This window comes from Lolium perenne, chromosome 6, assembly GCF_019359855.2.
Source record: "Lolium perenne isolate Kyuss_39 chromosome 6, Kyuss_2.0, whole genome shotgun sequence".
In the NCBI taxonomy this organism is placed as follows: Eukaryota; Viridiplantae; Streptophyta; class Magnoliopsida; order Poales; family Poaceae; genus Lolium; species Lolium perenne.
The window spans coordinates 132,870,173-132,942,261 of record NC_067249.2 but is presented as its reverse complement, the minus strand read 5'-3'; the positions used below and the strand labels follow the sequence as shown (position 1 = coordinate 132,942,261).

Sequence of the window (72,089 nt, the reverse complement as noted above, 5' to 3'; positions counted from 1 at the left end):
CCTATATAAAGCTCCTGACGCAAAAAAACCCTAAATATACTAGCCTCCATCCACGAAAAGTTGTGTAGCTTCGCCGCCTTCGCAGACAAGATCCGGGGGACAGAAGTCTCTGTTCCGGCACCCTGTCGAGATGGGGAATTGCCCCCGGAGCCATCTCCATCGACTCCACCGCCATCTCCATCGCCATTGCTGACTCCCGTGATGAGGAGGGAGTAGTTCTCCCCCGGGGCTAAGGGCTCTACCGGTAGCTATGTGGTTTATCTCTCTCTCTCTCTCTCTCTCTCTCCCATGGTGTGATTTTTATGTGACCATGAGCTTTGTAATCTAGATGTCGTTATGCCATTCAAGTGAAGTTTACTTATGTGATCTCCGGAGACTCCTTGTCCCACGTGTGTAAAGCTGGAGGGTGTGCATCGTGTGGGTCTCTTAGGCTATATTTCACAGAATCCTTGTTCACTGAATTATAATTTGAGTTGGATGTCTCTATGAATTTGTGGTGTGTTAGTATCGCCTATGAATGCTCAAAGTGCAGCGCGGGGTGTTTAGTACTTGGGAATACATTTTTAAGGTTTGCTTTTGCAGACCTACGCAGTGGATTAGTGTTCGTTATCCAGCCGGAGAGTCTTTCATATTAGCACAGTGAAGTTATATTTATATTCCTTTATGATATCATTGTTGAGAATGACCACTAGTGAAAGTATGATCCCTAGTCCTTGTTTCGTATTGACAAGTGTATTGGATGTGTTGGGGACACATGAGACTTCTTGTATCATAATTACAGGGTTGCTTGAGAGGGATATCTTGACGTCTTCCTCCTTGAGTTTGATAAACCTTGGGTGATCCACTTAATGGAAATTTGCTGCTGTTCTACAAACCTCTGCACTTGGAGACCCAACACTGTCTACAAGAATAGAATCACGCGTAGACATCAAGCTCTTTTCTGGCGCCTTTGTCGGGGAGGTAAGGTAAAAGGTACTCATATCCTCTGACTTCTAAGTCTTTTAGTTGCTGGTGAGTGCTTGAAGTTATTTCCTTTAGATTCTACAATTACATCTTTTTGTTTCCTGTTTTTATTTTCACTAGTTAGGCTTAATGGAAAACAACAACAAAATTAGAGAGATTTATAGTATTTATCTTGAGTTAGGACATGAGGTGTTTGAAGAGAAAATTTAAAAACCTATGGAACATCACTTGCATGCTGGTAGCAATGTTATTAGTATGAATACTTTGAACACCATTATTGCTAATGTTATGAAAAAGTGTAAGCTTGGGGAAGCTGGTTTTGATGAGTATGATATTTTTAGTCCCCCAAGCACGGAGGAGGAAATTTACTTTGATGATACTATGCCTCCGATATATGATGATTACAATATGTCTCCTATATTTTATGATTATGGTGATGAGAATAATAATGATAGCTATTTTGTTGAATTTGCTCCCACTATAATTAATAAGAATGACTATGCTTATGTTGGGAGTAGTAATTATTTTATGCATGTGGCTCATGATAAGAATGTTTATGTGACAGTTATATTGTTGAGTTTATTCATGATGCTACTGAAAGTTATTATGTGAGAGGAAAATATGGTTGTAGAAGTTTTCAAGGTACTAAAACACCTCTCTATATGCTGAAAGTTTTGAAGTTACTCTTGTTTTATCTTCCTATGCTTGTCACTTTGTTCATTGTGAATTTATTTGTGTACAAGATTCCTATGCATAGGAAGTGGGTTAGACTTAAATTTGTTTTATATTTGCTTCTTGATGCTCTCTTTTACTTCAACTCATATTTTTTATGTGAGCATCTTCTCAAATTACTGCGCCTAGCTGAAAGGCATTAAAGAAAAGTGCTTATGAGAGACAACTCATTGTTTTGTTTCTGTAATTTTTCTTTTTGTTGAGTCTTGGAAGTTATTACCTCTTTAATAACATCTCCTTATCATTTTTATTTTGTTTTTGTGCCAAGAATAGCCTCTAATAGGAAGAAATTAAGATTTGGGGAAGTTGCTGTCCTGAAAACAGATTCTATGTTGTCACCATAAAACTTCGTAAAAATATCCAGAGCTGAATTTTGAGCTGCCATTTTTTATGCATATGACCCATGTTATTATCTAAATTTCTTTAGTTGAAAACTTTTCGAGAAGAGCAATAGAGGATTTTCGGAAAAATTGATCTTTACATGATGTTCTGTTTTGACAGATTTTTGCACTATTTGCATTTGTCTCTTTATCTCTCTTTTTTTAGTTCTTTTGATCAAAGAGATTTTTGAAGAGTTGATACAGTAGCTAATGCTTTAATAGATGTTTGATATATGTTATACTGAACCCAAGTGGATTTGTTATTTTGATTTACCTAATGCTGCTAATAGAGAATTGTGTGAAGTTTTGCATGAAGGAAGTTTTCAAGTGTAGAAAGAGAAGAATGATGTGATGAGATAAAGAATAGACAAAATCTCGAGACTGGGTATGCCCCTGCACCCCAAGACATATTCAAGAGGTACAAGCATCAAAGCTTGGGGATGCCCAAGGCATCCCCTCTTCATCAACAAAGCAACAGGTCATCTCTCTATGCGCTATATTTTTATTGCTTCATACGCTATGTGTTGTCTTGGAGTGTCTTTATTTTTGTTTTTTTATTTAGTTTTGTTATGTTTTCTGTAGCATATGGTTGCATCCTAGTATTATTGTGTGGGAGAGAGAGACACGCTCCGTTTTCATTGCATAGAACATTCTAGTTTTCACTCTTATTGTTCTGCGAGTGTTCTAGTTTTCTAGTACTGCGTTTAGCTCTTGTTCTTTCACTTGAATTTTATTCAGAGCTCGTTAGTATTCTTTATTTGTGTATGATTAGATCTATGGTCCATAATGTATTTCATCTCTGAGAGTTATTTTAAATAAGTTGATGGGTGTTGGAAACGAGTAAAATGTTTCATCACTATAGTGATGCAAAAAGAAGTTTGTCTAGACTGTGACATAGACTTTGGCATGTCATGTTGGATATTATTCTTATCATATGCTTAGTATTTATTATTGTAGCATGACTTGTTTCAAATAGCTGAGAGTGCATAATGTTTCATTGAAAGAATCATGTGTTGTTTCTATCATAAAAGCATAATATTGTGGTATTCTTCTTTGATGCTTTATTGGGTTGACTTCGCACATGCTTATACCATGTTATGACTATAACCAGTCAACTAAAGCCTCTATGATCATTTAGTTTTTGACTTGTAATATCACTTTATGCTTTGATTGATAATGTTTTGTCGCTATGCATGATTATGGCCATTATTACTCTCTTAGTTGGTCGCTCCCAGTCTTTTGCTAGCCTTTGCCTGTACTGAGTATGAACTCTACTCGTGCATCCAACCACCATAAAACAAAGTTTACCAATTGTGTCCGCCATATCTACCTAGTAGCATTATTGCTATTCCAAGTAATTTATCATGTTTTTATTTATCTTCCAAATTAAATTTTGGCATGAGAAAATTAGTCGGTAAATCTCTCACGAACTTGATGGCACATTTACTTTTCTTACACTTAATAAATTTGATCACTGTGTCTATCTTATGAAGTTTATATGTTTGCAAATTGCGAGTTGGGAGTTAGTAGAACCATGCTTTCATGGGGAACACTTTTGACATTGCACTTATATTTAGTTGATATCATGTTCTTTTTTTTATGGATACCTAGCAGTGTGAAATAAAATAGAAACTTATAAGTCCATGGAGTTTGTATATGAGTTAGAGAAACGCCTGGGCCGCTTATCTAAGCTATGCATCATTCATGGTGGAAATTTACAGCTAAGCCATAGTGAGCATTCTATGAAGCATTTGCAATAAAAATCTATACCCATAGTAAATAAAAAATTGCTGAGATGCTCATTGTCTGTTTGTCTTGTCATTTTTGCATGGGATTGCTCTTACAAGAGTACCTCCATATCATCGGGCAAGAGGTACCCCGTTGGCGGTTCTCAATGATACATATATACTTACAATGACAAGAACTTATTTGGGACCTAAGTTGATTAGCATGAGGTTTAGGTACTCGCATTCAAGGGCCATGCGATTTTCAACTTGTGATTTGCAATCATATAGCTCACTTTTGACTCACATTAATTTTAACCATTCATGATGCTTATGATATGGACAATGAGAGCTCAAACCTAATTAGTACCATACTTTTTGGAAGGTCTATAAAACTTGTTTATCTTGCTTACTCTGCAAAAAGTCTCTCTTTTACTTTTATATTGAGTCTTCATCTTCTACTTTGTGCACCAATTAAGAGAGCATAGTTGTCATTCTTAGTGCAATGTGAACAAAATTATTATTGATTGATTCATGATTGTGCTATTGCTTGTTCTTAAATTATTTGTATCTAGTCACCCTCTGAACTTTGAAGGTGTCTGAATGTTCTAGGACGTCGCCTAGAGGGGGGGGTGAATAGGTGATACGTCTCCGACGTATCGATAATTTCTTATGTTCCATGCCACATTATTGATGTTATCTACATGTTTTATGCACACTTTATGTCATATTCGTGCATTTTCTGGAACTAACCTATTAACAAGATGCCGAAGTGCCAGTCGTTTTCTGCTGTTTTTGGTTTCAGAAATCCTAGTAACGAAATATTCTCAATTGGACGAAATCAACGCCCAGGGTCCTATTTTGCCACGAAGCTTCCGTAAGTCCGAAGAGGAGACGAAGTGGGGCCACGAGGTGCCCAGACCCTAGGCGGCGCGGCCCCCTTGGCCGCGCGGCCTGTGGTGTGGGGCCCTCGTGCCGCCTCCCCGACCTGCCCTTCCGCCTACTTAAAGCCTCCGTCGCGAAACCCCCTGTACCGAGAGCCACGATACGGAAAACCTTCCGCAGACGCCGCCGCCGCCGATCCCATCTCGGGGATCCAGGAGATCGCCTCCGGCACCCTGCCGGAGAGGGGATTCATCTCCCGGAGGACTCTACGCCGCCATGGTCGCCTCCGGAGTGATGTGTGAGTAGTCTACCCCTGGACTATGGGTCCATAGCAGTAGCTAGATGGTTGTCTTCTCCCCATTGTGCTATCATTGTCGGATCTTGTGAGCTGCCTAACATGATCAAGATCATCTATCTGTAATTCTATATGTTGCGTTTGTTGGGATCCGATGAATAGAGAATACTTGTTATGTTGATTATCAAAGTTATGTCTATGTGTTGTTTATGATCTTGCATGCTCTCCGTTACTAGTAGATGCTCTGGCCAAGTAGATGCTTGTAACTCCAAGAGGGAGTATTTATGCTCGATAGTGGGTTCATGCCTCGCATTGACACCGGGACAAAGGATGTAAAGTTCTAAGGTTGTGTTGTGCTGTTGCCACTAGGGATAAAACATTGATGCTATGTCTAAGGATGTAGTTGTTGATTACATTACGCACCATACTTAATGCAATTGTCTATTGCTTTGCAACTTAATACTGGAGGGGGTTCGGATGATAACCTGAAGGTGGACTTTTTAGGCATAGATGCAGTTGGATGGCGGTCTATGTACTTTGTCGTAATGCCCAATTAAATCTCACTATACTCATCATAATATGTATGTGCATGGTCATGCCCTCTTTATTTGTCAATTGCCCAACTGTAATTTGTTCACCCAACATGCTGTTTATCTTATGGGAGAGACACCTCTAGTGAACTGTGGACCCCGGTCCAATTCTCTATACTGAAATACAATCTACTGCAATACTTGTTCTACTGTTTTCTGCAAACAATCATCTTCCACACAATACGGTTAATCCTTTGTTACAGCAAGCCGGTGAGATTGACAACCTCACTGTTTCGTTGGGGCAAAGTACTTTGGTTGTGTTGTGCAGGTTCCACGTTGGCGCCGGAATCCCTGGTGTTGCGCCGCACTACATCCCGCCGCCATCAACCTTCAAGTGCTTCTTGGCTCCTCCTGGTTCGATAAACCTTGGTTTCTTTCTGAGGGAAAACTTGCTGCTGTGCGCATCATACCTTCCTCTTGGGGTTCCCAACGAACGTGTGAGTTACACGCCATCAAGCTCTTTTTCTGGCGCTGCTGTTTGGGAGATCAAGACACGCTGCAAGGGGAGTCTCCACTTCTCAATCTCTTTACTTTGTTTTTGTCTTGCTTAGTTTTATTTACTACTTTGTTTGCTGCACTAAATCAAAATACAACAAAAAAAAATTAGTTGCTAGTTTTACTTTATTTGCTATCTTGTTCGCTATATCAAAAACAAAAAAAAATTAGTTACTTGCATTTACCTTACTTATTTCATCATGTTTCCTTTTAATTTTACCACGAAAGACATACCGGTAGGACGTGGGTCTATAATTGGGAGAAATAATATAGAAGAATTCTTCAACCATGTTAGTACCGTTGACGATTTTGAGGATAGACACTTGGTAGACCTTGCCCCTACCTATGAAATTGCTGCTGCTGCTTTAGTTCGCATGTTGGAAACTAAATTTGTTAATCTCAATCCTATAATCCAACACATGTTCCTCACACTTGGTGATATGGAAGAAGGGGAAAAGAAAGATTTTGTTTTAGAAACCCTTCTTAGAGAATTTGGTGGTATAGCGAGAGAGGCTAGAAAGGTCTTTGCTAAATTTAATATGCTTGGTTCTTACACCAATTTTGTTAGTCTCCTTGAAAAGATGGATATGGATAGAATAAAGTACACTAATAATATTAATGATGGAGGGGAGATCAAAGCACCAATACCATGTAAACTCTTAGCTATGAATGATGCACTAGAAAATAACTATGCTTGGCTTGTTCCTGAAAATTTGTTTGATGAGAGTAGCACGCCTAAGACTAATGAAAAGGGAGATGCTAAAACTTATGTATCTAATATACTATGCCTGATTGAGAAAACTCCACACCCCGCTGAGAATGCACCACCTCTTGATAATACTTGATACACACTTTCTGCGCCTAGCTGAAAGGCGTTAAAGAAAAGCGCTTATGGGAGACAACCCATGTTTTTACCTACAGTATTTTTGTTTTATATTTGAGTCTTGGAAGTTGTTTACTACTGTAGCAACCTCTCCTTATCTTAGTTTAGTGTTTTGTTGTGCCAAGTAAAGTCTTTGATAGTAAAGTAAGTACTAGATTTGGATTACTGCGCAGTTCCAGATTTCTTTGCTGTCACGAATCTGGGTCTACCTCCCTGTAGGTAGCTCAGAAAATTAAGCCAATTTACGTGCATGATCCTCAGATATGTACGCAACTTTCATTCAATTTGAGCATTTTCATTTGAGCAAGTCTGGTGGCCTAATAAAATTCGTCAATACGAACTGTTCTGTTTTGACAGATTCTGCCTTTTATTTCGCATTGCCTCTTTTACTATGTTGGATGAATTTCTTTGATCCACTAATGTCCAGTAGCTTTATGCAATGTCCAGAAGTGTTAAGAATGATTGTGTCACCTCTGAATATGTTAATTTTTATTGTCGCTAACCCTCTAATGAGTTGTTCTAAGTTTGGTGTGGAGGAAGTTTTCAAGGATCAAGAGAGGAGTATGATGCAACATGATCAAGGAGAGTGAAAGCTCTAAGCTTGGGGATGCCCCGGTGGTTCACCCCTGCATATATTAAGAAGACTCAAGCGTCTAAGCTTGGGGATGCCCAAGGCATCTCCTTCTTCATCGACAACATTATCAGGTTCCTCCCCTGAAACTATATTTTTATTCCATCACATCTTATGTGCTTTGCTTGGAGCGTCGGTTTGTTTTTGTTTTTTGTTTTGTTTGAATAAAATGGATCCTAGCATTCACTTTATGGGAGAGAGACACGCTCCGCTGTAGCATATGGACAAGTATGTCCTTAGTTTCTACTCATAGTATTCATGGCGAAGTTTCTTCTTCGTTAAATTGTTATATGGTTGGAATTGGAAAATGATACATGTAGTAATTGCTATAAATGTCTTGGGTAATGTGATACTTGGCAATTGTTGTGCTCATGTTTAAGCTCTTGCATCATATGCTTTGCACCCATTAATGAAGAAATACATAGAGCATGCTAAAATTTGGTTTGCATATTTGGTCTCTCTAAGGTCTAGATAATTTCTAGTATTGAGTTTGAACAACAAGGAAGACGGTGTAGAGTCTTATAATGTTTTCAATATGTCTTTTATGTGAGTTTTGCTGCACCGGTTCATCCTTGTGTTTGTTTCAAATAAGCCTTGCTAGCCTAAACCTTGTATCGAGAGGGAATACTTCTCATTCATCCAAAATACTTGAGCCAACCACTATGCCATTTGTGTCCACCATACGTACCTACTACATGGTATTTTCCGCCATTCCAAAGTAAATTGCTTGAGTGCTACCTTTAAAATTCCATCATTCACCTTTGCAATATATAGCTCATGGGACAAATAGCTTAAAAACTATTGTGGTATTGAATATGTAATTATGCACTTTATCTCTTATTAAGTTGCTTGTCGTGCGATAACCATGTTCACTGGGGACGCCATCAACTACTCTTTGTTGAATTTCATGTGAGTTGCTATGCATGTCTGCCTTGTCTCAAGTAAGAGAGATCTACCACCTTATGGTTAAGCATGCATATTGTTAGAGAAGAACATTGGGCCGCTAACTAAAGCCATGATCCATGGTGGAAGTTTCAGTTTTGGACATATATCCTCAATCTCATATGAGAAAATTATTAATTGTTGTTACATGCTTATGCATAAAAGAGGAGTCCATTATCTGTTGTCTATGTTGTCCCGGTATGGATGTCTAAGTTGAGAATAATCAATAGCGAGAAATCCAATGCGAGCTTTCTCCTTAGACCTTTGTACAAAGCGGCATAGAGGTACCCCTTTGTGACACTTGGTTAAAACATGTGCATTGCGATGATCCGTAGTCCAAGCTAATTAGGACAAGGTGCGGGCACTATTAGTATACTATGCATGAGGCTTGCAACTTATAAGATATAATTTACATGATACATATGCTTTATTACTACCGTTGACAAAATTGTTTCATGTTTTCAAAATCAAAGCTCTAGCACAAATATAGCAATCGATGCTTTTCCTCTATGGAGGACCATTCTTTTACTTTCAATGTTGAGTCAGTTCACCTATTTCTCTCCACCTCAAGAAGCAAACACTTGTGTGAACTGTGCATTGATTCCTACATATTTGCTTATTGCACTTATTATATTACTCTATGTTGACAATATCCATGAGATATACATGTTACAAGTTGAAAGCAACCGCTGAAACTTAATCTTCCTTTGTGTTGCTTCGATGCTTTTACTATGAATTATTGCTTTATGAGTTAACTCTTATGCAAGACTTATTGATGCTTGTCTTGAAGTGCTATTCATGAAAAGTCTTTGCTATATGATTCACTTGTTTACTCATGTCATATACATTGTTTTGATCGCTGCATTCACTACATATGCTTTACAAATAGTATGATCAAGGTTATGATGGCATGTCACTCGTAAATTATCCGTGTTATCGCTTTACCTCGCTCGGGACGAGCAGAACTAAGCTTGGGGATGCTGATACGTCTCCGACGTATCGATAATTTCTTATGTTCCATGCCACATTATTGATGTTATCTACATGTTTTATGCACACTTTATGTCATATTCGTGCATTTTCCGGAACTAACCTATTAACAAGATTCCGAAGTGCCAGCTTCTTTGTCATTGCTGTTTTTGGTTTCAGAAATCCTAGTAACGAAATATTCTCGGAATTGGACGAAATCAACGCCCAGGGTCCTATTTTGCCACGAAGCTTCCAGAAGTCCGAAGAGGAGACGAAGTGGGGCCACGAGGTGCCCAGACCGTAGGGCGGCGCGGGCCCCCCCTTGGCCGCGCGGCCCTGTGGTGTGGGGCCCTCGTGCCGCCTCCTGACCTGCCCTTCCGCCTACTTAAAGCCTCCGTCGCGAAACCCCCTGTACCGAGAGCCACGATACGGAAAACCTTCCAGAGACGCCGCCGCCGATCCCATCTCGGGGGATCCAGGGAGATCGCCTCCGCACCCCGCCGAGAGGGGATTCATCTCCCGGAGGACTCTACGCCGCCATGGTCGCCTCCGGAGTGATGTGTGAGTAGTCTACCCCTGGACTATGGGTCCATAGCAGTAGCTAGATGGTTGTCTTCTCCCCATTGTGCTATCATTGTCGGATCTTGTGAGCTGCCTAACATGATCGAGATCATCTATCTGTAATTCTATATGTTGCGTTTGTTGGGATCCGATGAATAGAGAATACTTGTTATGTTGATTATCAAAGTTATGTCTATGTGTTGTTTATGATCTTGCATGCTCTCCGTTACTAGTAGATGCTCTGGCCAAGTAGATGCTTGTAACTCCAAGAGGGAGTATTTATGCTCGATAGTGGGTTCATGCCTGCATTGACACCGGGACAAAGGACAAAGTTCTAAGGTTGTGTTGTGCTGTTGCCACTAGGGATAAAACATTGATGCTATGTCTAAGGATGTAGTTGTTGATTACATTACGCACCATACTTAATGCAATTGTCTGTTGCTTTGCAACTTAATACTGGAGGGGGTTCGGATGATAACCTGAAGGTGGACTTTTTAGGCATAGATGCAGTTGGATGGTGGTCTATGTACTTTGTCGTAATGCCCAATTAAATCTCACTATACTCATCATAATATGTATGTGCATGGTCATGCCCTCTTTATTTGTCAATTGCCCAACTGTAATTTGTTCACCCAACATGTTGTTTATCTTATGGGAGAGACACCTCTAGTGAACTGTGGACCCCGGTCCAATTCTCTATACTGAAATACAATCTACTGCAATACTTGTTCTACTGTTTTCTGCAAACAATCATCTTCCACACAATACGGTTAATCCTTTGTTACAGCAAGCCGGTGAGATTGACAACCTCACTGTTTCGTTGGGGCAAAGTACTTTGGTTGTGTTGTGCAGGTTCCACGTTGGCGCCGGAATCCCTGGTGTTGCGCCGCACTACATCCCGCCGCCATCAACCTTCAACGTGCTTCTTGGCTCCTCCTGGTTCGATAAACCTTGGTTTCTTTCTGAGGGAAAACTTGCTGCTGTGCGCATCATACCTTCCTCTTGGGGTTCCCAACGAACGTGTGAGTTACACGCCATCAATAGGCGGTGTATAAAAACTTCTACTTGAGAGCTAAACTAGGCGGAATAAAACTATACATGTGTTTACTAGTTTAGCTCAAAGCCTATCAACTAGGGGTTTGCCTAAGAGCACCGACAACCTATGCTAGCATGATGAGCACAATGTGATAACAAGCTAGGTATAGCACATCAAGCAAGATAGATATAACAAGGTAAAGCGCATAGGTAAAGGAGCTCGGGTTGAGAAGTAACCGGTGCACGAGGAGACGACGATGTATCCCGAAGTTCACACACAAAGGTGCTACGTCTCCGTCTGGAGCGGTGTGGAGGCACAAGGCACCCCAATGAGCCACTAGGGCCACCGTATTCTCCTCGAGCCTTTCCACCAAAGGAAAGGCCTCGATCCACTAAGAGACCCTTGAGGGTGGTCACCGAACCCGTACAAGCTTGGGCAAACTCCCAAGTATCACGCTTGAGGCAACTCCACAACACGGAGGCTCTCAAGTACACGGCCACAAGAGGCTACAACACACCACCAAGCCACCAAGATACTAACGCGCCACAAGAGGCTAACACACTCCACAAAGGAAACAACGCCACCAAGGCCACCAAGCCACAAAGATGATAAGGCCACTAAGGCTACACGGCCACTAAGGCTAACACGGCCACTAAGGCAAGAACACCACTAAGGTCAAACACTCACTCTACGAGATCGAAACCCCGGAGAGAACACAAACCGATGCACCTAATGCAATGGCTAAGAACACCACTAAGATGCCCAAGTTCTTCTCTCCCAAATTCCAACAAAGCTAGAAAAGCTATTGGGGGAATAAGGGAGGAAGAACAAAAAGGAGAAACACCAAGAAACTCCGAGATCTAGATCTAGCAAGATCCCCTCACTTGGAGAGGGATTCAATTGGTGAAGCTCTAGATCTAGATCTCCTCTCTCCTTTCCCCCAAAAATATGCAAGAAATAGTGGGGGGATCAAGAGGAGGAAGAAACAACTCAAGGTCAACAATGGAGGAGAGATAATGGAGGAGAAGGAGAGATTGGGCCGGAGGTGGAAGAGAGGTATAAATAGGGGGCCAAAAATATAGCTGTTGGGGCTGAGAAAACGGTCAGATTCACGCCCGAGCGGTAGTACCGCTTTGGTAAGCGGTACTACCGCTTGGATTCGAAATCCCCACAAGAACTTATCCACGTAGCACAAAGCGGTACTACCTCTCGCGGTACCGCTCGAGGTACCGCAATGGGCTCCAAACCTTACTGGACCCCAAGCGGTACCGCAGCGGTACTGAAGCGGTACTGCCGTAACTTATGTTACGGTACTTAAGCGGTACCGGGGCGGTACTACCGCTCTCAAGCGGTACTACCGCTCAAGGTACCGCAAAGGTACCGTAGCATGTTCTGTGGGACTTTTCCAGATATGATGATACGGAAAATGCGATATCTTGAGCTAGGAAACTCGGAATGACATGAAACCAATTTTGCCGGAAAGAGGACGACGAGAGCTATCACTAGGAAACTTGGAATGACATGAAACCAATTTTGCCGAAAATATTGAAAAGAGTGAGTGATGATTTTCTCATGGTCATAGAGGTGTAACCTCTCAATATGGTATATCGGGAAAATCATCACCCTCACACATGCAACATGCGATGGATCCAGAATCCGTTTCTGATGAGCTAGATGTTATCATGAGAGTGAACACAAGCTCTAACCCATCTCATGGATAAGAACCAAGAACAACCAAGAAACACGATGCAATGCATGCAAGGTCTGAGCTCTCTCCGATGATGCGACCTACTATCCTATCGAGCACAAACCTTAACCTTGCGCGTTCCTCTCAAGTCGGCTAGCTCCGTCTTCATCCTCTTCATCATTGTACATGCCACCGTCTTCCTTCAACATACACGCCACCATCTTCTTCGATCTTGTATGCACGCCACCGTCTTCATTCATCTTCTACGCCATCTTCATCACTCTTCAACACCATCTTCATCATTGTACTCCGTCTTCTCCTTCTTGCAACCCTGAGTCCAATACATGGCTATGGACTTGACCTAAGATTGATTTTCAATGCAACCGTTAGTCCATAGGGATTGTCATCAATTACCAAAACCACACATGGGGTAATGGACATGTTCTTTCAGTGTCCTAGCATGTATGTTTTGCTATTCCATAAATGACATTTTGAGTATCACTTTACTATGTTTACTCTATGCTTATAAACAAACAGTTGCTTTCAATGTACTATTATTCATGATCCTTTGTTCGAGTTACTCTTCGTGTTATAACATAATTGCTAAATTCTATTGAATTATATCTATCATGCCTATGTTTAGAGTACTTAGATCCCAGCTCACAATGCTTTACATGCTTGATCAAGATTGTGTTGGCTGCATGTCACCTCAAAAATTATTTCGTTATCACTTACTTACTCAAGGACGAGCATGAGTTAAGCTTGAGGATGCTTGATACGTCTCAAACGTATCTATAATTTTTTATGCTCCATGCTTATTTTACACCAATTGCTATATGTTTTGTTTACACTTCGTGGCACTTTTATACATTTTCCGGCACTAACCTATTGATAAGATGCCATAGTGTCAGTTTCCTGTTTTCTGCTGTTTTTTTATTCCAGAAAAGTTGTAAATGAAATATTCTCGGAATTGGACGAAACAAAAGCCAAAGTTCCTATTTTTCCCGGAGCGAAGACGAAATCCAGAGGAGAGACGAAGGGGGGCCACAGGGTGGCCAGACGTACCCTAGGCGCGACCTGGCCCTGGCCCCTGGCCCGCGGCTAGGGGTGGTCTGGGGCCACTAGGCCTCCACCGACCTCGCCCTTCCGCCTATATAAAGCTCCTGACATAAAAACCCTAAATATACCAGCCTGCGTCCACGAAAAGTTTCATAGCTTCGCCGCCGTCGCATACAAGATCCGGGGGACAGAAGTCTCTGTTCCGGCACACTGCCGGGACGGGAAATTGCCCCCGGAGCCATCTCCATCGACTCCACCGCCATCTCCATCTCCATTGCTGACTCCCGTGATGAGGAGGGAGTAGTTCTCCCCCGGGGCTAAGGGATCTACCGGTAGCTATGTGGTTTATCTCTCTCTCCCAAGATGTGATCTTTATGTGACCATGAGCTTTGTAATCTAGATGTCGTTATGCTATTCAAGTGAAATTTACTTATGTGATCTCCGGAGACTCCTTGTCCCACGTGTGTAAAGGTGGAGTGTGTGCACCGTGTGAGTCTCTTTGGCTATATTTTACAGAATACTTGTTCACTGAATTATAATTTGAGTTGGATGTCTCTATGAAATTGTGGTGTGTTAGTACCGCCTATGAATGCTCAAAGTGCAGCGCGGGGTGTTCATTAGTACTTGGGAATACATTTTTAAGATTTACTTTTGCAGACCTACTCAGTGGATTAGTGTTCGTTATCCAGCCGGAGAGTCTTTCAGAGTAGCATAGTGAAGTGCTTACATTTATATTCCTTTATGATATTATTGTTGAGAGTGATCACTAGTGAAAGTATAATCCCTAGGCCTTGTTTTCAAGCATCGAATCACCGTTTGTTTACTGTTTTACTGCATGTTTACTTGCTGCCATATTTATTTCAGATTGTTATTACCACTCATATTCATCCATATCATTAGCATTTTACTATCTCTTTGCTGAACTAGTGCACCTATAAATCTGACAAGTGTATTGAGTGTGTTGGGGATATAAAATACTTCTTGTATCGTAATTGCAGGGTTGCTTGAGAGGGTTTTCTTTAACCTCTAGCTTCCTGAGTTCGATAAATTTTGGATGATCCACTTAAGAAAAATTTGTTGCTGTTCTACAAACCTCTGCACTTGGAAATGGAGAAAACAGTTCAGATATGGGGCTTTTGTCATGTTGAGCTAACTGAAACCCAAAATATTGAGCTAACTGAGACAATGATGGACCAGAATTTGTACAGATGACACCATGTTTCTGCAAAACGATGCAGATCAGGATAATCAGATAGCCAGATGCCATGCACCTGAACACGCAGTCTGCAATCTGCGCTACACCGAAGAGAAGAGAACCACCAGTCTAGCACTTTGTCTGCGCTGGTAGATAGAGCTCCTTATGGTTTGACTGACTATACACAAGAGCTGCCATATGGAACTACTCTAGTTCTGGTAATTTTACGATAATTCGCTCGACCAGAATGGTCCGAGATTCAAATCGGAGCTCTACAAATCGACTGCTCAGACTCAGACCCGGAGTTTGGAGAAGAGGCCGCCGAAGGAGAAGAAGTTGGTCTTGGCCATGCTGCTACCGGCCTGCTCCGGCGCCATGACGGCATCCGGCACTGTCTTGACGTTGAGCATGACAGTCTGCCCGACCTGTCCCCGGAGCCCCTCGATGGTCTTCATGTCCACGGGCTGCCCCGACGCGTCGCGCACGTAGAAGACGTTCATGGCCTGCTCCCCCACAGTCGTCACGTCGGCCCTGGTCACCGTCAGGCCGTGCTCCCGGAGCACCCTCGTCACGTCCGATAGCAGCCCCACTCTGTCCCTCCCACACAGCTCAAGGGTGAATCCCTGCAATGCAATGCAGCCCGTGTAGGTGTCAGTCAGAAACAACAACAACAACAACAGCACGAAAACTGAACTGAATTTTGCGTCCCTATACCACCTCGGATACTCTTCTCGAAATGGCCGCTTCGAGGTACTTGATCACCTTCTCTGCTTCGTCTTTCAGCAGAGTGCGGCCATCCTTGCGACGGATGTACAGCTCCTGATGAAGAAAAAAGGGAAAAAGTTTCAGCATTCTTGTTCTCATGGCTGAAATTTTGTTACAGGTGTGTGTGGAGCTGCCGGGCTGCCGTACGAACCTGGATGCCGTAGATGCCATCGGAGGTGACCGCGGCATGGAAGACGACGTACTGCATATCGGTCAGCGTGCAAACGATGTCGAAGAGCAGCTTGGGCCGGTCCCTGCACCTGACGTTCACCACCGAGTAGGCCTTCTCCTCGCAGTGCTCCACGGTCACCGCCGTGCCGTCAGCTGCGGCGGCGTCGCCCTGCAGCGCGCCCTCGTAAAACTCCATGTCGGCGTGCATCAGCTGGTGCAGCCGGCGGTCGACGTGGGTGGACTCGACGGCGAAGTTGGTGTGCGCACCCCGGCCGCCGTCGTCGTCCCCGCCGTGCCCGCGGAGGACGTGCCTCAGCCGCTCCTCAATCCCGCTCTGCCGGCACGGGTCATCGATGGCCTGGCCCGTGGAGACGTCGTTGACGTACACCACGCAGGCCACCCTGGTCTTGTGCGTCCACACCTCGGCGGCCATCACGTTGCACTCGAGATCCGCCAGGACGGCGAAGATCTCCGAGAGAAGGCCCGTCCTGTCGGGCCCCTTGAGCTCGATGGCGGTGTGGTCGCCGATCGAGTGCATCCCCACCGACCTCCCCGGCGACGTGCTGCCCTTTTTCGCACTGGGAATATTGCTGCCCGGACCTAGCGCCTGTCAGCAAACAACACAATTCATTCAGCTTCCACTCAGTTTCAGAGAAAAACTAACAGCGTTGGCAGAAATGTTATTGACTGAAAATTGAACAGCAACGGACCTTCTCAATGTACTCGATGGTCTTCTCATCTGTCACCTTCTGTCCTTTCTTATCCAGCACATGAAACACTGCATCAATCGGTAGGGGATGGACAGCGTAAATTGCCATATTCTATGAACAATTCAAGCTGCAGCAATGGTGGCAGTGTATGAAAGTAGAACAGGGCGTTTTACCATCCATGAACCATCCGCCATCGGAGGTGATGTACGCTTTCAGAATGGTGAGGTCAAGATCGCTCAGGACCTGCACCACCTCCAGCAGAATGCCGTTCTTGTTCATGCTGTCCACCTGACACCGATCACAAGGCAGACAAAATTAATGGTGCGCACACAAATTAGAAATGATTCCCCAGACTCTTTGTAAAATGAATTCAAATGATTCTTGCCTTCACTAAGGTACAATCGCTGCATGTGGTGTTGTCAATGCAAACCCTGCAAAATCATTCCACTGTGTTACTAAGAATAGGTTCAGGCATCAGCATAGTTTATAACAAATGTGCTAAAAAATGTGCTGATTGAAGTTCTGCAGCTTAATTAGAGTGGTAAAAATTAGAGACGCACCGTGGAGGGTTGATGCGCTGATTGAAGTTCTCGTATTCCGGATCAAAGTAAGGCCGCATCTTTCCTAGGCAGTGGATCCTTCACCCTGTCACTGAAAGAACTAAATCGTGAGCCAGAGCAATTAGTGTGAACCATATATGGTGATCTCCAATCATTAGAGCAGGGCTTCAATCCAAATCATCGAAGGAGAAGGGCAGAGAGAAGTTATGGGCTCTATAAAAGAAGATGTAATCACTTTGGAGAAATGGAATACTAGACCAACCTTTCAGTTGATTCTTCTTTCCGCAGGATAGCTCCAACGTTCCTTTCACTGAATTTGTTCTGATGGCTTCATCAAAAAGCAAGGGCGCCGCAGTATCCTGAAAAGTCATGAGAAGTTTCGGATGAATTTCCCAAACAAGGGCACCTACCAGATGAAACAGAAGGTTCTTGCTTACAAATCCTGAGCTGCTTATGAATCTAGAAACCAAGACGAAGACGTAAATATATACTCAGATTCCAGGAATCCAAAAGAGAGGCCTTGTTCTTTCCCTTTTTCAGGAACAATTGTTTACCAAATCAATACTGGTGGTTGGGCAATATATTTGCTTGAGACCATCATAGAGACATAGACTAGTAGAGCACCATACAAGCAAGATACCCTTTTGCCTCATGGTGGCCTGAACAATTCAAGAAGAGAGAAGAACAGAAGAGGTAGTGGCTGTGGAAATAGATACTTTATGTGCTCGTGATGTGTCGTTGCAGAATAAGCAACCACAACCGAGCCATAGACAAATTATTGCTGGAATCCGACTATCTAGGGCTACACCGGTGCTTGCACTAGAATAAGCTCTGAGGAATCAGGAACACGTCAGGGTGACTGGATGGGGAAAAAAAAGAAATGGCTTTTGCGACAGCCACGCTTTAAATCCCACCTTCAGATTCTTGAGCAAGTCGGTTGTCAACTTTCAGTGCTGCCTATTAGCAGCTAGGGCCCACTTGTAAGCGACCTGTGTGTTTTGGGGCAAAAACTGAACTGAAAAATAATCTCTTGGCTCTGTACTGTATTATACTAGTTCTTGCGATATGGATGAAGCTGTGTTTGTGAAATAGTTGACAAACTTATTCAACTCAGAAGTATTGGTACAAATTTCTGGCAGGTACAGTGCGATTTGGTAGAACAAATTATATGTGATTAATTAACAGTGCATGTGAAGCGTGTAAAATAGTCAGGAAGAAGGAGATGAGGATGAAAGGGCAGGAACAAGTGGCCTACAACTAGATGGCTATATGACAAGATATGTGCAAGAGGGCTGGTGCCTATACTTGTATAGTAGCACTCAGTTTGGAGCAATATAGCAAATGCTCGGAAAGTGTCTTTGGCTAGTGAGCACTAGTGCTCCTGCTATTTAAAAAAAATAGTTTCAAAAAAAATCTGAAAATCATACACATGCTTTCTTCCTTTTCTTTGGAAGGGTCAAAAAAGTTTCTTCCCTCCACCCCTGAATCTGAACATGTCAATCAATTTTATTTTTTGATTTGACCATCAATTCAAAGAAATAAACCATCAACATCTAAAGCATTAAGTTGATATATATTAGTAGATTTTATTATGAACTATGTATAATTAGTTTTGTTAACAGAACATAATTCTACATAAATTTGTGTTGATGGTATGGTATCATGTTATAGATATAGACTAGTGGCACTCAGTTCGGAGCAACTATATGTAGCAAAGCTTTTTTTTCCTTTTCGTTGGAAGGGTCAAAAAACTTTGTTCCCTCCATTCCTAAATCTGAACAAGTCAATTCTGATTTGACACTTTGACCACTAATTCAGATTAATAAACCGTCAACATCTACACCAGTGAAGCCGATATATTAGTAGTTTATTATGAACCAATCAGAGTTATGATTATGAAAAGAAGGTAGTTTACATAAGCTGATGTCATGTTGTAGATACCCTAAACCCTAGCGTGTAAATGTGAGCGTTGACAAGTGCAGGCCGAGCTTCATGTAGCCTTTTATTTTAAAAAAAATCCAAAAATCATTATACAAGTTTTTAAATAATGGAAAAAAGTTTGGAAGTAGACAATGATGTATCGTAAAAGCTTGTAAAGTCTGAACGTGCAATTCTTTACATTTTAGGCCATACAAAAATAACGGGCATGGTGAAGGCGATGTTTGGGACGCAGTTGGCAGACCAAACAAGGGTTATGCGGATTTCAGCCCCGTAGATGGCTCAACGGTTCGACGGAAGTGGCGACATCTGAAGCGAGGACACAAGGTGCTCGATGAGGGTTTGCCTCTGTTTCACCACGGAGGGAGCGAGGACACAAGGTACTCGATGAGGGTTTGCTAGTCTGTATGCGTGCCTCTGTTTCACCATATGGTGACTCGTTGATGCTCCAATATCTTGCATATGGGGTGTCGTTTGTGTTTGTAGGGCATAACGTCCACAACGTTGTCATTTGTGAGTGGCCTACAATTTTCTCTCAAAGAAAAAAGAAAAGACCTAGTGCAGCTTCACCAACGTACGGTGCTAGCAATTGAGCTGCAGGATAGCTCTGCCGTCACGTCGTTTTCGCAAGACCATGTATATAAGCAAGGAGCCAAAAACGTGAAGCGCATAGGCATAGCTTGGTAGCGCAACGCGCCAAGACTTGTGTGTGTCGCGCACACATGCACACATGCTACAAAACTTTGTCTTGGACTGGCGGTACAGAGCTGGCGCCGTGCACGTCCACGCGTTCACCGCCAGCGCGCCGCGCACGTACATCCGCACGTTTGCGACCGAGAGGTGGTGAGCCTAGAAGGACTATGGAGGAGGAAGGTTCACGCCTTCCCAAAAGCCTCGCCGCTTTCCGCAGATGCGGCTGTGTACCCCTCGGATGCAGATCGGACGGTGAAAAACATACAAGCCGGAGCCGCCCTTCTTCTAGACGTGCTAGCTCCTCCAGGCTCCAGCACGTACTACCTTGTCCAGCACTACTGCTTCTGTACTCGCACCATGCCTAACTTTCCCTTCTGCCGGCTGGTCTGCTACTGCCTAGGACAATGCACAGGTGCATTTCCTATCAAAACCAAATTTCATCTTTCGGAGGATTCAAGTATGCATGACATCTTAATCCTATGTATTCTTCTATTCTATGAACCAAAGAAGCCCTTAGGTGATTACGGTACACTAAAGTACACAGCTATAAGGAAACATAAATAACTACCAACTAACGAATCCCCGACCTAACCTCTCCCCCGAGGCGGCGGCGCCGCCCGCCGTCCCCGGGGAGTTCCCCTCCACTCCGTCCTCCTCCCCTCCCCTACAAGCCCCCCTCCTCTGCCGCCGTCGCCGAGGACGCCGCGGGGCAAAGCCCCTGTGGTGAGGCGGCGGCGGTGGCTCGGTCCTCCGTCGGCCGAGAGCGGCGCGGCCTGCGGGAGCGTGTGGGGGCGACGGCCTACACCCTCCTCCTCCGTCGACTGAACGCAGCGGGATGGCGGTGGCCGGCGGATCTCCGGCGGCCGGCGGCGGATGTTGGCTGCGGTGTGGTCGGATCTGGGCCGGAGGTTCGGATCGCGATCCATCGCGGCTGCGTCTCGTCAATGGCACGAGGAGGCTTCGCTGGGTCTTCTTCGCGGCTTGAGGATGTCCGGGTCTTCGGCCTGGGCATGGTGGTGGTGGCTGACTTCATCCACCGAAGGCAGTCGGCCAGGCTGGCTGTGTTGGATTCTTCATCCCACTTTCAGCGCCGGCAGCGAGACGGGGAGGCATAGTAGCCGGTGAAAACCGAGTCGACTCCGGTCATGGCGGGCGATGGCGGCGTCTGCGCCGTTATCTTGTTGAAGGCATCGTCAAGCAACTATCGCTAACCTACTCGTTCCGACGGCGAGATGGAGGAGCTTGGAAGCCGGCGATGGTGTGGCCGGTGGAGGGTTGGAGTGGCCAGCCCAGGATGGCCGCCGACGTGGGGGTCCGACCTGAATAAAGGCGGCGGTCCTAGGGCCTCTCTTGCGTGAAGAGGAAGACCTACCGGAGGCCTGGACTCGTGATCTGGCCGGAGTGTTGAGTTCCGGAAGGCTCCGCCGATGAATGTAACAGTGCTTTTGCCTGGAGTTTGTTGGATCGGAGGTATTCGGTCGTGCGCACCCATGTTTTTATTCCGACCGATTGGTTTTGGAGGGAGCGGCGCGAAGCTCTTTTCTTTGATTGACATCAAGTGACTATGGATCCATGATGAAAGTCGGAAGAAGAGAATTTCATGAAGGCCAGAGGGGAGGACTAGCTAAGAGAGGTTCAAGTCTTTGCGATGTTGAGGGACTTGCTTGGTGTTCCGGGCTTCATGCCACGGTATGAAAGTGGGGGCGACAACACAGGTGAAGTGCAGAGTCCTACCTTTCAGGGTGAAAACCCAAGGTCTGGCCTTAATTGGTTGTGCCTGGCAATGTCCTTGGTGGAGGCATTTGGTTTGAGAGCGGGGACTAGTCTGTAATTCAGGTGTTGTCTTGGCGCTGTTGTTAGGCCCGAGATACTGTAGCGGGACTTTTGTTTCTTAGTTTTCTTTTCTTGTTTTTGGCTGTGTGCATCCGTAGTGCCATTAGGGTGGTGCGTTGTTGCAGAGGCTGGGTGTAATTGATATCTTCTTGATATTAATATATTCCCTTTATCGAAAAATAACTAACAACGGGACCATTATTCAGCATTTTCCAAAATGCGGCTTTTTTTGAAACGAAACACAGCGCCCTGGACGACAGGTCATTTTTCGGACGGGAGCTATTGATTGGTCGACTTTACCCAAACGTGGAACAGCTAGCGCACGGTAGGAATACCACAGCTGTTACTCTATTTTATTTACTGTATGTACTTACTACCTGTGCTAACGTTGACTAGCAGGGAGTAAAACATTTGCGCCTCCTCTCGCAGCCAATCATAAGGGGAATGATTTATCTCCGGACGACATGCGGGGCCCCGTTGGTCAGGGCAATGAGATGATGGACGGGGCCAACATGGCAGCGGGTTGAAAGGCGCGTGACCCTCGTCGTCACCGTGCACACACGACACGCTCAGCCAGCCGGCCAGCTTTCTTTCCCAATCCAACGTGATGCAACAGTAGAGCAAACCAACCAAGGGCGACGAACGCCAAAGAAAATATCGGAGGCGCAAGTCGGCCGCCGTCGCTAGCTACCGCCCTCCAATTACCTCCACCACTTGTTGATTGGTAAATTAAATGACCGCATGCTGATCCTAATCCAGAGAGAGAGAGAGAAGATTGACAGATTGTTACCTCTCTCCTCTTGGATTGCCTCCTTCTTTCCGGTTGATTCTTGCTTGCTCGCCGCCGCCGCTTCCGCCTCCTCCAAGATTGTTGGTGTGTGCTCTCCTCTGGTTCTTGAGATTGCCGACGACCACAAGCTGTTTGGGGACGAGGAAGGATATATGTCAGCTCAGGTGCAAGGAGGGAGGGAGGAGACTATCCGAGGAAAGAATCAAATCGAGAAAAAAGAACGGCGAAAGGAGGGATATTTGGATGGATGGAGAGCCAAATGGGCCTAGCCGTGAGAGGGAGGGCAGGGGACTCACTAGCTAGCGCTGCATATGCCGCCCGCCCGCCCGCCACTTGATGATAATGATACACTCCTGTCACATCCCCTCCTGAATTTATAGACCCTGAGAAATCAATGGTATATAAGGAGTCACACGCACAAGCCCCTGAGAAATTGGAAATCGCAGAATGCCACCCATGCATGTGTGTCCCTAAAGGTAAGAAACAAAGCAAAACCTTAAGGGCAACCGGATGGTATTACGCGTCTAGTTATATACGACATGCAGCGCCAACAAATAACATTGTCGGTTTGTAGTTGTACTTGTACCGCTGTGTTATACCGTACAAAAGAGTAAATTAATGATTGTAAGGCGTCTGACTAATTACTGCTTTTAGATCTCCCTCTCAAATCTAACCCAATATTTAGTTCTGAAACTGTCGCATTGTCTCAATTTGGTTGACATTGTCACCCTTCGATCTCTAGAGGTATCCTTGTATGTTTCCATTATATCACTGGTTAAAATTGTCACCCTTCGGTCCCTAGTTCATCATCTTCCAAATGTTTCTGCATATTTGAAATTTTATTTGGATACATAGTTGGACGGTAGTATGGTACTTTATAATACGAAACATGTGCGGATGTTAAATTTGTAGTTCCCATGAACCGGTGAGTTTAGACCTTGTGATATTAAAATATATATTCAAATTGCTATACTCCAATAGAAATGGCAAACAGTAAGGGTATCGGATGGTATTACACGTGTAGTAAAGCGCTAGAGAGTATGTGACAATCAGCGCCAACTAATCACATTGTCGGTTCTGCCGCTATCTTATATGGTACACATGAGTATGGTGTACGTGACGTAAAATTAATAGTTCCAAGGCGCGACTAAGTGTTGCTTGCACGCTTGATGGAGAATACACTAGACTACTAGAGAACACTTGCATACATATCGCTAGAATGCTCATGTGTACACAAGAAAGTTCCAATTGTTTTTCTATAAGAAGCAATCAAGAAGGTGAAAATGATAAAAATTGACCCGTAAGAGAAAGTTCGGCCCAGATGACCGTATCCAGATTTTTATTTCCATACCTGGCCTTTTTCTTATAATAGCAGCCTACATGCGGTGGTGCCCCTCCCTCTCAAATCCAGCCCGAATTGTGTTAGATATGATATTACTTTTGGTGGACATTGTCACCCTTCACTCTCTAGAGATATTATCGTCAACTCCCATCTATCTTGTTGGTTCAAATGGTCGCATCGTCCCAATTTTGGCATGTGTTTGGTGAACCCTAGTTCATCATCTTTCAATTTTTAATGCATATTTGCATTTCTATTTGGTAGTTGGATAGTAGTATGCTACTTTATAATAGTTAGGGAACATGTGAGGATGTCAAATTTGTAGTTCCCATGAACTGGTTAGTTTAGACCTTGTGATGTATTTTTCTTCAAATTGATATACAAAGTGGTGTGTAATGTAATCCAATAGAATAAACCAAACATAAGGCCATCGGTTGGTATTACACGTGTAGTAAGTACTAGAGAGCATGCGAAAGGCGCCGCCAACCAATCATATTGCGGGTTGTACATCTGTGTTATATGGTACAAATGACTATGAGAACGTGATGTAAAATTAGTAGTTTGAAGGCGTGACTGATTGTTGCTTGCACACTCCATAGAGAATACACTAGAAAACACTTGCATACACATGGCTAGAATGCTTATAGGTCACGAGAAAGTTCCAAACGTTTTTCTGTATGAAGCAATCAAGAAGGTGAAAATGATGAGAATTGGCCCGTAAGATATACTTCAGCACAAAATGACCGAATCAAGTTTTCTATTCCATATTTGACCCTTTCTTTCATAACAACCTACATGCAGCAGTGCCTCTTCCTCTTAAATCCTGCCCATTTTTTAGGTCTTATGTCACTTTGGTGGACACTGTCACCCCTCGATCTCTAGATGTATTCTTGCTGGTTCCTATCTATTTCATTGGTTCAAATCGGTGCATTATTGTCCCAATTTTGACATAGAAGAATAGTGCACGTGTCCCTGAAGGAAATATATAAGGAAGACCATGAATAAGTCCATATGGTATTACACGCGCAGAGACAGTTCAGCGCAAAATGACCCTATCAAGATTTTGTTGTTTCGGATATGACTAGTTTTCATAAAGCCACTACACGCAGCGACCACCCCCCCCCCCCCCAAATCCACCTAGAAATCTCTTAAATCTTAGTTTATGTTTTGTGGATATTGTCACCCTTTGATCCCTCGAGGTATCCTTGTCTGTTCTCATCAATTTTTTCGGTTCAAACTATCACATTGTCCCAATTTTGGTGTTTTTGGCAAACCCTAGCCCGCCATCTTTCCAATTTGTATGTATATTTGAAATTTTGTTTGGTATTTGGATAGTAGTATGATACTTTATAAGAGAGGAAATTTGCTACCCACATGGGTAGATATGGATGTTTGCGTTTACCACAGATTCAAGCCATATAATCCCGTTTTAACTTGGTTTCCTAGTAGAACGTGGATTTTTGTTGCACAAAACCATTTTCTATTTTTTTGTTCGAATTCATTTCATAAAAGTATTTTGTTTTAATTTTTAGGTTATGAGTTGACTTTGACAAAAAAATTGTTCAAACTAGAATTCGAAATATTATTTTGTACATCGTTTCAGAGCCAAGATGATCAACATATGTCGTCCACCACGTGTAATGATATACTCTCTCACATCCCCTCCAGGGTTTATATAGACCATTGAAAGTAGTGGTCGAAGGCGCATGAACTAGCCGCTGAGGATTTTATGATAACCTCGTAATAGCACCCATGTGTGTCCCCAAAGAAAAGAAACAAACTAAAAGAGGAAAACCATAAGGCCACCCCATGGTATTACACGTGTACTCAAGCTCTGGAAAATATACGACAAACATGGTCAACTAATCACATTGTCGGTTGTACCGCTGTGTTATATGGTATAAATAAGTATGGCGTACGTGTTGTAAAATTAATAGTCCAATTGTGGGACTAATTTTTTTGCTTCCATGATCGGTGGAGAATACACTAGAAAACGCTTGCATACACATTGCTCGAATGTTCATGCGTACACGATACTTCATGTAGGTAGTATAATTAGGAATTTGCAATTGTTTATTTTTATAAGAAACAATCAAGAAGGTGAAACACGAATGAAAATTCACCAGTAAGAGAAAAATTAAGCGCAAAGTCACAATATCAAGATTTTATTTCCCGGATCTGAACATATTTCATAACACCCCTACACATGTGGTGGCCCCTCCCTCTCGAATCCCTCGCGCAATCTCTCGAATCAGAGGTCATTTTTCGTGGATATCATCATCCTTCGATCATTGGAGTTATTCTCCTATGTTGCCATCAATTTCATCAGTTCAAATTGTCACACTCCTAGTTTTAGCAATTTTTTAATAGGGTAAACCCTGGTTCATCATCTTTAATAATTAGGGAACATTTGAGGATGTTAAAATCCTAGTTCCCATGAACCGGTTAGTTTAGACCTTGTGACGTATTATTTTTTAAACAAGATATGTAATCCAACAGAAAAAAATGTTGGGTATGAAGATGACATGTTCGGTAAAAATATAATCACAACTTGACGAGATGTTGAACTGACTAAAGACAGTGTGTGGCCCATTCTATGGTATACCATTCTTTGGACTGGGGATTATAACTGTAACACAGAAGGTAAAATGAAATAAAATTTTCTCTTTTAAATGGGTTGTGCTCTTTATGTAATCTAGGAGAACTTGATGTGGTGCCACCATTTTTGAAATGTTTTAGACTTCCTGCATCCGAAAAAAGATGCTGCGGGTTTGTCTTGATACAGGTCTAGATACATGCGTTTCTAGTAAAATCCGTGACATCCTTTTTTAAATGGAGGAAAGTATCACCATTTTAAATTGTGGATTACTTAATCTACTTGATGTTTTACCACCATTTATTGAAATGTTTTGTGTCATTTGGATTACAGAGGTTCAGGCAACCATTCCGACAGGCAGCAAGCGGCAAACTAGTTTTCTCACAACGATGGCAACAAGTGGGGGTGACACTGACACAGCACCACGCCAGGACCTTACCCTTCGGGAGGTTGGACGTACGTGTAGCTCCGCCTTGTCCTGGAACACCGCCAAACCTCCTCCCCTCCTTTTTGCTCCCCTCCGTCCAATCTCATCTCGCTATGCACAGTCGCCTTCACTCCAAGGCCGAGGGCCCCTCTCGTTGCCACCGTTCGGCCATTGCCTGCTCCCGAACGATGAAAAACCGCCATTGCCAAAATTGCCTTGGGCGCGCTGTTGAGGCTAGCTCGCTCGTCCTGGCCCCAAGCTCCAACCGCCCACAGCAAATGCCATCGCCGTTCATGTGCGGCAACAGCGACTCAGCTGCTCAAATAATTGTGTAGGGGATAAGGGCCTAGCTAGCGAAGTAGCGAACCTTCATGTATGCGTGATGCGGAGCTGCCGTTTCGCAACTCCACGTACTGCTCACCACTGTTTCACTCGGACTAGCTCTCCACGTATACCTTCCTTTTTGCTGAAACTTATAAATAGTTCTTTCATTTCATAATTTTTTTTATTGTAGATTTAGTTTAAAAAACCACAACAAAAATTATGGAATGGAGGTTATATCAATCGGAAGCTATTCGTAACGTCATGAACACACATGACATATCCTAGCGGTCACGGAGCTCTTTCTCCCTCTCCCTCACTGTCCTCTCCTGGCCTGCTCCTCTCTTCCACGTGGCCAGGCTGAATCGGTGCCGCTCTCGCTGGCGATGTTGGTTGGAGTAGGCAAAGTAAGGACGCCATACGTAGTAGTAGGTGTAGTTTTCCTGTAGGATTACCCTGTCTGGGAGTAGGCCGATGGGACTCCCTGGATCCCATCGGCTGAATCTGGTGCACCTTGTGCCTTGTCTTTCTTGCGGCCAGGCTCTGGTGGTACGAGCTATGGCTTGGGAGGAGGAAGAATCTAGGCATCTCCCGTAATAAGGCCGTCTTCCCCGAGGCTGATCGATTTGGTGCTAATCTGCGGCACCAGGAGGTCACCGGTGATGACAAGCCCTAGGCTTCCGAGGTGGAAGCTAGGTGCATCTTGCAGATCTGGTGAGGCCTTCTTCAATAAGAGGATTGGTGGTCTTCTCTGCTGTCGGAATTCGTTGTTGTTGTTCTCCCTTCTTGCCGACCGTGGAGGCGAGGAGAAAGGCAGATTGTCGAAGGCGTTCTGCAGTGACGGAGAAGGCCGGGGAGTTTGTGATACAGCGCGTCCTTGGAGTTCATCTTTGGTGGCCCGTGCTTGGTTTCCGACTCTTGGTGCTGACGGGCAACAACTCCAAGGCCTGACAACGATGTTGCGTCAGGTTATCTTCAACCTCCCTTTGGATGCCCTGTGTAGGACTTGTGGCGGAGCAACCTCTCTCCACTGCACCCAGTGGTCTAGTCCCTGGTGTTGGTGGCGATGACCATCGCTTGGGGCCTAAGGCCATCTCCAATGGGGAGACCCAAACCCAAAAGCGGACGTCGGATGGGTCAATACTGCACCCAGCGGGCCAACCCATCCTAAAAGCGGATCCTCCCGGCGTCCGATTTGACCCAAAACTGGGTGCGTTTTGGGGCGAGGCGGACACGAGCGTGCGTCCATGTGTGGCCGTTCTGTCCGGGCGGATACGCGTTCTGGCCCATTTGACAGAGAGACAAAGGCAACCCAGTAGACACTGCACCACCTCTTTCCTCTGTCCTCCTTTCTCCCATGGAAATCATCGGTACATCCCTTGGAGTTTGGCTCGCCTCGTGGACTGTCGTCGTCACCTACGCATGGAGGCACCCGCCGCCGCCTCCTCCTTTTTTTTTCACACCTGCCGGAAGTCGTCGGAGGCGAAACAAGCTCTGCACCGCCAACCTCGACGCCGACGAGCAAGACGACGGCGCAGGCATGGACGGGGCGGAAGAAGGCGAGGAGGTCGGCGACAGTGGGCTCAAGCTTGGGGACGAACGCGCGGAGGCCGTGGGAGCGGCCGTGACCGGGGAGGTCAGCGAAGCAGGCGAAGCCCGAGCGGGCCAGGAAGACGGGCGTGGACTGGAACATCCAGCTGATGTCGTTGCCTCGGCCGCGTGCCCCTGCTGGCCGCCACGCTCGCGTGAAGAGGCAGCGCGCACCCGCGCCGTTGTCCGGCGCCCCCGCCGCTAAAGAGCCGCCCTTTGTCGTGCGCCGCACCGCTGCAGAGCCGCCCTTCGCTATGCGCTCGACCAGCTCCACACCCAGCCTCCCCCACCCTCACCAACCTCCTCCTCCGCGCCGGCGCCGTGTCCCGAGCCCCGCCTCGCGTACCCCACCCTCGCCAACCTCCTCCTCTGCGTCGCCGCTGCGTCCCGAGCCCCGCCTCGCCATGAGGTTGTGGCCGACCTCGTCGTCGTCGCCTGCCGCCCGTGGCCGCCCCGCGCCTCGCCTCCACTGTCGCCGGTGAGAACCACGTCGTCGTGCGCCGCCCAACCAGGGCTCGAGGCCGTCCTCGCAGCTGCTCCGGCCGCCTGAGCCACGGCGAGGTGTGTGGCGGTGAAACTAGTACTAGTACTAGTATATAATTTGGGTATGCTGCGTTGGGGAATACTACCCGAGACCGGCGTCTGCAGGCCATCCGTGTGCATCCGCTTGTACCCAAACGGATAAAATTTGACATCCGTTTGGATCTTAGCGTTGGAGATGCCCTAAGTTCGCCGGTGGTGATGGAGGACCTGATTGCTTTTTCTTATTTCTGTTTAGGGTATGCTCCGTAAAAGCTAAGGACCAATTTCAAATTGTTTTTTTTTTCGAAACACAGTACAATCGAAGACGCTCGTACATACGTGCACACACTCACCCCTATGAACGCACACACGCACACCCTACCCCTATGAGCACCTCCAAGAGACTGCGTTGAAGAACTGATCCGGCAGGTCTTCAAATTGACGAAATCACCACAGGCGCCTCGCTGTCGATGGGAACATCGCCTCCCACTGAAGAATATTCCGCCTTTATGAGACACCAAATTGTCAAATCTGAGATTTGTTTAATTGGGTCCTTATTGTAAGTTGTATCCCACCGATGTTGATTCAATGCAGTATCCATGCTCTTCGAGGCCTATCCCGGTTTTTTTTTTAAAAAGATGACATATCATGTGCACTAACTAGTTTGTTCTGCTTTGCGTAGCATGAAAGTGGGGCGGCCACTAATGGATGGCCTCCGACAGTTCGTAGGAGCATGACTGCATGAGCATGTTCCCAGCCGGAGCCTCTTGAACAAACTACCGAACCGGGCTAGGTCTCGCCAACATACAAGCTGTCTTACTTGCATCCCAGCCCATAGCCTGAGCTAGGCCAGCCTTTTTCCAAATTAACGCGTGTTTCATAGCCCAGGGATAGCTTTTACTTTTCTTTTGCTGTCAGGCCGCCGCAATGTGACAACGGCCTCCTCATTTCTGGGCCTCACTCCTCACTTCCCTCTTGTAGCCAACTGCACCGCTGAAGCAAGGTACCAAGAGGCCACATACTGCAACGTGGAGTGGAGGAGTAGACGGGTGGGCAAGGCCACATACTGCAACGGCATGTCCCGCTTCATCTCACTTGTCTGAAGACACTCCTGCTACCACCATTCCTTCTCCAAACCATGGCAACCAAAACAATCCAAAGCCTAAGTGGAAGTAACTTCGAAATAAGATTCGCAAAATTTGCTTTAACACGTCAGTACTTGTATACATTTGTGTAGCAAGCATGCTAATCACACCCTTGGCTGGAAATTGTACCTCCAGTAACGTAGTGTTTTTTCGATAAAAGGATCAATTACACCCAACCCTGCAACAACGTAATACCTTAATGGTAGTACGATTGCACATAGCCCAAAAAAAGTAAAAATAAAACTAAAAAACAAAAAGTCCCGATCCGATATTCCAGCCCTAGCAGCAATAATACATCCACCACCAGAACAACACCTGAACTCCAGGCTCTCCAAAAATTCGACGCCTCCAAGAACGGAACAGTGCACAAGCACCATCGTTGCCTGATCAAAAGATCTTAGGTTTTCTCCCAACCAGTTAAGGTCAGAACTTGGATTTTTACCATGAAAAGTAAGACTCTGAACTTCACGTGTTGCCGCCCCCACTTGCATATTGATGATGCGAAACCCATAACACCGTACAGAGACTCGAACCTCCGTTGTTAGTCCTCTAATCTAGCCATCATGATATTCCCCGTCTTTGATTTCACCATGGACCAGAATATCATCAGATGGACACAGAACAAAGCTTCGCGCCCCAGAACCAAATGAGAATACCACCCGATCCAGTAAACTCCAGGCATAAGTTGCACTGTTACATTCGCTGGTGGAGCTTTTCGAAACTCATCACTCCGATCATATCAAGACGAACATGCCTTCATTATTCAGGTCTTCATCTTCACACAAGAGAAATCCTAGAACCGCCACCATTATTCAGGTCGGGCCCAACGCCGCCGACCATCCCAGGCCGGCTGAGGCAACACGGCGAAACGCCTTGCAGCCGGCCAACCGCCATCGGCGACAACCAAGATCACGGAGAGGGCAAGGAGAAGACCAAGCTAGGGCTTGCACCCATCTGGCCCGTCCCACCCCGCACCTCCACCGCCGGCATGGCCCGCCGCCAAACGCCACCACTACCATCACCAGGACGCCCAAATTGTCATCCGTCGCGCTGCGGCTGCCCTAGGCACGCCGCCGCTCACGCCGTCGCAGAGGCACGTCGCCGCTCACGCCGCCGCACGTCGAGCAGCCACCACGCGTGTTGCCCGGCGAGCGCTCAACACCCAAATCGTGGAGGATCTTTCCCGCGCCGACCCTCCACGCAAGGGGACAAGCAGGCCCCGCTGCGGTCGGCAATGACCAAGCTGAGCCCGGCCGTGCCCTTTGGCGACGGCCGGAGGAGGGAGGGGTGGGGGGTGGGACTGGCGGCGGAGGATTTCTAGGGTTCCCCCCGCCGCCACGCGGGGGCAAGAGGAGGAAAGCTATCTGTACCCGATCAAAAGCAGCCAAGCCCATGTAAGTACTGCTGCAACTTTTTTTTTGATAAACATACCCTTCTATTATCCTCACAGCACATTACAAGATTGGGACAAGAAAGTCCCAAAAGCAGAAACAACCCTGGTAGAACACGACATTACATCGAAGTCCATCAAGGACACGCACACCAGTCGCCGCTTGATGCTGCCTTGCGTGTCGTCTGACCGCTTCCGCGTTGCATCGTCGACATCATGTGTTGCCTCCACGTGTCTCCTCCACTGAACAGGAGTTGACTCACCGACGGTCAGCCAGTCCGGCTACCACCAGGGAGGAGACGCCGCTGAACCTCCGCTCGCCTCGCAAACCACACCAGGTCGCCGGCGGAGCAGATGAAACCAGTCCAACAGCAAGGCACAGGAAAAAACAGGTCGTCGTCGGCGCAGCAAAAACTGGAGAGATTGAATCGCCGACGAATCATGCCCGCTAACTCGGGCAGAGCTCCCCCACCGGAGACGTACGCACCAGCAAGAAACATGCCATCGATAAGCCCTTCCCGGGACCGCAAGCGGGCCTCCAACAGGAGGTAAAGGGAAGGCACATGGAGGCCAAGAACCAGCTGTAGATCGGCCTAATCCTAGTGCATGGATATGGAAGAAAACATCACTGGGAAAAGCCAAAGGCACCGCCATTAAAACAACCAAAAAAACATGCAGACACCCCAAGCCCATCCGCTCAAGACTCCAAGAGAGAGGATTAAAATCAACTAGTGGATACCCCGCGCGTTGCTGCGTGTCTCTAAGAAGGGCAAAACAATTGATTTTGTGGAGGAAAGAAGGTTCACATCAAAACAAAATATATAATATACCATATAAAATTTATTTCAACCATACTTTTGTGTAAGGAGTAAGAGGAGTATAAGACTCATAATATGACCGGTGTAAGGAGTAAGAGGAGTATAAGACTCATAATATGACCGATTGAACGAAACACATAAATTTACTTGTAGTACAGAAATATTTGGGATGAATAATTTAGTGTACGACAGTAAACATAAATATGTAGACTGAAGTATTTGTTTCCATAAGATTAACTTGGAGATGTCGTGTCTCATTTTTTGTGTAATGAACACTGACACGTGGATGATCACAAGGTATTTGGTGTGTGATGTTAGCACGAGAATACATGCTTTTGAAACGTAGGTATGTCGGTGGCATTGTAGTTTCCCTCATGTTTTGACTTACATCCATATATTTCTTGGGAGCTCCCCTTGCCAGAAAAACCAAACTGATATGCGCAACTGGTTATAGATGTATCAGAAGTGCGAATTGCCTACTGAAAATAGGTGTTAAAAAATAGTTAATAGGGAAATTTTAGTTAAAACCTTTTACAGTAATAGCTAATTAGGCTCCAACATTTATATTTAGTCTACCATTACAAAATAGTTCAAAATCTAACCTGGAAAGATCAGCAGCAGAAACAGTAATTAAATCAACAGTTCGGTAGCAGACATGAATGGTATAGATCGGAATGAGAAGAGCCGGCAAAGACCTGCAATGCCTTATCCTTGGGATTTTGATTAGGTCCATAACCTCTTCAGCAGCAGGCTTCATCTCCTAAACTCTACAACACATATCTGTTGGTTTGTTGTACAGATCTGTAGGTAGCAGAATTTGAATACTATTGGGCAGGAGAGGAGGGGGTATTGACTCCTGTTGTCGTTCCAACCTTGAAAATGACAAAGGTAAAATAGAATCGGTCTTTTTTCAAAGGAAACTCGGCACTTTTTTTTAGCAAGTCTTGCTGGGATAATAAGAAGGGAATTGGCGAGGCTACTGCCTCCATTGCTGGCCAAGTCGCTATCTTCCGAGGGCTAAACAGAAGACGGGAAGGCGAAAGATGTTGCGGTGCCAGCACTTGCATCTCCAAAGAAGGCCTGGACGATCGACCCGATGGTCCCTGCTTTGAGGACGGTCCTGCATGAGCTTCATCTGACGCCTTCGCGCATAGCCTGAATCGGAGAGTCGGCGTTACCTGGACATGCGCCACGACGGCCATACAGCGACGCATAACTGCGAGGGACTGCGTGGATGGACGTGTGGAAGAGCAGGATGTGTAATCAACTTAGGCTGATTGTTGCAGACTTGCAGTAGCTAGATCCCCTGATTAAATAGCTGGTGTGCTGTGGGAAATAAAGAGGTGTCCGCCTGATCGTCTGCCATGATTAAAGGCGCATGCCGGTTCGTTTCTAGACAAAGGGAGAGTGTGCAGCTGGACGGTCGCCAAACGTAAACACTGCAGCCTCAGGAGTCGCGTGGACGTTATCAAATGGGTGTTAGCCGAAACAGATGAGGACCATAGATTTTGAATCGCAAGGATATAAATAATTGAGATGATGTGGCTACACCAGATTTCAGCTTGCAAACATTAAATGTACTAGCAAAAGTGCCCGTGCGTTGCACCGGGTGAGTAAAATGTGTATATATTCTGCCCAAACACGATTGCTCCACCAATGATCTTTACCATCAGCGTGGCACTGAGAACTTGTGTTAGGTCCGCAGCTACTCTTCGTGCCGCCATCAGCTGCCTCCCCGATGACTTTTGGATCGCCATGGTTACCCCCTCGTGGTCGCTTCGGCAGCAATATAGAAGGTGATGGCACTGCTAGAAAAATACGAACAATCTATAGACCTCTTAATAAAAAAATAAAATCAGTTAAAAAATTCTTGTGGAAGAAGTATAAATAAATTCAAGCATAAACAAATTGTTTGCATCAATTACTGTAACTTTTCTATTTGGTTATAGAGTCTGAAAGATGCATGTCGACAGAGATGATTGACTGAAGAAATCCTTGAAAAAACATGCCCTCCTTGTATGCCAAAGTCAGTATTTGTCGTTGCTCAACTAATCAAGCCAAGCGTATGTAGGTGCTGGCCTTCTACAGGTCACGATCCAAGTATTTGCTGCTGATAAGATGTCAATTCACTTGATGATTGGAGAGACCCCCGCCAAGCCAAGCGAAGCCAGTGGACAGAGAGACATACAATGCAGCTTAGCCATAAGAAATACTTGCCGATAAATGGTTTGGTTAAGAAGATTGCAGGATTCTTTGACATGGTCTTTGATTTCAATTAGCCATACCAGATGCATGTTACGTACCAGTATACCACTCCCAAGCTCTGGCATGTGGATGCTTGTCTTCTTGACTGATGAAGACCGCACTGTCCCACGTCAATCATCGTGGATCGTTGCAAAAAAAAAAGTAGATCCTGGATGTCAATAGGAAACCGATAGCCAGAAATCTTCGACGCACTTCTCTGGTATTCTCCTCCGGATCCCAGTCATTCATCACTGAATCGAAATCGGCCACACCTCCGCATCCTATAGAGACTACTTGGCGGCGGCGTCTCTATTCGTTCACCTGGCTCTTCTGCTTCGCCCCTAGGCTCTCCCGCCGGTCTCCGTCTCTACCGCCGCTGCCCTCTGGCACTGTTTCGAGATCTCCGAACCCACCTTGTCGATCTCCTTCACGCGCGACTTTGTGCCGTGGCCAAGCCTGCGAGCGCCAGCCGCTACATCCATGGCCGTGTTTGGTTCTTCCTCGTCGACCACTGACCGTGCCGTCCGGCCAAGCCCAGCGCACGCCCGAGCCGGTGGCGCTTGGAATCCCACTGATTTCGGGCGGAAGAGGCCCAGGCGGTGGCGGCGCTCGGAGGCGTGTGCGCGCACGAAGAGGACCAGGGCTGCACACACGGAATCAACTGCCGACGCGCCGTCGTCATCCTTGGTGTGCGGTTGTAGCTTTCGCCCTCCATCTGGGCTCTGGCCGCCGCCAGGGTAAGGTTTGGTTGGGTGGGGAAAAGAAGTTGTGGCCTATGGGTTCGTTCCGGTAGGAGAGAAATAAAACTACGGAACCGAACCGGTAAGGTGGTGCTGTGATGTATTATGCGTGTTGGTGGGAGGGCAAAACAGTCCCAAAAAAAGCGTTGACGAAACTTTTTGGCAGAAACCTTAGTTCCTTTATTATTAGGTATAGATTTTAGTGGGGATGAACTTTATAGATATTATAGATTCGCCGGAAGAGAAAGATTTGGGCAAGAAAATCCAGAGAGATAAGCACTAGAGGACAGGGATTTATTAGGAGACAAAAGGGGGCAAAATCAACCTTGCGAAGGGGATTTGCCATGGGATTATTGGTGGAGCGGCCGGGCGGTTGCTGCTTACCGCAGAATCCAAGCAGGCCGATGGACACGACGAGTAAAACAAGCAGGCAAACGGCGCGCCGACGAACACCTAGATCCGCCGACGTTAGGCTCTGAAAAGGGAAAGTAGACCACGCTGCAACACCAGGACACGCCATGAGACTATATTCACAGGGGGAGGCGGCGCCAGGCCCCTCTCCCATCCCACTCCGGCCGGCAAAGCCGGCGGAGAAGAAGAGGAGAGGAGGCACCGGGGATTCTGTAAAGGAAGGAGAGGTCAAGGGCGAGCGAGAGGATAGGGACGAGCCAGAGGAGAGCCGATAGTGGGTGGAGGTGAGGTTGTACTGCTGCAACTTGAATGTATGTTTCCCCCTTTTGACGAGCAATCACCGTACATAATGGCATGTCGCTGACTGGTCCGTAAACCCCATCTATAACCGTCATAACGCATTGGTCTGAAATGACTCGCGTAATCGCTGACGGCCGGTCGTCAGTGAGCGGTAACGTACACCGCCGGCGAGAGGTGGTTTCGGAGACACCTGTCAGCATAAGCCGTCCTGGCATTTTTCGTTATACGCCAGCGAGTAGTTTTGACAGAGGCGTTGGAAAGATCAAATAACTCTTGGATTCACGCGAGAAAATGACCGGAATTTCCGTCGAGACATCCAGATGTATACTGACCATCTTGTTTTAACCGTCTGCCAGTGTTGTGAGAGGACCCGGAGGCTCGGTGCCGACCTCTCGTCCGCAACACAGAGTTACATCTTGATGCTAGCAGCTTTGAGCACCAGCTGCATTGTCTCTAAGAGCATCTCCAGTCGCGTCCCCCAAAGGGATTTGAGGCGCGTCGGATAGAAAATGCGTTCCAGCCGCGTCCCCCAAAGCCCATTTTTGTCCGGCGCGCCCCGATACGGTGTCCGGCGCCCCGAGCCCGTCCCCGTCCCACAGGGGACGCACCGGAGACGCCGGAGACAACGAAAAGCGAGGCGGGCTCCCACATGTCGGCGACTATTTGCATAAACCGTTGGTTCACGCCTCTTTTCTCGCCGCTCCTTCCTTCCCGCGCCTCTTTTCTCGTCGCTCCTTCCTTCCCACCCCACCGCCGCCGCTGGATTTCCCGGCCGTTTGGGCGTCTGATCTCTGCTGAGAGTCGGCACCGTTGTCGCGGCTGGGGCTCCCGCCGGTCGTGGCGCCGCCGCCGCGTCGCCAGCGCGTCCCAGAACGCGCCGTCAAATCCGCCCCACCACCCCGCACGTAAGGTGCTCGACGACTTGCTGTAGGCGCGATTGGCCGCTGTTTGTTCCGTCGTCTGCCTCGGCGCAATTTTAACCATTGATTTTGCTTTAGCCATGGACAGCGACGATGAGATGGTTGCCCTGCTGCTGGAGGACGAGCAAGCCTTCGACGACGACCTGCGGGAGCATTTGCTGATCATCGCGTCCCTCCAGGACATGCTTGACGCTGAGGCGGAGAAGAGGAAGAGGCCGCGCCGCGGAGGGTCAAGACCGGGAAGAAGGAAGTCGAAGCCCCTGCAGAGGATGGAGGGGCATGCCATGCTGCACAACGACTACTTCGCCGACGACGCAACACATGCCGACAATTTTCGGCGCCGGTACAGGATGAGCAAGGGGCTGTTCATGAATATCCTCCACGGCGTTCGAGAGTTCGACCCCTACTTCAAGCTCAAGCTCGACGCTGTAGGCGTCCTCGGGTTCTCGTCGATTCAGAAGTGCACCGCCGCCATGAGGATGCTTGCATACGGAGCACCTGCCGATACACGTGACGACTACCTTCGCATGAGTGAGTCTACTGCCATTGAGTGCATGTACAAGTTTTGCCGAGCTGTGGTGGGAAAGTTTGGCAAATACTACTTGAGAGGGCCAACTGAGAAAGAGACTGCAAGGATCATGGCACAAAATGCTGCCAGAGGATTTCCTGGAATGCTTGGAAGCATCGATTGCATGCACTGGGCATGGAAGAACTGCCCGTTTGCTTGGCAAGGTATATACAAAGGCCGTCATGGATATTGCAGTGTGGTGCTTGAAGCTGTGGCAGATTATGACCTGTGGATTTGGCATTCTTTCTTTGGCATGGCGGGATCACACAATGACATCATCGTGTTGCAGCGGTCTCCGGTGTTCAGCAGACTAGTGGAAGGGCATGCTCCACCATGCAACTATGAGATCAATGGCCACCAATATACCAAAGGCTATTGTCTAGCCGATGGTATATATCCAAAATGGGCCACTTTTGTCAAAACAATCTCGAATCCATCAGGTCTGAAGAATTCCCACTTTGCTACACGACAGGAGGCTTGCAGGAAGGATGTCGAGCGGGCATTTGGTGTGCTTCAAGCACAATTTTCCATTGTCCGGTACCCTGCTCTAAGCTGGTCTCACGACCAAATGTGGGAGGTGATGCAGACTTGTGTGATCATGCACAACATGATCATCGAGGATGACCGCAAGAATCATGTTAGGTCACATGTTGGTCCCTATGAGTGTCAAGGCCCTCTTGCGGAGGTTGATCATGAGTTGCCTGTAGATTTTGCTGATTTTCTCGCCATGCACGCAGAGATCTGATACGTCTCCGACGTATCGATAATTTCTTATGTTCCATGCCACATTATTGATGATATCTACATGTTTTATGCACACTTTATGTCATATTTATGCGTTTTCCGGAACTAACCTATTGACGAGATGCCGAAGGGCCAGTTGTTGTTTTCTGCTATTTTTGGTTTCAGAAATCCTAGTAAGGAAATATTCTCGGAATCGGACGAAATCAACGCCCAGCATCCTATTTTTCCACGAAGCTTACAGAACACCCGAGAGTCGCCAGAGGTGGGCCACAGGGGCCCCAGGAGGGTGGCTGGCGCGGCCCAAGCCCTGGCCGCGCCGCCATACCCCCTCACCGCCTCGTCGCCCCTCCGACTCCGCCTCTTCGCCTATATAAAGGTCCTCGACCTAAAACCTCGATACGGAAAAACCACGGTACGAGAAACCATCCAGAGCCGCCGCCATCGCGAAGCCAAGATCTGGGGGACAGGAGTCTCTGTTCCGGCACGCCGCCGGGACGGGGAAGTGCCCCCGGAAGGCTTCTCCATCGACACCACCGCCATCTTCATCACCGCTGCTGTCTCCCATGAGGAGGGAGTAGTTCTCCATCGAGGCTCGGGGCTGTACCGGTAGCTATGTGGTTAATCTCTCTCCTATGTACTTCAATACAATAATCTCATGAGCTGCCTTACATGATTGAGATTCATATGATGATGCTTGTAATCTAGATGTCATTATGCTAGTCAAGTGGATTTTACTTATGTGATCTCCGGAGACTCCTTGTCCCACGTGTGTAAAGGTGACAGTGTGTGCACCGTGTGGGTCTCTTAGGCTATATTTCACAGAATACTTATTCACTGTTATGAATGGCATAGTGAAGTGCTTATTTATATCTCTTTATGATTGCAAAGTGTTTTGTATCACAATTCATCTATGTGCTACTCTAGTGATGTTAAAGTAGTTTATTCCTCCTGCACGGTGTAATGGTGACAGTGTGTGCATCGTGTTAGTACTTGGCGTAGGCTATGATTGTGATCTCTTGTAGATTATGAAGTTAACTATTGCTATGATGGTATTGATGTGATCTATGCCTCCTTTCGTAGCGTGAAGGTGACAGTGTGCATGCTATGTTAGTACTTGGTTTGGTTGTGTTGATCTGTCATGCACTCTAAGGTTATTTAAACATGAACATCGAATATTGTGGAGCTTGTTAACTCCGGCATTGAGGGTTCGTGTAATCCTACACAGTTAGTGGTGTTCATCATCTAACAAGAGAGTGTAGAGTCTAGCATCTATTTATTTATTCTGTTATGTGATCAATGTTGAGAGTGTCCACTAGTGAAACTATGATCCCTACGCCTTGTTCCTAAATACTGCTATCGCTGCTTGTCTACTGTTCTACTGCATTTGTACTGTCCGCAATATTACCACCATCAACTACACGCCAGCAAGCACTTTTCTGGCACTGTTACTACTGCTCATACTTATTCATACCACTTGTATTTCACTATCTCTTCGCCGAACTAGTGCACCTATTAGGTGTGTTGGGGACACAAGAGGCTTCTTGCTTTGTGGTTGCAGGGTTGCATGAGAGGGATATCTTTGACCTCTTCCTCCCTGAGATCGATAAACCTTGGGTGATCCACTTAAGGGAAACTTGCTGCTGTTCTACAAACCTCTGCTCTTGGAGGCCCAACACTGTCTACAAGAATAGAAGCTCCCGTAGACATCAAGCACTTTTCTGGCGCCGTTGTCGGGGAGGAAAGGTAAAAGGCACTCATACTCCGGTTCCAGGTAACAGTACTTTTCTGGCGCCATTGTGTGAGTGTTCGAAGCTATTTCCTTTAGATCCTGCAATTGCATCTTTTTGTTTCTTGTTTTACACTAGTTAGGCATAATGGAAAACAACAAAAATATGAGAGATCTTTATGAACTTTATCTTGAATTAGGACATGATGTGTTTGAAGAGAGAATTAAAAAACCCATGGAACTTTATATGCATGCTAATGGGAATGTTATTAATATGAATGCTTTGAACACTATTGTTGCTAATGCTATGGAAAATTCTAAGCTTGGGGAAGCTGGGTTCGATGAGCATGATCTTTTTAGTCCCCCAAGCATTGAGGAGAAAATTTACTTTGATGATACTTTGCCTCCTATTTATGATGATTATAATGCTAGTAGTCTTTTGGTACCACCTGTTATGGAGGATAAATTTGATTATGATTACAATATGCCTCCTATATTTGATGATAGCTACTTTGTTGAATTTGCTCCCACTACAACTAATAAAATTGATTATGCTTATGTGGAGAGTAATAATTTTATGCATGAGACTCATGATAAGAATGCTTTATGTGATAGTTATATTGTTGAGTTTGCTCATGTTGCTACTGAAAGTTATTATGAGAGAGGAAAATATGGTAGTAGAAATTTTCATGTTACTAAAACACCTCTTTTTTTTGCTGAAAATCTTGAAGCTGCACTTGTTTTATCTTTCTATGCTTGTTGCATTATGCTTCTTGAACTTGTTTATTTACAAGATTCCTTTTCATAGAAAACATGTTAGGCTTAAATTTGTTTTCAATTTGCCTCTTTATGCTCTCTTTTGCTTCAAATACTATTTTTTGCGAGTGCATCATTAAAACTGCTGAGCCCATCTTAATGGCTATAAAGAAAGAACTTCTTGGGAGATAACCCATGTGTTTTTTTACTACAGTACTTTTGTTTTATATTTGTGTTTTGGAAGTTGTTACTACTGTAGCAACCTCTCCTTATCTTATTTTATTGCATTGTTGTGCCAAGTAAAGTCTTTGATAGTAAGGTTCATACTAGATTTGGATTACTGCGCAGAAACAGATTTCTTTGCTGTCACGAATCTGGGCAAAATTCTCTGTAGGTAACTCAGAAAATTATGCCAATTTACGTGACTGATCCTCAGATATGTACGCAACTTTCATTCAATTTGAGAATTTTCATTTGAGCAAGTCTGGTGCCTCAATAAAATTCGTCTTTACGGACTGTTCTGTTTTGACAGATTCTGCCTTTTATTTCGCATTGCCTCTTTTGCTATGTTGGATGGATTTCTTTGTTCCATTAACTTTCAGAAGCTTTGAGCAATGTCCAGAAGTGTTAAGAATGATTGTGTAACCTCTGAACATGTGAATTTTTGATTATGCACTAACCCTCTAATGAGTTTGTTTCGAGTTTGGTGTGGAGGAAGTTTTCAAGGGTCAAGAGAGGAAGATGATACAATATGATCAAGAAGAGTGAAAGCTCTAAGCTTGGGGATGCCCCGGTGGTTCATCCCTACATATTTCAAGAAGACTCAAGCATCTAAGCTTGGGGATGCCCAAGGCATCCCCTTCTTCATCGACAAATTATCAGGTTCCTCTAGTGAAACTATATTTTTATTCCATCACATCTTATGTACTTTGCTTGGAGCGTCTGTTTGTTTTTGTTTTTTGTTTTTGTTTGAATAAATGCTTGTGTGGGAGAGAGACACGCTCCGCTGGTTCGTAGGAACACATGTGTTCTTAGCTTTTAATTTTCATGGCGAAGGTTGAAACTGCTTCGTTAAATTGTTATATGGTTGAAATTGGAAAATGCTACATGTAGTAATTGCTATGATGTCTTGAATAATTTGATACTTGGCAATTGTTGTGCTCATGTTTAAGCTCTTGCATCATATACTTTGCACCTATTAATGAAGAAATACATAGAGCTTGCTAAAATTTGGTTTGCATAATTGGTCTCTCTAAGGTCTAGATAATTTCTAGTAAAGAGTTTGAACAACAAGGAAGACGGTGTAGGGTCTTATAATGTTTACAATATGTCTTTTATGTGAGTTTTGCTGCACCGGTTCATCCTTGTGTTTGTTTCAAATAACCTTGCTAGCCTAAACCTTGTATCGAGAGGGAATACTTCTCATGCATCCAAATCCTTGAGCCAACCACTATGCCATTTGTGTCCACCATACCTACCAACTACATGGTATTTCTCCGCCATTCCAAAGTAAATTGCTTGAGTGCTACCTTTAAACAATTCAAAAGTTATTACCTCTGATTTGTGTCAATGTTTTATAGCTCATGAGGAAGTATGTGGTGTTTATCTTTCAATCTTGTTGGGCAACTTTCACCAATGGACTAGTGGCTTCATCCGCTTATCCAATAATTTTTCAAAAAGAGCTGGCAATGGGATTCCCAGTCCCAAATTAATTAATAAAAATAGACACTCCTCCATGGTATGTGATTGTTGGACGGCACCCGAAGGATTCGGTTAGCCATGGCTTGAGAAAGCAAAGGTGGGGAGGAGTGTCATCATAATAAAACTAAAATAAAAAGGCACTCCTTCATGGTACGAGATTGTTGGCAGGCACCCGAGGATTCGGTTAGCCATGGTTTGTGAAAGAAAGGTTGGAAGGAGTGCCACACAAAAATATAAATAAAATGGGAGCCGCTCTTTGAAGGTTTGTCTGGCAAGGGGGTTAGAGTGCCCACTACCATTCGTTGACAACAACAAACACCTCTCAAAACTTTACTTTTATTGCTCTCTATATGTTTACAAAATAAAAGCTCTAGCACAAATATAGCAATCGATGCTTTCCTCTTTGAAGGATCTTTCTTTTACTTTTATGTTGAGTCAGTTCACCTATTTCTCTCCATCTCAAGAAGCAAACACTTGTGTTAACTGTGCATTGATTCTTACATACTTGCTTATTGCACTTGTTATAATGCTTTGCATTGACAACTATCCATGAGATATACATGTTACAAGTTGAAAGCAACCGCTGAAACTTAATCTTCCATTATGTTGCTTCAATACCTTTACTTTGAATTATTGTTTTATGGGTTAACTCTTATGCAAGACTTATTGATGCTTGTCTTGAAGTACTATTCATGAAAAGTCTTTGCTATATGATTCAGTTGTTTACTCATGTCATTTACATTGTTTGGATCGCTGCATTCATTACATGTGTTTACAATAGTATGATCAAGGTTATGATGGCATGTCACTCCAGAAATTATCTTTGTTATCGTTTACCTGCTCGGGACGAGCAGAAACTAAGCTTGGGGATGCTGATACGTCTCCGACGTATCGATAATTTCTTATGTTCCATGCCACATTATTGATGATATCTACATGTTTTATGCACACTTTATGTCATATTTATGCGTTTTCCGGAACTAACCTATTGACGAGATGCCGAAGGGCCAGTTGCTGTTTTCTGCTGTTTTTGGTTTCAGAAATCCTAGTAAGTAAATATTCTCGGAATCGGACGAAATCAACGCCCAGCATCCTATTTTTCCACGAAGCTTCCAGAACACCCGAGAGTCGCCAGAGGTGGGCCACAGGAGCCCCAGGAGGGTGGCTGGCGCGGCCCAAGCCCTGGCCGCGCCGCCATACCCCCTCACCGCCTCGTCGCCCCTCCGACTCTGCCTCTTCGCCTATATAAAGGTCCTCGACCTAAAACCTCGATACGGAAAAACCACGGTACGAGAAACCATCCAGAGCCGCCGCCATCGCGAAGCCAAGATCTGGGGGACAGGAGTCTCTGTTCCGGCATGCCGCCGGGACGGGGAAGTGCCCCCGGAAGGCTTCTCCATCGACACCACCGCCATCTTCATCACCGCTGCTGTCTCCCATGAGGAGGGAGTAGTTCTCCATCGAGGCTCGGGGCTGTACCGGTAGCTATGTGGTTAATCTCTCTCCTATGTACTTCAATACAATAATCTCATTAGCTGCCTTACATGATTGAGATTCATATGATGATGCTTGTAATCTAGATGTCATTATGCTAGTCAAGTGGATTTTACTTATGTGATCTCCGGAGACTCCTTGTCCCACGTGTGTAAAGGTGACAGTGTGTGCACCGTGTGGGTCTCTTAGGCTATATTTCACAGAATACTTATTCACTGTTATGAATGGCATAGTGAAGTACTTATTTATATCTCTTTATGATTGCAAAGTGTTTTGTATCACAATTCATCTATGTGCTACTCTAGTGATGTTATTAAAGTAGTTTATTCCTCCTGCACGGTGTAATGGTGACAGTGTGTGCATCGTGTTAGTACTTGGCGTAGGCTATGATTGTGATCTCTTGTAGATTATGAAGTTAACTATTGCTATGATGGTATTGATGTGATGTATGCCTCCTTTCGTAGCCCGAAGGTGACAGTGTGCATGCTATGTTAGTACTTGGTTTGGTTGTGTTGATCTGTCATGCACTCTAAGGTCATTTAAACATGAACATCGAATATTGTGGAGCTTGTTAACTCCGGCATTGAGGGTTCGTGTAATCCTACACAGTTAGTGGTGTTCATCATCCAACAAGAGAGTGTAGAGTCTAGCATCTATTTATTTATTCTGTTATGTGATCAATGTTGAGAGTGTCCACTAGTGAAAGTATGATCCCTACGCCTTGTTCCTAAATACTGCTATCGCTGCTTGTCTATTGTTCTACTGCATTTGTACTGTCCGCAATATTACCACCATCAACTACACGCCAGCAAGCACTTTTCTGGCACCGTTACTACTGCTCATACTTATTCATACCACTTGTATTTCACTATCTCTTCGCCGAACTAGTGCACCTATTAGGTGTGTTGGGGACACAAGAGACTTCTTGCTTTGTGGTTGCAGGGTTGCATGAGAGGGATATCTTTGACCTCTTCCTCCCTGAGATCGATAAACCTTGGGTGATCCACTTAAGGGAAACTTGCTGCTGTTCTACAAACCTCTGCTCTTGGAGGCCCAACACTGTCTACAAGAATAGAAGCTTCCGTAGACATCAAGATCCGTGACAACAATGTGCATGAGCAACTTCAAGTTGATCTCGTTGAGCATTTGTGGAGGATCAAAGGAAATACTGTGGCACCTTGATGTAGCATCTAGCCCTATTTATTATATTTGATTAATTGTTTTATTGTTTGTTGTAATTTAATTTGAAAACAATCCTCGCAAACATTTTTATTCATATGCTACATTTGATAAATGGTTTATGTGTTAAAAAAAGTAATTTAAATGTTTGGGGACGGCGTTTGGGGGACGCGGCTGGGGAGCGACGTCCCCCAAAGGCGGCACGAACAAAACATGTCCCCCAAACGCTCAATCCGGCGCGGTTTGTGGGACGCTTTGGGGGACGCGGCTGGAGATGCTCTAAGCAGCTACAGAAGCACATTGTACATATAAATAAAATTGACTAGTCACTACTCCCCCGTTGCTGAAAAAGAAGATGTATGCTTTTTCTAAATAAAAAATTAAACTATAGTTTTTAGGAGAAATGTTAACATTTGTAATACAAAATCAGTACCATTGGATACATCATGAACAACATGTACTCCCTCCGATTCATATATTACTTAACGCTAATATAGATGTATCTAGACACATTTTAGTTGTAAATACATCTATTTTTAGCATCAAGTAATATGTATCAGAGGGAGTATTATAATTGTTGATTTTTTTTTCCAAAAACTTGGTCCGTACATTGTTTGACTTTAATAATGTTACACCGTATTTTGAGGAACAAAGGTAATATGGATCAAGAGATAGATGATGAACAAGACTTGTAAGTTACATTTCATAATAAGAATTACAAGTCAGCAAATCCAATACAACTATTCTACTCCAAATATTTTAGTGGCAACACGGGAATAATGAAACATTACATTTCTTCGTCAGGTTAACTTTGGAAGTGCTGGAAATAAGTAGACATTGTTTTTTTTTGGTGTTCCTAATGTCACTCATATCCTAGAGCTCGACGGTTATCCTCGGATCCAGGTACTCTCGACTAGGCAATGTCGTCGTACTTCCTCCGTTTGAGGCGTCATGTAAGAGTCGCCACCCACTAGAGGAACAAGTGTTTGGCGTTAGTCCACATGGATATCGAGTGGAATGCCTCATTTTTTCGATAAATGGAATATATTAATATCAGGAAGATACCAATTACACCCAGCCTCTGCAACAACGCACCACCCTAATGGCACTACGGATGCACACAGCCAAAAACAAGAAAAGAAAACTAAGAAATAAAAGTCCCGCTACAGTATCTCGGGCCTAACAACAGCAATACATCCACCGCCAAGACAACACCTGAATTACAGACTAGTCCCCGCTCTCAAAACAAATGCCTCTACCAAGGACATTGCCAGGCACAACCAATTAAGGCCAGACCTTGGGTTTTCACCCTGAAAGGTAGGACTCTGCACTTCACATGTGTTGTCGCCCCCACTTTCATACCGCTGCTGTGAAGCCCGAAACACCAAGCAAGTCCCTCAACATCGCAAAGACTTGAACCTCCCTTAGCTAGTCCTCCCCTCTGGCCTTCATGAAATTCTCTTCTTCCGACTTTCATCATGGATCCATAGTCACTTGATGTCAATCAAAGAAAAGGAGCTTCGCGCCACTCCCTCCAGAACCAATCGGTCGGAATAAAAACATGGGTGCGCACGACCGAATACCTCCGATCCAACAAACTCCAGGCAAAAGCATTGTTACATTCATCGGAGGAGCCTTCCGGAACTCAACACTCCGGCCAGATCACGAGTCCAGGCCTCCGGTAGGTCCTCCTCTTCACGCAAGAGAGGCCCTAGGACCGCCGCCTTTATTTAGGTCGGACCCCCACGTCGGTGACCATCCCGGGCTGGCCACTCCAACCCACCACCGGCGACACCGACGCCGGCTTCTAAGCTCTTCCATTATGCCGCCGGAAAGCGGTGATAGATCGATGGATCCACCACCACCAACCGCAGGCCGACCCTCTCCGACGAAGAAGATGGCCTCCTCCACCGTCGTACCCAAGGCTGTTGCCCCATATAGGCTCAGATCCTTTATGTGGTGTTTGTCTGGTGACAATAACAACATCGAGCAGAGCTAGATCGTGTCACAACGTGGGTTTCGGTAGTTCGTATTGCTTCCATGTCCAATGGGTGTCATGTTACTTGTGGCGAGGATGTTTTGGTGGTGGTGATGATGATGATGATGATGATGATGATGTGTGTGGGAGTGGGGTGGGAGGGGGGAGGGGTAGGTATTTGCGGGAGTTTGGTTGGCACAAGCCCATATATTTATCATGTGAAACTCATCGACAAAGTTAGAGTTGTCTTCCGTTGACGTTACAATCGACTATATGGCATGAGCAGATGTGGGCGTCATGCGACCGTTTTGAAGATGGCACCATTGGTGGTCATCTACGGCATAGTCAAAGTTACCAGATCAGAGACGATGGAGTGGAGATTATTATGGACAACCTTGACAGTTGTTCTCTTCTAAGCAGTCTATGAGTTGCTACCGTAGCCAGGGTTGGCTGGGTGCCCTTTGGTGATGGGCGTGCTCCATGATGGTCCCGGGTTTCCTCTAATTAGTTGGACAATTCTTTTCTAAATTAATAAAAATGACAAGTCTCTCGTGTTGTTTGAAAAAAAAAAGAATGAAAGGAGTTGACTAAAATAACCAATCTGGCAATCTCCAATTTATGACTTGATATATGTGCTTTCGTCAGCCCCCAAAAGATATTTTGTTGCAAAACGTTGTTGGTTTACAAGGTTGTTGTTGACCTGTTACTCCCACCTGGTACTCCTGCCGAGTTGATTGCTGCAATGCCTGGTTGGTGAAGCAGCCGTAGAATTAGCGTCCAGCCCAGCTCCGGTGTTGCAATCAGCCTGTGTCAGCCTCTCTCGTAGGTCCTCTCTCCGCTACCCTTCTGTGCCTGATCTTTTCTCTCGCTCCCTTTTGCTTCTCCACATATGGCTGAGCTACCACCTAGGACAAAACGCGCCCACTGTACACTTTTACCTACGCGACTCTGTGCAATCTACCATGTTTTTTCTGTCCTTTTGTCAAGCATTATCAGTTTACTATGATTAAGCATATACATGGACAATTCATCCATGAACGTGGGCAAGCACAAATAAATCAGAAATGCACTTTGACGGAATGCAGCACAAAAAAGGAAAACAGAGGATAATCCTTTCCTGCCCGTAATATTTACCACCGAGGAGAATGGCATGTTCTACAAACAATTGCCATGCAATTTGTTAATCTACAGAAGGATTTAAGCAGAAGAACAGGTCGAGCGTATGCTCCTGCGCGCGTCATGGCGCGTAGATACCGTGGTGGAGGTGGCGCGGGGACCGGGACGGCGGCCTCTTGTCGACGGCGAAGAGCCTCTGGAAGAGCCTCAGCAGCAGCGCCCACCCCGTCGTCCTGCCGCCACGGCCAGAGCGGCTGCTGCCGCCGCAGAACTGCCCCGCCCCGCCGGCGCGCGAGGACGCCCTCAGCATGGTGGTGGGCGCGCACCCGGCCGACGTCTCCTCGGACTCCGTGTCAGACGAGTCCGGGCGGCGGCGCTGCGGGAGCTTCAGGTCGTCGTTGAGGTCCTCCCACAGCAGGTCCATCCGGTCCTCGTCGTTGTGCTGCCGGACCGCTTGCGCGTGCCCTCCGGTTCTCGTCGACGTCGACGGCGCGTCCGCCTCGTCCACCTCCGGGGTATTCTTTGTCTCTGGTGAGGAGGAGAATGGCCAGAGAGGGGAGGTGATCGGGCCGACAAAGCGCTGAGGTAACGGGACCTCCTCGAGGTTATGCTGCTCCTCCGGTGCCGGTGCCGGTGCCGTTGCCGTTGCCGGCGCCGGCGCGGCGACGGTGGGGAAGGTGAAGTCGTCATCCATGGGCTGCTCCTAGTGCTGGTGGTGGTTTGTGTGGCTACGGATCGACCTAAGCTACTCCCAAGCGAGTGTTAACGCGATTTGTATGGAGAGCTTGGGTTAAGCGCAGGCAGCGCGGGTGGTGTGGAGCTTAGCGGCCAGGGGTGACACGTGAGCGGTGGCCAGGACGGCGTGTGGTCCCTCTGGCGGCGACAGCCTGCAGAGAGGGTGAGAGTGGGCTAGCTCCGCTTCCTTCATGCATAGAAGCTTCGCCGGTCGATTGGATCTGGTTTTGGAAGACGGACAGGCATGCACACTGCAAGGCGTTTGCTGGGGCTGCACTGTGAATTGGTTGCTGGTAGTACATTGTACGCAGGCGCCAGAGCACGTTTCTAAACAGAAGAGGACACCTAATTTTAAATTAATAAAGAGCACTAAGCTCCCAAGGTTGGGAGTGCTCCTGGATGATCTGCACATCCGTTTCGCGGGCCCCACAGGCATTGACCGTATTTCCTCATGTTTTAATGTGTGCTGTCGCTGTGCCTGACGTGTAAGCGAGGAAAGATGTAGCGAGGTCGGTTTTGAGTTGTTTTTATTGGGGCTTCTGTTGAAAACTGCTAGCTGCGTTTCCACCGCCCTTCTTCTCCACCTCACCCGGCAAATTTGATGCCTCCGACCGGCCGGGGACGAAGCTTCTTTCTGCACCATCGCTGCTATCGCGTCCTTCATCCGACGAGCACCGTCACCCACCTTTTTTTGACTCTGCCGCTGCTTCCATCCATCAATGCGCCGCCGCCCCTACCTCTTCTGGTGAGACGCCGATCTGCTAGCTCCTCTAGGTGAGCAGCTCGACCTTGTCAAATCCGACGACCACCATCGCCCTCCTTCCTTCGACGCGCCGCCGCTTCCATCTTCGAATGCGCCGCCGCCTACCCCTTCTGGCGAGACGCCGATCTGTCGCTCCAAGGTGAGCAGTAGACCTTGTCAGGGATTTTCTCTGTGTTTCTAGGTTGTTTGGTAGATTTCCTGACCCTCACCGCTCCGCCAATCAGAGGTAAAAGCACTAAGATCTTAGAGAGAATTCCTTATTTGGTCCTGGCTGAAGTTTGACTTTCTTGATCCTGGCAAAAAAATTCTTCCACCTTTCTTGACACACAAAGTTTTTATGGTTCCTTATTTGGCCCTCTAGTGCAATTTAAGCACTAACGGTGTTAACTAGATGTATAAGATGACACTTTTGCCCCTGCTGCAATATTTGATCAGATTTTCAAAAATTTAATTAGATTTTCAAAAATTCAAAAATTTGACAGAACCTCCTCAAAGATTCGCATGGTACATACATGATGCATGCTCTTTCTTTTTCTGCTTCGCCCCAACCACATTTATTTGTTCGTTGGGCATAGAAGAGTCTCGATGGAAAGTGCCGAGGATGCCGCACAACCAGAGCATGTACCCGCGCGGTGGCTGAACCCTGCAGACGTCGAGCTAACATCCGCGCCCAAAGCCGAAGCCCCGACCGCCACAGAGCTCGTAGACAGATGCTCCGCCGCCGCACCTTGTTCCTCCGCGGCCGCACCTTCCGCCGCCGTGCCCGGGTCTCTATCTGCCGCTCCCTCTGCCTCCGCCTGCAGAGCCGCACCGCCGCCGCCTCCAGCTCCCATGGCTAAGCCCCTGCCGCCGCCGCAAGACGAGCTGGCTGCCCCCGCTTCTAGGGTTAGTCGCCGCCCGGTCAGGGGGTCGGGGTCGGAATGGGGCTACGCAGAGATGGGGAGTGAACGGCGTGGGGGAGGAGAACGGAATGGTCCGGCCGCTGGGCCGGACCGGCAGCGGCGGCGGGGTTAGGGAGTGGGCGGCGCAGCGGTGGAGGAGTGGCTGGCGTGGGAGAGGAGATTGGAGGCGTTTGGGTCGATCCCGTTGGGTCGGGGGCGCTCGGGTTTGGTCCAGGATTTTTTTTCTTTTTCCTTACTTTTTTATCTTTTCTAATTTATTTAGGGGTATAAAAGTCCAGCAAAAATTTGTTTGACGGGAGGAGCTAACAGAATTGACGGCAGGGCCAAATAAGAAACCATCTAAACTTCGTGTGTCAAAAAAGGAAGAAATTTTTTTGCCATGGCCAAAAAAGGAAGGCAAACTTCAGCCAAGGCTAAATAAGGAATTCTCTCAAGATCTTAAGTGAATAGGAGCAACCAATCTGCAAATTACTCATGGTATTCATGTTCTTGTTTTGCATCTTGATTTGTCAACGTCGAATACCAACGGCCTAGGCTCTCTGCGTGCAGATGCCCCCCTCTCTCTCTATCCTTTCACTATGCCGGTTCTTTCCTTTTTATGAACTGCAACGACGGTGTTTCAGTTTAGCTGAAATCAGTGAACTTTGAACAGTAGATGCAGTCCCCTTTTGTTCAAGATAACATATTAGACTAAATGGACTTCCTTTTGTCATTTTGGTTTATCCAAAAGTGAAGATGGAAAATTTCCGTTCATGTAGCCTGGTTATGCAGATCAGGCAGGCTTAGGGTAGGTGGTGATCAAACATTACTACCAAAGTTTCTCTCAAACTGATCCAAGTAAGGCTAAAGCAGACACATCAGTACATCTAAAAATAATGACAAGATGCAGAAAACATCGCCGTTTTATTAAAGCATAATAGTTCCAATATTTTAACAGCAGATAAACTACTAATGAACCATGTGCCATGTTTGACAAGAATGTCTGTTACCCTGTGCTTTAGCACTTAAATAGTACATTGTATACCGTTACCATGTAATGATGTAATTGCAACTTGAACAGAAGGCCTACTGTCTTGCTCAACAAATAGGTTACATAGTGGTTAGCTTATTCATCCTTATTTTCGTAAACTCACTAAGTATTCGTTGTCAGTGACATGCCTTGTGCTCACCAGGTGTTTTCCGTGTTGCACAATAGACTCAACGATGCTACAGTGGAGGCGGCCTCCGCACGGCACACAATTACCATAACCCATCCTGAAGAAAGCCATGTTGCCGCCCAAGAATACTTGTTGTTACTCGCTTCCGATTGAATCATCATTCTTGATATGGAAATAAAATCTCTGGCATGCAATTTGGTGATAGGATGTTTTCATCCATTCCCTGGTAAATAAGACCAACACAAATCTAGAAATATATACCCTGGGGAGAAAATAAAACCAGGACCTTTACAAACATTATTTGTACAAATTTATGGTGACATTATTCAAGCCATATGTCATGAGAATATATTTTTAAAAAAAACTGAGCATATAGAGAGAGACATGCAAATGCATCTATTAATCTAGCCTGTCTAATTGTGAGAATGATTTAAAATCCTATTGAGACTTTGTTCGAGATAAGCAGGATGATGTGAAGCTGAAAACTATGGATCATTTAGTTCAGAAACCTGTATTTCAGTGTTTCTGTTTGTAGGTAAGTGGTTAGCATATCTTTTTCCCCTGATGCTACTACATTGTAAGGAAATCAGGAATGTTATTTGGCAACGTTGATCGCCAGACTTATGACGAAAAGTAGAGACAGTTGCACAATGTGTACAGGAACCAAATTTGGTTACAAAAATGATTTAAGATGCGCTTTGCCTTATCTAGCAAAATGAAACAAGGAGAATTTATTCTGAAAGTGGAACATTGGTGGCATGGACAATGGGGAGGACATGGCGCCCGGGTAGGGGAACTATCATTGTCTATTTCCCCTTATGTCTTTGATATTATTGTCGCTAGCCACTGCTATGTTTTGCTTGCACGTGTGAACTTATCACTGCATATGCACATATGTGAAGAGTCACAAGCCACTGCTACTTAGTACTTACAAATTTTGACACATTTTTTCAATTGCACCTCTTCATGAGGTCTTCAAAATATTGCTTAACTTTGAGTGGTGATTCCTTCACGAGGTTTTATATGAACGTAGGTTTATGATAGCAAGTTTGGCTGGCGGTAGGATTGTCGGTGGCCTGTTATTGATGAGTTGGTGTTTTTTGTGTGTAAATGTGGTGGGGACTACAAGATCGTTGTGTGTTTGGTGGTGATCTAAGCATTTCGAGTGTCGGGCATGTGGATTTTTGTACAGCGGTGGGATTCCAAGTACTTGGTTGCGGCGAGGGAGGTGCGATTTTGATGTAGCTAGAACCATTTTGTATGTAGCTTCTCGGTGTTTTCGTTGGCATCAGTGGGATCAAATTGTGTATAACATGCCTGAGCTTCTTCAACTCTTTGGTGATTCTGTCGGATAATACACTATTAGATCCTTACAACTATTTGTGTTGGATGTATCATGTATAGTTTCATCAACCGAAAGTAAACAATGTATTTGGATTGCTACAGCCTATAGCTAGATCAAGTAATGTATTTTGGATTCCTACGGGTAGAGCGAAAAAGGTGAGGAATCTCTCTGCAAAGAGGACATGCAATGTTGGTCAACAAACATTGATCTGGAGGCAGTATATGTCATAGTAGTTGATATGGACCCTAGCCAAAGCTTTTCTTAATCATAGTTTCCCACTGTTCTTGATTAGGAAAATCAGTTTTATTTTCATACTGTCAGCAGACGTACATGCTGATTAACCATTCAGCTTTGGCTTGTTGGTGAATGCCATGAAGATATAATCCATCAGTACATGTCGGTGAAATGTCTCCTGGTTTGCATAGATGAATTTCTGGTACCCCTGCGATGCATGTGTGCATTTCTCTCATGTCTCATGAGCTCAGTAACAGTCTGGTTAAATCACACATGGATAAGATGTATGTGTAGCTGTTGTATTTTCTTCTAAAGTGCCATGATAGGATTTTTCAGAATTCAGCTTTCTAGGACATGTAGCTTTTGTTTCACAATGGGAGGCTCATGGATCATAATATGTGAAAGCTTCTCATGCTTGGAACTTTTCTACTATTATTACTCCCTTATTCATCAAATTATTCAGAATGATGTGTATCTTGCATGATTCGAATTTGTTGTGTTTGTAAGCAGGCAATATGTAAGTTATATAAATATATATTATTATGTTCACTTTAAGTCCGGTAAGTCCAACTAATACTAAAAATGCACAAAATACTCCTATTTTTCTTTACATTAATAAATATTGGAAAACTAGACAGTTATCTTGAAAATTTTATCTCAGCATTTTCCTTTGCTGAATTTATTAAAGCTGTTTATTTGGTTTGGTTGTGCAGCTATGATCATTCAGGATATGGGACCTCAACAGCAATATAAATTTTCGAATTCCTGGGTAGTATTACAAAACTCAAACGTGATACTCTTGTTTCTTGAATTTGCACTTAAGTTGCCTGTTGGTATATATTGTCCCTCACATTCTCACATAAAACTCTTAGTCGATCGTGATGTCTCATGTTCATTTCTATGCAACTAGATTAGATAGCCGAGAACAATTAGCAAGTCGGCTTGTTCATATATGTTGTACATAGTTGTGTGACTTGTTGACACTTACCCAGGAGACAGTTAGAGTTAGACAGAATAAGTATTACATTACAAATGTTCATTTCTATGCAATTGGATTAGATAGACCATGACATTTTTCTCTGCGTGGTACTGGTATACTGGCTATCTAAGCTCCTATTAAATCTTGTTTCTACATAGCCCTTGAACAAGATTATCAGCTGCAAAGGAGAATGCGTAGAGCAAGAGGATGTAGTCCCGTATGACAGTTAGTTGGAAGCGGACCGATATTGGACTTGGCCTCACGTTTAGAAAAAATAAAAGTGTTCATCCTTCACAGTGGTATTCTATTAGGCATACAATTTCTGTATTCACTGAAAGGACACTTCAGTTAGATATATCTTCAGATGTCAGCCTGGCTCATGCTGATAGTTTTGTTCGAAACATATGTTCTTGACGGATACTTGGTTATAAATATTCGAATATATGAATTTGGGGATCTTGGCTTTGTCTCGGGCAACCATGCTCCGACGCAGCCAGCCGGCCCCCCAAAAAATAATCGACGCTGCAAGTATGCCTGAAAAAATCTGGGTCCAGTGACAGCCAGAAGAGGCGTGTGCGCGTAGCGATGGAAGAAACACTGTTCCAGACAGTTAAAGAAGTCACCGGCCAAGATTCAATGGAGGGAGACGATCCGACGGCCGCGGTAACAAAATCACTGAGAAGGCTCTATGGGTTACATCTAAAGTTAAATACCATATGGGAGCATATAACAATAAAAAATAGCGGTACCTATTACCTGGTACCTATTACCTGGTATGTTATTAGTTGTAGTTACTTATTCCAAGTATTTAATCATTCTTTCCGGTCTCTGGTTGAAATCAATAGTCTAACATTCACGGTTTCACACTGCCGCATTGTTTTGTAGAATACTGAGAATTGATGTCACCTTTGCAGCAATTGAAGTGAACATGGGTTCTTGAAGCATACTTTTGAGGTAATGGTTCACCGCAGAGACTTACCTTATTTGTTAACGTGGTGCATTTGCATGCCTAACAAAGACTGCATTATATAGTGAAACATACGCAATAGATGTCTATTTTTGCTACAATAACTTCTACATTGAACATGCATAAGAAAGTTACAAGTTATTGTGTCAAGGCCTTAAATATTCGGTATTACGACATTTGATGTATGGTAATAGAAGTATGTGAATCGATGCTCGAGACGCTCATCCATGCTTCCCTTCCCCGGTGATATGGTTCATCAACACTGTTATGAGGCACTGAAACCGAGAGCTTATGAAACGCCTAAAGTATCACAATTTTGAAGATGCAGATTTTTAAAAATCTGACTGGTGAATTTTATATGATCTAGATTTATTGAAGTGTTCCCCAACAAAATGATTGGTTATGTGTATTTTTCTTTCCTAAATGTCTGTTTGTCTGTATAAAATTGAAAAGGTTTTGGAGATGCGGATTTTTAAAAATCTGAATGGTGAATTTTATATGATCTACTCTAGATTTATTGAAGTGTTCTCCAAAAAAAGATTGACTATGTGTATTTTTCTTTCCTAAATGTCTGTTTATCTGTATAAATTTGAAAATGTTTTCTTAGTCTTGTCTGCCTAAAATATCGCAGTGTCAATGCCATAATAGAAATGCTGCAAGATTTTCCATACTAGACTAACTGCACACAAAATTGAAGTAAGTGCTACTGTGTTCATATTTTTTTGAGTTCTAAATTCTTATACCTTCTTTGTAATAGGCTATTGTCATTTTCTACAAAGTTCTTACAAATAGTCCAACATAGCACATTGCACTAGAAACTCAAAGCCTGCCAATTGAGCTCTGGAGTTCAGGACGTCACAACGCTTGACATCAATTTGAGCGGATGTAATTTTGCTTTGTATGTTGGTTTATCTTTGGCTATTCTTTATCTTTCAGATAATGGAGGGTTATTGGTAAATAATATATAAGTATTAGTTTTTTTCATGTAACAATATTTTTTAAATTGGAGAAGTTGTAAAGGTACTCATACATATCTTTTTCTTGGCGCTTACCATATGTGGTTGATGATCAGAAAATGGGACTGTGCTGCGTTCGTCTCCCATGATCGACTATTCCTTTCCCTAATCATGCCTAAAAAATGTCTAGGAGGTTCAGCTCACTTTGTATGTAAAAGAAGAAGAAAACGGAAGCAACATAGACGGGCGCAGCAGCACGCGCAGGGTCCATCTAGTTTGCTTCTACTAGTAAGCTTGCACGTGCCACGCACGTCTTATTTAATGTAAATATACATACTAAATAAGTCACACTTTCTATATTGTGAAGTTATAATATACTGTCTCGAAAACTTTTTAAAATATTTTCCTTATTTATTTAATACAAATAGCAATAAAATAGTGTAATCCATCACAAAGATAAATCTCACATAGTGGAATGGGTTTACATGGCGTATACGAACTTTGCATTGATAGCTGACATCAACCAGAAGCACGATAATAGTGTGGTACACAAATAGCAAACAATAGTAATTAAATTATATATATTCTTCCTCGTGTAGTACGATGAATTACCCTCAAATTTTAAAAAATAAACCAGCGAGCATCATCTAGCCAGATCACTCATACATGTTAAGAGCTTGAAATTTATATGAGAAGAAATATGTTACAAATCGCCTTATTTGATTGTCAAACATAACCATACCATGTCATGCTTATATCACCGCACTCTGTCTGTCATCCAAAGGACCCTTCCAGATGAATACAAGTATTCCCCTTTCAAAAAAAAAAAAAAAAGGACCCTTCCATTCAAATAAGAAATCTCTCAGTCTTGCAATCGGCACATGAAAGAACATAAATCTCTCTCCAAAGTTTGATACTTTTTATTTATTAGAAATTGTATATGTACAAAATAATGGTTTGGCAAACCTGCACCGCAGTGCACATAGCCCTTGCACTTGTTGGTGCTCAAAAGAAATAGCAAAGCTAGAAACCACAAATGTTGTTTAAAGTGGTAGACAAAGTAGAGCATTATATTGTCGTAGTCATAAGAAGTGGAGAGTTTTCTAAGGTACCCTCCTATGTCTATATCTCTACTACTTAAAAAGGAGGAGAGCGTTCCGTCGTCAGACGGTCCGACGTTCGCTTCGTCAAACTTCTTCCGCTCTTCCGATCGCCCCGACCGGGCCTAAGTAGGCCAAGCCCAACTAATCCCAGGCGCTTTCCGCTCTCCCAACAATGAACAAACAACCTTCAGTTAACGCTCAGGTCCGCTAAAAAAATTCAGTTAACTTTCAGTTATCTCTACTACTTAAAAAGGAGGAGAGCGTTCCGTCGTCAGACGGTCCGAAGTTCGCTTCGTCAAACTTCTTCCACTCTTCCGATCGCCCCGACCGGGCCTAAGTAGGCCAAGCCCAACTAATCCCAGGCGCTTTCCGCTCTCCCAACAACGAACAAACAACCTTCAGTTAACGCTCAGGTCCGCTAAAAAAATTCAGTTAATTTTCAGTTATCTCTACTACTTAAAAAGGAGGAGAGCGTTCCGTCGTCAGACGGTCCGACGTTCGCTTCGTCAAACTTCTTCCGCTCTTCAGATCGCCCCGACCGGGCCTAAGTAGGCCAAGCCCAACTAATCCCAGGCGCTTTCCGCTCTCCCAACAACGAACAAACAACCTTCAGTTAACGCTCAGGTCCGCTAAAAAAATTCAGTTAACTTTCAGTTATCGCCACAATTGACGACATTTTCTTTCGGCATCAATCAATCGATGACCATTACTTTCCAGCGAAAATTAATTTCGGCAGCACATAAGACACCATCCTAATAGCATATCCTCCCAATTTTTGTGCGTCCCAGCCTGCCCCGTAGCACTCTCGAGTTGACCTTCATAAGTTCTGTTGTTGTCAGCAGTCAGCACAATCTTCTCCTGAGACCTGAGTGATGATGCGCTCAATCATGGGATCATGTTCCTGAAAGATAAAACAGGAGCAGCATGTAAAAATAAAGTTTCCTTGATATTGACGGGTAAAGCAAAAAAAAAAAATAGTATTATTTGTTTACAACAAAAATTATTATTGAGCTACCTGTTGAACTACGAAATTTTTTAATTGAAAGAGTATCAACCTACCAAATTCAATCACCAGTCAATTGAAATCCCCTTCTACTACGCCCTAACATTAATTTTGGTATTAGCAGCAGTCAAATAACGATCAATCACAGTAGTTCATGTCCCCCTTTTCAGCCTACCATTAGTTACACCATGATTTACGCCCAGCCTCTTTCCACAGTATATATATATATATATATACCTTCCTACCATAAGGTTTCCCTGCACAGAAAAAAAAGCGAGCCTGGACGCTTTCCCCCTACCGTCACTGTAGCAGGGGCGATTTTCTGGATCCCGCCGGCCAATCCACTAAGCCACCGTCGATTCGCCGGATCCCCGCCTCCGTCGGCCGCTCCGGCGGCGGGAGGTTGGGGATCCCGTCTTGCAGTGTGTATAGAGTAGGGTTTGGTAGGTCTCCTGCCGGCGGCGTCGAGGAGTGGGCGGCGCGGTCGGGGCGGAGTTTTGTGGTGGCGGTCGGCCTCTCCGGCAGTGCGGCTCGGTGGAGCCTCTCTGCAGATCGACTACTTTGGCCATGTGTGCAGGTCCTTGGAGCTGTGCTGCATGGCGTTCCCTCGCCGGTGTCCATGGTGCGGTGGAGCCGGACGTCTGAAGAGCTTGAAGGTCTTGGTGATGTTGAGCAAAGCGACGATGTCGGCGGTGCTGGGCGGAGGTTCCTCGGAGCTGAGTTTGTCGACTTCCCGGCCGCAAGAGGGTCTTCTCCCGTTCCAGGGTCAGTGAGGAGAAGCAGCGGCGGCGCGCCGTCATACGTCCTCGTCGTCGTCGATGCAGTCGGGGTCCTGTTGGCCTTATCTGTAATTTTTCAGTTTGTTAGGGACCTTTCTGTAAGAACTTTGGCTTAATATCATCAGTCCTTTATCGCAAAAAAAAATATACCTTCCTACCCGTCCTAAACCCGCCAAGAGTAAACTATGTTTCATCTCAGGACGGCCTCTCTCGCACCATATTCCTCAGTGACCACCTTCCCAACTCAAATCCCCCACTCAAACAGTTGATCAAGATTCTTCACAGACGGGGCACCAACAAGTTGTCCCCGCTAAGTAGGGTTGCAACGCGGGATCCGATGCAGGACTGATTTTCTTCTGTCGTACCCAGCCACTGTGTATTTCCTCGGCCAAAACTAACACTAGATGCTGGCTTAATTCTGTTTTTGCGGGACTAAGCAGGACGCCGCACCGCAAGTCTGCAACCCTACCGTTAAGGTATGTATATCATTGTCATTGTTTCAGCAGCAAGCATATAGTAAGATCTTGTGGATTAGGGTCTTCCCAAAGAGATTGATTCCCATACAGACTGAATATGAACATAAGTGATTAATTGTAAACTTTGGTTTTTGGTCTGAGAGTGCAGACTCGCAAATAGAATGCTTACTTTTATGTTATCAGCAGCAAGCATATAAGTAAGATCTTGTACATGAGGGTCTTCCTAAATAGGTTGCTTCCGAAACAAACTGAATATTAACATACGTGATTAATTCTCAAGTGTTGTTTTTGCTCAAAATAGAATCCTTTCTTTTATGTTTTCAGCAGCAAGCATATAGTAAGAATCTTGTAGATGAGGGTCTTCCCAAATAGATTGCTTCCCAAACATACTGAATATTAAGATATTAACATAAGTGATTAACTGTCTACTGTGGTATTTGGTCCAAAAATGCAGACTCGCAAATAGAGTGCTTTCTTTTATGACAGAGGTTATGTAATTCGATTACATACAACTTTGGGTGTACTGAAGGTTATATTGTTTCAAGGATTACCTACCAATGTAAAACCCTACTGTATATCATGAATTTCGTACAACATCAAGGTAATTTCATCGAAATCCTGGTGCATGCCTACAGTTACATTGTTCAAACGATTTCCATGTAACTTATTAGCACGTTAAGATATATGAAAACTTGTTGAAACTCTGGTGAGACAACATTCATATGTATGTGGTATAAAACTTAGCATGTTATGTAACTTAATCAACCCTTTGTGAAATTAGAACAACAACAAATAAATGTAGAGGGACTAAGAACATTCCAAGTGCTTGCTCCAACTCTTTGTGAAATCAGAACTTATTAGCATGTTATGTAACTTAGCAGAGATATCAAGGGTAGCTGAAGTTCATAGCAATGTCCAGGTGGGGCAAAAGTTAACTGCAATTTGTCTTTTGGCAGTTCATTACCTTGAACATGGGTTGCCTGGCTTTAAGATCGGGCAGGTGAATAATTGATAGATGTTCTATATCTGATTGAGAGCATATGGAGTGTTTGTAGCAGCAAGAACAAGGACCTTGTCATCATTATGGCTAGCACCCGGTAAATAAGGGCACAAAATAAATCAATAGTATTGGGATCCGTTCACTTCCAGCATAGTCACTTATAACTTACTCGATGAAGCTCTTGAGGTAATGTATGAAGTTGTGTTGCAGCGGCATTAAATTAAATGCACATTCATGTACACCTTCTAAAATGCACGTAAAGACATGAATCAGCGGGTTTTCCAGGGCTAGACCATGGATGAGATGTAGTACATGATACATGAAGGTAGCAAACTAACTGGTAATAAACTTGTGGGGACAATGTGGAAACTAAAGCCACTGGCCAGCAATGTACAACATAAAAAAAAAACTCAGGTGCAACTTCATTCGGATTTGCCATGATGATATGTATCAAAATTATGCATCACATGAAGCTACTAAAGTCTATGGACAGATCAAAAGGTGGAGTCTGCGTAAGACCTCGGATTTACCATGATGATGTGTATTTAAAGAAGGTCACTATATTACCATATTTAAAAATGGGTATGCTTCCAGAGAAAAAGTCTCAATAAGAACAGTACTAATCACAATAAGATTTACTTTAAGTGGACTCCCGGGATTAACAAATCAAGCAGCTGGATAACTGAAGTACCGTGTCAAATAACAATCTATGCACTTTAGATGTACAGAGGCTACTGCTCATGAGTACATCAGAACCTAAGACATAAGAAAAACTAAAATGTGAAACAACATGTTTCCACGAAGAGGATGAGTTCAGACCTGTAATATACTTAATTTTAAGGGTATGATTTCATCATCTCCAAGTCCAAAAGACATGTAAAGGTGAAGGGACTACAGGATGCTGAATTAAAGCTGCAAAGTCTGTTCCAGCACCAGCCACGCTTGCAACTAAAAATGGAGCATATCACTTCAGTCCATTAAAAAATGTTCCAGGTGAAGTGAACTTCTCGAGATCACTCATTTATAAGAAATGTAATTATAAGACCATTCTATCGATGAACATACCAGAAAATTACATAATCGGTCTCACTTAGGCATATTGCTTTGCAAATTTAAAGAAGGTATATATAAAAGGTTGGTTTGCTAAGCCCCTATATAGTACGCTATTTTCCTGGTAATAATTAAGATGAGAGATCATCTTCCTTAAAAACCGACAGATTATTTTCCAGGTAACCTTTAAAAACAGATTTTTCGCCATAACAAATCGCAAATACCACGCGCCCACGATTTTCTTTCCAAAAAACTAGCATATGGAGATTTATTTACGCCATTGATTTAGCGGACAACCAATCCGTCCGCACCATCCTCCCTTGCTCAAATATCGCTCTACGCCTCCTAGCCAATCAGCAAGGCGAGAACACGACGATCTATGCAAACAGCTACAATGGCTAAAATTGTTGGGGCCCGTCGACATACCGATTTGGTCTCGGGTAAGTTTGATGAAGCATTCATGCTTACCATCTAATTATCTTCTGATAAGGGACTACCTAAAAAAAACTTGTGATAAGGGACAGTTGGGTTGTGAGAGCAGAAACCATACCGAGCCGGTTGTAGCACTTCAGGGCGACGACACCTCCTCGCTTGTGCAGCGTAGGGAGGGGAAGAGCCGACCCCACGGCGGGGAGAGGAGGTGTCGGACGACGCCGTCGTGTGGAGAGGAAGCGGAAAAGAGAAGCCGTGGCAGGGAAAGGGGCGGCGGCGACGCATTGGCGAGAAGAGCTGGCCGCGGGGAGAACCGAGGGAGGGGTGGCTACGTGCTGCCGGCCCGCAGCGGCTTCGCGTTTAACTCCGGGCGGCAAGGAACAGAGGAGAGGAGGGGCCCGCCGTCACCGCACCTGGTGGAATCTGAGGGGCCTGCAGTCGCTCTTGACAGCGGCTGCCGCCGCGCCTGGCTTTGCAGAGGGGGAGAGCTGGCGCTCGGGCTGTGCTAAACCATGCCGAGGGGATTTGGTATCTTCATCTGAACAGAGAGACTGGTAGCGGGATAAGAACACAGATGGTGAGATTGGGGCAACTGTTCTCTGCTTTGGCCTTTGGCTCGATACCGGGTGTACAGTCTTTTCCGAATACCCCTAAACGCGTATGAATGCTTAACATCTGCTCTGTACTTCAAGGACTGATTAGCACTACTAGAAAAAGGCTTATAGCCACACTCCTTACCGCCGGCAAATACGATTTGAATATGCCGGCGATAATGCCTTCCAGGGGGGCCTAACCCTACCGCCGGCGAGACTGAATGGAAGATGCCGGGGGTACATGCGTTACCGCTGGCAAGTTCGATTTAAAGATGCCAGCGATATAATGGACCGCGGGGTCTCCATCCGGCCTGGCATTACCGCAGCCAAATCCAGCCCAATAGCGCCGGGGGTAGCGGGCCTTAACGCCAGCGAACCCACTCTAATTCGCCGGGGGTTACGGGTGGCAGGTTGGGCCACCGCGCTCCCACTCTAATTCGCCGGGGTATCTCCTCCCCACCCACAACCACACGACCCACCACCCACCCACCACCCACACGCACGCACACCCACCCCGCCCTCTCTCCATCCCCGGCCAAAATAATCTAGGGTTCCGCCCCCCTGCTGTGCCCGCCCGCCCGATGGGCCCGGCCGCGCCGGCGCCGGAGGCCGTGGAGCTCCGCTTCGACCACCGCTGCATACCGGGGCCCTCCGCATCGCCGCCAAGCTGCTCACCGTCTACCACGCCACGGCACCGCAGATCGCGCTGCACTACGGCGCCGACGCGGCGCAGTTCCTCCTCTTCGAGCGCGCCGCCTTCCTCGTCCTCGCCGCCGTCTCCCTCGCCGCCGCGCTCCCGCTCAACCTCCTCGCCGGGGACGCCGCCATCGCCCACCAGTTCGCCGCCACCACCATCTCCCACATCCACAGGGCCTCCCTGCTGCTCTGGCTCCACCTCCTCCTCGTCGCCGACGTCATCGCCATCGCGCACCTCGGGATCTCACGCATGGAGGACGCCCTCCGCATCACGCGATTCCGCGACGGCAACGGCAACCCCAGCGACCCCAACTCCAGCTCCGTCGCCGTCTTCACCATCATGATCCAGGGAATCCTAGGTCGCTCACCGCCGACAAGTCCCCCCTCAAGGATTCGCAGCGGTGCCCAGGTCAGGGCCTCCCCTTCCTAATTGAGGGAATTCTATCGGTTATTGAGGGCAAGTTTTGTCTCCCCAATGTTTGATCTTGTGCTGTAGGAGTAAAAAGAAAGATAATTGCTTTTGCCTATGCTTGTTTTTGTTAACTGATTCTTGCAATTGAGTGTGATTTTAACAGTTTAGATCTGGGCTACTTCCATTCATGAAACCATATATCGGTCAGATTCTTCTGTTGTTAATTGTTACTCTCATACTCATGTTGTTAATTGCCTTTGTGCAAATGAACCATGCCTTTAGATTTTTAATTACTGCAAGTCTGAAACTAATAGTGATTTTTAATTACTGCAAGTCTGTCCCTAAAATGCACTCAATGGAGCATATTTCTGGTGCTCTCCATGCCAGGTATCAAGGTTGACAAGGTAAGCAAGTCAGTTTTAGCATCCTTTATTGACTGCTTGTGCTCTTACAATGAATCTAGAAAATGCGTGAGCGATCTAGAAAATGAACAAATGCCTAGTTCAATGATAGAAGGGATTATGGCTATCAATGACATAGTGTATTGAAACTCATGGATCTGATTCCATGTAGAAACATTATTTCTTGTTTAAAAGAAGACTACTGTCAGATTTTTGTGTCCTTCTCGACTAAGGAAAAGTGGCATACCATCCTAGTATTCTCAGATTTATACATCTGTTTAGAAATCTGTGATTCATGTTCACTGTGCTAACAAGGTTGCCTTACATATGTGTAGATATCCATTGCCTGTTCTTAAATATTTGGTATGTTATCCATGACTTTTTGCTGAATATGCTCTCTTATATGCAGACCAGGGAAAGTAGGAAATGCAGATTTTGGTGGATGTACCTTATGTATATTCTCTTCCATTGCTCAACTATATGATCTCGCCCACCGGCGCAGCGCAAGGGCACACCGCTCTCTCTCAATCCCTCTCGTGCGACGGCGACTCGCTGGACCGCCTGTAGGAGCAGGCGCCGCGGGACTACGGGACCGCAGGAGTACCCGCCAGGGCGGTCCTCCAGCAATGGCGTCGTCGTCGGGAGAGGAAGATAGGGCGAGGATGAGTGCTGGCGCCCGGGAGCTGGCGGACATGGCGCCGGTGCCCCAGAGCGACCGGGCCTGCCCCGTGGTCGCCATCGCCTGTCGCGGCTTCCGTGCCTTCTACGTCGACGGCAAGTGCTGCGCTTGCGCCCTCTGCCTTACAGCTGAGGCCATCTACGGATCTACCTCAAGCCCCCATCTCAACAACACGGTAAGATTGTATGTTTGTGTTCTCTCCTTCTCTCTGTATTCATACGGATCTACCTCAAGCCGAGGCCAGCTGCTCTTATTGCTGCAGTAGTATATTTAGATCTATATATGCATGTACTTTAGGAAATCTGAGTAGAGATCCATTGTTATTTAGGGCAGGTGGGAAATCATGAATTCATTTCTGACGAGCATTGATGAAATTTTGTTGGTGTATTGTTTTTTTGTCTGCAAATGCAGATCCCTGTATAGGTGATTTTTTTATTATTCTGTTATTTTCTTACTAGATCAGGTCTGCATCTAATCCCTAAACCTCGATTTGCTTACATTTTAGTTGCTTTGTCCTGCTTCACATTAGTATACCATCATGCAAATTTTGGTGTTAGCGAACCTTTGTTATCTGCACCTAATTATTTAACTAAACTGAAATGCTTAGTTCAACTACAACTCTAGTCTATCTCCCTTTACTGCGGTAGAGTTTAATTTTGTTGTGCACTCAGTATGGTTGATGTGAAATATAATTTGATATCCATTCATAGTCCTGGAAACTAGACTGAAATGCTATATTATATAACATGTTCATTACGGCAAAACATGTGGTATTGTGCAAAAACAATCCATGTACTTCATTATATCTAGCTTGGTGTACTTGTGAAAATAAATCTGTAGAGTCAAAGCTTTCTTAATTATTGATTCAGTTCAGCATGTCCTGGTTCTTATGCTCTTGCAAATTTGATCCCTTCACATGAACATCATTAACCAGTACTACACCAAGTCATGGTCCTAGTCTTGCATGATATATTCACAAGATATAACAACGATACTATACTACTCTAATCAGTAATATATTTCTATAGCAATAACTTCTCAAGTCATATGTACTTACTACTGCAATAAATCTTATCTTCTGCAGTCATGGCCATAGGATCTCCAAGTGCAGACGACATCATTAACCAGTGTTCATTTTCTGTGATGGATATTGTGTTATTTTGATTTTCATTATGTAGCCACTTGCGTGTGTTACTGTGCTTGGAAAATCAAATATACACTGCTGCTAGACATGTTTTGGAATCAGAACAATGTGAGGAGTTCTGGAGTATCACGTGGAAAATGTATGGGATGGAGCTCATGTAATTTTTTTTTTAAATCCTGAAAGTGTTACCGCTGGCGAACTGGGCCTTTGTGCCAGGGGTAAGATGAGATGACCCTGGCGGATTGGAAAATGCCGGTGGTAAATATTATCCCCGGCGGTTTGGGATAATGTGCCAGCGGTATTCTGGGTTACCCCCGGCGGTTTGCAAAACGCCGGCGGTAAGGCATTACCACCGGCGAGGTGATCGCCGGCGAATTGCAAAGCGCCGGGGATAGGCTATTTCAGGTCGCCGGTGGTACTACTTTTCCTAGTAGTGTAGCTAGCTACGCTGCTGTTTTTTTTTTTTTTTGAGGGTAAGCTACGCTGCTGTTATTTCTAAATTGAGGAGCTAGGGCCGGGTCTTAAAAAAATACACGATGATTAGCTACGTTGCCCTAAGAAAATCTAGCTACACTTTCTAAGAAAAGCTAGGTCTTCTTAAACTGTAAGTCTTCTACGGTAGTATTTTTTTTATAAAGCTAAGAAATCAAATGGAAATGCATAACATATAAAGCTATTTGTAAGAAGTTCTTGCATACCACTAAACAATTGTCAAATTACATCACAGCACTCTTTTTCTTGTTTGCTCACTAACTACACATAAATTCAAGGCCACTGGTACTTGCACATTTCATGAATGTACAACTGCTGATTTTATCATGTGTAATGTATCATTTGTTTTTAAACTATGAAATCAGTGGTTTTTATTATTCAGTTGAGTGACAGGATTTACTAAACCAATTGGATTGTGAGAGTGGGACCTTTAAAATATATGTTCTTGAGCCGTATGAAATTATTACTATTCTGGTCCGATTAAATTGACACCAAAGTTGTGAAGATTGCGCTGTCACATACATCTATGGAGGTGTTTGTGATCGTTGATGTTTAATATTTGTATCTTAATTATTTTTATTTTTACCTGTTTTGTTACCCGTGGCAACGCACGGGCATTTTACTAGTGATGGTATAAAGTGCAGAGGGAATCAGCTTACAAGAAAGAGCAGAAACAAGCAAACAAAAGATAAACAAAAAAATACCGGTTGAATCTACTCTAAACCATCGACATAGTCGCTTGATCAAAAGAGACGCTGGTGCAAGATCGTAGAGCTGCCGACCTGGCATATATGTTGGGGGATGATCCCGGTATGCCAAAGGCATGGCAAGTTAGCCTTGTTTAGGCTGTTTAGGTACCGGTTAAAAGGTTATTCCGGATAATGAAGTTAAGTTCGTGCTTAAGTGAAACTATGCCGGTATCCCAGAACGGGTATACCGGAATACGCTAAGAAGGTACCGGAGTACCGGCACAGGCTACACTGTAGCACGTCGGCAATCTGGTCAAAGATTCCCTCAAGGACAAGAGGACAAGGATGAACGAAGCATATCAGCTTTAATCGAAACTCTGAGGCCAAAGCGGAAGATGACGTAAAAGCTACCGGAGGATGTCACCGTTCCGATTAAAGACATACCGGCGTCACCTGCTGCAAAAGAGGATTTGTAAAGTAGTTTGTCTAGTCAAAGATGCCATTAGGGTTTCTTCCCCTGTAAGCCACCCTCTCCCCTATATAAGGAGAGAGGGCACTCCCTTGCGCGGGACACGCAATAGACATATGATGAGTTAGAGTTAGAAGAGATAGAGATTGTAATGTGCTTCTTCAACCTCTGGCCAAGGCCAGGTTCATCAATAAGATACCGGTATTCCACCCGAAATCCACCCTTGTGTTACCAAAACCCCTCCCCCGAATCCTCTAGCGCACATTCGGCCCCAACTCAAGCCATCCCATGGCATCTGTCTGTTCGCCACGACGACAGTTGGCGCCCACCGTGGGGCCAGCAGCTGCACTTGCTGGAGTTCACATTCGGGCGGGCCTCCTCACCATCTCCGGTAAGCGTGTGGTCAGTGGCCTCGTCTATCGCCTCGGCTCGCTGGACTTCATCAACGACAACGATGGCTGCTTTTCCAACAGCGGTAAGTTCCTCAAGAACGGCCGCGTCATCGAGTTCGGCAGCCACCGTGTCTCCTACGGCACCGTCCCGGAGCGCCAGTACCTCTCGCCGGTGCTGGTAGCACCGAACCCGCCAAGGTCCGCTGCTCGTGGGCTACGCAGCGGTTGCGCCGCCGGCAGCGTGGAGGTGTTGGTGGTTGGCACGGCTGACGCTGGCAAGGAGGCAGCGACGGAAGGCGCTGGGCAAGCAAAGTCCGCGCGCACAGCCAAGCCGCCGACCGAGCGCGACCAAGTGGTTGCGGGTGTATCTGCAGCGCCACCGGAGACTCCTCTCCAAGCGGCCATGAGCGTGTTGGCATCGCCCATCGCGCAGAACATCGACCCCGCCGCGGTGCAAGCCGAGCTGGAGGCGCAGCGGCAGAAGCTGCTCTCCGGAGGTGCGGACATCATCAGGGCGCAGTACGAGCTGAACCTAACCCTACGTGAGTACAACGCTGCCCATGGCTTTGCTTCTGTTAGCGCTCAGCCTGCTAGAGTACCGGAAAACCGGCTTAGAGCTCGCAACCTAGATCAGGATCTGCGTCGGGAAGTTCTTGCCGGAAAAAGTACATCGACATCCTTGAGCATCGTAGAAAAACCTAAGTACAGCAGCCCGGATAAAACAATAAAAGCTGCTAGGGCTGCAGTAGAACTGTGTGACTCGCTTACCGGAGATGCATTAGCAAAGCAACAAGATCGAGTTAGGGAGTTGCTTGATATGATACAGGAACAAAACGCTGAACCGCTTGCTAGGGTAAACAAAGTAGCAGCAACGTCAAAATTGGTGCGTTCGGCAAAGAATGTCGGAAGCAAGTCACATGGGCAGGCATCGTCCCCCCATCTGGACAGAAGAAGAGAAAAAGAAGTGAATGCGCAGCAAATGACTGTGTATGATCCGGTTCTTACCGGAAAACAACAAGCCGGGCGACATGAGGCCAGAAGAAAAAGCCAAGGGGCAGTTCGTGGCTATGCCGGAAATGATTATGCCGGTAAAGGTGAAACCGGGCAAAACTATCGTGCAGCGAGAGCAGCTTGTGCTGAGGAGGAAATGCCTCCACCAAGGTACCGTGTCGGGAACCCCGGAGGTCAGGGCTAGACAAATCCGGATATCACATCTGGCATAAGCCTAACATTGATCTCTAGGGCCTACAGGGTGAGAATCGGTAACACAACAGTGACTCTACGACTCAAAGCCAATATATTATAACTCTTAGCAGAGTTAAGATCCAAATTTATTACACGCAGAGGTCACTGACCACAATCCAACAAGCAACGGAAAGCAAATTATGTTATCTATATAACAAGACTGCAAAGGGCCTAAGAGGCCATAACATAAGGCGACGTCCCAGCCCATAAGTCTCAGGCTGCCGCCTGCGGAACTCCGAACTACTCGTCGACGTTGATGTAGAAACCACCATCAGTTGGAGGGACTTCGTCTGAAACAAAGCATGCAAGGCTGAGTAGAGGGACTCAGCAAGACTTAGTACAACCTTTTAGCAAAGCGGGTATGCGAGGCTTTATGTGGAGCTTATTTTGCGGAAAACCAGTTTTCCTTTGTAAATAGGAGGGAGCAGAAGCTCGTCTATTCAGACCATTTTCAAAAGGGGTAAGAGAGCGATAACAACTCTAGCTAAGATCATCATGTTGAATCCACCGAATCTTCATCATCACCTGAACCTATCACCTAGGATCACCCCCTCGACACCCTGAGAAGGGATCCTTATCACACATTGACATCAAGTTTTACGATTAGGTTCAAGTTGTCTATGATCACAGAATCCATCACCAAGTCGTCCATAACCGCGGACACGGCTTTTCGAAAAGATTTACGCTGCAGGGGTGTACAACTTTGCCCACACGCGCCGACCGACTCTTAGTGCCACTAGATTAACACACTTCCTTGGTGTGCCGGTAGAGGGTGGTCGACCAAAACCTTTCCCTTACTTCTCCTATTCCATGAGTCAAACTAACTGGGGAGCTCCGTCATCGTAGGTAGCCACTCTCCGAGGCGGTCCCGGTCATTGTGTGCAGGGGATACAGTTCAATGCCTCCAGCATCCTTCACCCCGGCCACGCCCTGTATGATGCACTTTGAAAACCTTTTCCACCTTTCCCCATGCGTATGGCAAATGGAACTCGCAAACTAATTGACTCATGGGTAAGCTAGGTAAGTTCGGGCCAAGGGGTTCCCATGAGCCCCGTGTGGCTGTACGCTCAGTCTTGGTTCCGAAGGCGGGAACTCAGGTTCTAGTATCGGCGAGAACGAGTCAAATCACCACATCCCCATGTGGCGACCCATCCAAGCCTTTAGCATGTTTATTAACATCATCACTGATCTTACCACGTCATCCTGTCAAACTAGGTTCATTCGTAGCTCTGATTCATCAACCGGATGGATCAGACTTCAACAGCTAAGCATGGCTAAGCATAACACATATACGGCTCTAGTGATGCGAACAAGCTCAGACCTAGTTTTGCTGGGAGCGGTGGATCAGTAACTCTGGGCTACAAGGATGGAGTATGCACACATAGGATATCTACAACTGCCGATAAAACATATTTGAAGCGGATGCAATATGTAAGAACCAGAAGTAAAGCATTTCGAAACCATATATGAACCAGGTTAGGGCTTGCCTTGTCCCTCGTTGTTCTGGTGCTGCACTTCGGTGGCGTTGATCTCAGGTTCGCGTTCGGTCCCTATCGAGAAGAATCAAACACCGGAAATGGAAGAACACCATCAAGACAAGGTACAATGCAATGCACATACAATATGATGACATGTCATATTAAAGGGGTTTGGGTAACCCTAGGTGCATCGACGGAAAATGAGGGGTTCGGCATCGACTCCGACACATGAGAGGGGTCAATTAGGGTTTCTACTAAGGCTCCACATTTATTTGGTTCAAGCATGTATGAATCATGGATAAACAGCTAGGATTTGTTTTTCTGATCATTTTGATATATAATTTTATATTTTTCTGATTTAAAATGAATTATTTATGAATTTTCCAAGTTTAATTCATTGTAAATCAATTTCTGAAAATTATATAAAAATAATAAAAGTTTAAAAATTTGGACCCACATGTCATGATTTTATTATTTTCCAAATATTTATGAAATTAATAAAATCCTGACAAGGGACCCCACATCTCATATTATTTTCTATTTAAAGAAATACAGAAATGATTTACTGAAATTACAGAAAATAGAAAAAGGCATTTATGGCGTCAGCATGACGTCATGCTGATGTTAGCTGGCCATGAGCTCGCAATTGAACTCCGGTGGAGCTCCAATCCACCGATTTGGAGGGTGATTGGAGGCGTGCGGGTGGGGGAAAGGTGCGGCTCGGCGCAGGGAGCCATTTGGGGGCGGCGCCGCCCGCGTTTGGTCGCCGGAGCTCGGCCGGCGACGAGCTAGAGCGGCGGCCGTGGCAGGTGGCTCGGTGTGGGCGAGCTACGGAGGGGGAGAGGGCGAGGCAAGAGCACAGGAAGGACCGGTAGCTCACCCCGGTGGCGTTGGTGAAGACGGCGAGGCCGGAGGTGGCCAGAATCGCCGGCGAGAGGCGGTGGCCGGCGGCGCAGAGGTCGCCCGATTCGCGCGAGGGAGGGATCCCCTGCTTGCTTGGCGAGGC

General features: G+C 45.4%; 2 protein-coding genes and 2 long non-coding RNA genes across 6 annotated transcripts; 1 reads left to right on the top strand and 3 right to left on the bottom strand.

The window, feature by feature from the left end:
• Positions 1-14,982: 14,982 nt before the first annotated feature.
• Positions 14,983-22,862, bottom strand: LOC127334501 (ACT domain-containing protein ACR3). Of its 3 annotated transcripts, XM_051360967.2 has the most exons (10): positions 22,784-22,862; positions 22,488-22,615; positions 17,496-17,592; positions 17,234-17,324; positions 17,059-17,104; positions 16,847-16,961; positions 16,674-16,741; positions 15,944-16,570; positions 15,745-15,846; positions 14,983-15,650 (listed from the first exon to the last, which is right to left on the bottom strand). In XM_051360967.2, exons 4-10 carry the CDS (start codon positions 17,290-17,292, stop codon positions 15,321-15,323), a joined length of 1,347 nt encoding a protein of 448 aa, XP_051216927.1. In that variant the 5' UTR covers positions 17,293-17,324; positions 17,496-17,592; positions 22,488-22,615; positions 22,784-22,862; the 3' UTR covers positions 14,983-15,320. The 3 variants fall into 3 exon arrangements, with proteins under 3 accessions (XP_051216927.1, XP_051216926.1, XP_051216928.1); XM_051360966.1 differs by lacking the exon at positions 22,784-22,862 and having other exon boundaries at positions 22,488-22,771; XM_051360968.2 differs by lacking the exons at positions 22,488-22,615; positions 22,784-22,862 and adding an exon at positions 17,671-18,046.
• A 25,588-nt stretch (positions 22,863-48,450) lies between these two features.
• On the bottom strand, positions 48,451-49,501 carry LOC127334502 (uncharacterized). Its single transcript, XM_051360969.2, has one exon. It carries the CDS (start codon positions 49,204-49,206, stop codon positions 48,634-48,636), a length of 573 nt encoding a protein of 190 aa, XP_051216929.1. The 5' UTR covers positions 49,207-49,501; the 3' UTR covers positions 48,451-48,633.
• Positions 49,502-49,776: 275 nt separating this feature from the next.
• Positions 49,777-56,638, top strand: LOC127334503 (uncharacterized). Its single transcript, XR_007872186.2, has 4 exons — positions 49,777-50,149; positions 52,085-55,386; positions 55,513-55,581; positions 56,352-56,638. It is a non-coding gene; the product is annotated as an uncharacterized lncRNA (long non-coding RNA).
• Positions 56,639-58,266: 1,628 nt separating this feature from the next.
• LOC139832796 (uncharacterized) lies at positions 58,267-63,038 on the bottom strand. Its single transcript, XR_011747264.1, has 2 exons — positions 62,512-63,038; positions 58,267-58,554 (listed from the first exon to the last, which is right to left on the bottom strand). It is a non-coding gene; the product is annotated as an uncharacterized lncRNA (long non-coding RNA).
• Between the last annotated feature and the right edge of the window lie 9,051 nt (positions 63,039-72,089).

Bases quoted from the DNA above. Each gene is read 5' to 3' on its own strand.
- LOC127334501 (XM_051360967.2), bottom strand. From the start codon at position 17,292: ATGCGGCCTTACTTTGATCCGGAATACGAGAACTTCAATCAGCGCATC. The intron at 17,105-17,233 runs GTGCGTCTCTAA...ATGATTTTGCAG, and splicing joins CAGCGCATCAACCCTCCACG to GGTTTGCATTGACAACACCA. The intron at 16,742-16,846 runs GTAAAACGCCCT...CGATTGATGCAG, and splicing joins TGGCGGATGGTTCATGGATG to TGTTTCATGTGCTGGATAAG.
- LOC127334502 (XM_051360969.2), bottom strand. From the start codon at position 49,206: ATGGATGACGACTTCACCTTCCCCACCGTCGCCGCGCCGGCGCCGGCA.